Genomic DNA, 56265 nt, shown 5'->3' with positions numbered 1-56265 from the left:
GTGCTGGCTCGAAGGGCCGAATGGCCTACTCCTGCACCTATTGTCTATTGTCTATCTGTATCCTTTTCACCTTTCACGCCTCTCCTCCACATCACCCATTTGTATTAGGTCATAAGGTCATGTGATAGGAGTAGAATTAGGCCATTCGGCCCATCATGTCCACTCCGCCATTCAATCATGGCTGATCTATCCCTTCCTCTTAAGTCCAATTCTTCCATCATTGGCCTTTATCCGCCAATCAAAACGCCCTTCAACTGTATCCACCTATCACTTATCACCCTGCTCCCACCTCATTTCCATCTTTCCCCCTCCGAACGTGAAATGTCGCTTATCGATGACCTCCAGAGATATTGCCTGAGCCCCTGAGTTACTCCAGCATTTTGTGGGTTTTTTTGTAAACCAGTATCTCCAGTTCCTTGTGTCTTCTTTGTCTGCCCCGCTGAGTTCCTCTTGCTAATTTGTATTTTACTGATTGCTATTTTTTGCTGTTTCATTGTAATTTTGTTTCAGTTCCCCATCCTCTGTCCCTGATGGAATAACGAAATTCTTACTTGCAGCAGCACAACAGAAGATGTAAACATGTGTAGGAAGGAACTGCAGATGCTGATTTAAATCGAAGATAGACACAAAATGCTGGAGTAACTTAGTGGGACAAGCAGCATCTCAGGAGAACATGGATAGGTGACGTTTCACATAGTGCTGGAGTAACTCAGCGGGTCAGGCAGCATCTGTGGAGAACATGGATAGGTGACGTTTCACACAGTGCTGGAGTAACTCAGTGGGTCAGGCAGCATCTGTGGAGAACATGGATAGGTGACGTTTCACAGTGCTGGAGTAACTCAGTGGGTCAGGCATCATCTCTGGAGAACATGGATAGGTGACGTTTCACAGAGTGCTGGAGTAACTCAGTGGGTCAGGCAGCATCTGTGGAGAACATGGATAGGTGACGTTTCACAGAGTTCTGGAGTAACTCAGCGGGTCAAAACGCCCTTCAACTGTATCCACCTATCACTTATCATCCTGCTCCCACCTCATTTCCATCTTTCCCCCTCCGAACGTGAAATGTCGCTTATCCATGACCTCCAGAGATATTGCCTGAGCCCCTGAGTTACTCCAGCATTTTGAGTTTTTTTTTGTAAACCAGCATCTCCAGTTCCTTGTGTCTTCTTTGTCTGCCCCGCTGAGTTCCTCTTGCTAATTTGTATTTTACTGATTGCTATTTTTTGCTGTTTCATTGTAATTTTGTTTCAGTTCCCCATCCTCTTTCCAATATCCATACCATCGCGGCCAGCATCAGTGCTTTACACATCCAGTATAAATACCATACAGTGAAAAGGCAACATGCAAACTCATAATGGAAACTTTATTCTGCATTACACAATAATATCTAATACTTTTCAATACTTGCCAAAGGAAAATAGATTACATTTAAAATCTTATATATCTATTCTGCAAAAGTGCTTTTTGAGAACATGACAGAACATAGAAACATAGAAACATAGAAAATAGGTGCAGGAGTAGGCCATTCGGCCCTTCGAGCCTGCACCGCCATTCAATATGATCATGGCTGATCATCCAACTCAGTATCCTGTACCTGCCTTCTCTCCATACCCTCTGATCCCTTTAGCCACAAGGGACACATCTAACTCCCTCTTAAATATAGCCAATGAACTGGTCTCAACTACCATCTGTGGCAGAGAATTCCAGAGATTCACCACTCTGTGTGAAAAATGTTTTTCTCATCTCGGTCCTAAAAGATTTCCCCCTTATCCTTAAACTGTGACCCCTTGTTCTGGACTTCCCCAACAACGGGAATAATCTTCCTGCATCTAGCCTGTCCAACCCCTTAAGAATTTTGTACGTTTCTATAAGATCCCCCCTCAATCTTCTAAATTCTAGCGAGTACAAGCCGAGTTTATCCAGTCTATTGGTCTAAAGCTGCACCAGTTCCACAGATTTTTGTTTTATATGCCACAGAATCATTTATATTTCCTACTTTTAAGAATGCTCATCCTGAAATGAAATGAAATGATTCAATTTATTGTCATTGTCAGTGTACAGTACAGAGACAACGAAATGCATTGAGATATGTTTCCAGTCATGCATTAATTGGAAATGATCATGGCTTACCAAACCTGCTGTGCTTAGTTCATATGTAAAGGGAAATGCTCTAGTTGTAGGTGAGCAGTCTGGGCAAGTTCACACAAATGTCACAAAACTACACCGAGAGAAAAAATATCAATTCTTGCATTCTGAGCTTTCAATTCTTTATTTTATATGCTGGACTCTTTTCAAATCAACTCTTCATTCAAGCCAGTCAGGTTTATACTGGGTGAAACGGGATCCATCAGTTACAAGCAAAAGACCTCAGCTTGCCTTGAAATGCATGCCTTGTCACCATATCTGCCTGTGCCATCGTGATCCTAGTATCTCCCTTCCCCATCATCCTCTGCAGTCTGCTTTGAGGATGCTCTTGCTTGAATGATTAAAAAATGCAGCATGGAAACATCTGCTGACCATCGATCACACGTTCACACTAGTGTAGGAAGGAACTGCAGATGCTGGTTTACACCGAAGATAGAAACAAAATGTTGGAGGAACTCAGCGGGACAGGCAGCATCATTGGATAGAAGGAATGGGTGACGTTTCGGGTCAAGACTCTTCTTCACGTTCTATGTTATCCCACTTTCTCATCCACTAGGGGCAGTTTACACTTTACCCACAATTAACCCACAAACCCACGCGTCTTTGGGATGTGGGAGGAAACCGGAGCACCCGGAGGAAACCCACGTGGTCACGGGGAGAATGTGCAAACTCCACACAGACAGCACCCGGGATCAGGATAGAACTTGGCTCTCTGGCGCGGGAAGGCAGTGGCTCTACCAACTGTGGAATCAAAGACTCTTTCACGAAACACAAGTAGACCATTCAGCCACCATGCCTGTGCTGTCTCTTTATCTCACAGTAAACAGTGAATCCATTTCAGTGGCACATCAAACCCCTGGAATATCGTCGATCTTCTCGTTCTCAATCTGTGGCACCACACATATAGTATCCTGCAGGTTCTGCTAGTGTGCTGTGCATATGCTTTCATTCATGGCTCTCTGCCTGAGAAACAGCAGCCTAGCATGCATCAGCTTGAACCAGAGTCACAGAGTCATTCAACAGGGCAGGCCCTTCAGCCCAACTCATCCCTGCAGACCAAGATGCCCCACCTACACCTATCCCACTGGCCCACATTTGGCCCTAACCCTTTTTTAAATCTTTCCTATCCATGCATCTATCCAGGTGACTTTTAAAAGTTGTAGTACCAGCTCAATCCATACTCCCACCACCGTCTGTGGAAAGATTTGCCACTCATTAAATCTGTCCCCCTCACTTTAAACCTATGTTTTCTCTCCTTTGGGTAAAAGACTCAGTGCCTTCACCTTATCTATCCCCTCATTTTCTGTGCTGTATGACTCTGATCAGTCCGAAGAAGGGTCCCAACCCGAAACGTCACCCGTCCATTCCCTCCACAGATGCTGCCTGACCTGCTGAGTTCATCCAGCACTCTGTGACCCCGATGTCTACCCTTCCCTCCTACCACTGATAATATCCCAAAGGACAAAACAAACTTCGGATTATGGCTCAGTACCAACCATTAACAGGTAACGCTGATCTAGAACAGTATACAGTAAAGTAAATATCATATTCTTTGTTATACAAACACTTTAACAAAAGTTTTAGAATATATGCCATTTATCATTAATCACACAAATATTCACTGAAATATAACTGAACCTAACAGTCATAAATCTTATTAACAAAAATATCGTTAAAAAAAACCTTCAGCAAAGTCTGCTTCTTTACTAATGTTCCTGCACTGGTCCGTTTGTAAAATGGGGTCACAATGTTGAGCAAGGTATAAATAGGAGAGATTTGAGGATTAGGCCTGGGTCTCTGCCCTTTGAGAACACTCTGAATTCTATGGAGTAAACAGAACGGTGGTCTAACTATAATATTCACGAGGTAAGACTGTGATGCAGGGGTGTATAACGAACGACACCCCGTTTACAAATACCCATGTCCTGTTGCATGGTATCTGAACATAGAGTTGTTTTACACAGAGCCATTAGTAACTGCATTGCATTCCTCAGCGGCCATCTATTTCCTAACATATTAATCTTCCAGCAGCCAATCTACCATCATCTGCTGCTTTCTGCATGGGCACCAATACATGGGCACCAATGCATGCGCACCAATACATGGGCACCAATGCATGGACACCAATGCATTGACGCCGATGCATGGCGCCGATGCATGGACACCAATGCATGCGCGCCAATACATGGGCGCCAATGCACGGGCACCAATACATCACACAATGCACATTATATTCAGCAGCCACGTATCACCTACATCATAAAAGCCCCAGAACTCAACCATTACCCAGACCAGACTCCCCGCCATTGATTCCATTCTGCGCTCCGCGCTGCCTTGGAAAAGCAGCCAATGTAATCAAATACTTGTCCCACCATGGTCGTTCCTACTTCTCCCTACTCCCTACTCACTTCAAAAGAAGGTACAGAAGTTTCAAATTAGGCCCCACTAGACTCAGGAATAGCTTCTTCCCCTCTGTTATCAGTCTTCTAAACAGTCCTTCCATAACCTATGGTATTGTCCGATTCACCTCTACCCCATTGCAGACATTGAAAATCTTATAGAAACATATAAAATTATAGAAACATATAAAATTATAAAAGGACTGGACAAGCTAGATGCAGTAAAAATGCAGTTTTTTATATGTTGATCGTTGAGGCTGGGTTGGTCTATAAGATACCCCCTGTATCTTCCCCTTTGCTCCATCCTTCTAAACTCCAGTGACATAACACTTGGTACACAGCGCTACTCTGCCTCATTTTCAATCATTTGGAGAATTAGACCTGTAAATATGACAGTCCCTAATTGCCCCATGCCCATGGGATCATTGTATCTTGTGGACTACCTACGCTGGGCAGCTGCCTCTATTGATCAAGATCAAGGATGGACGCTCACCTTCCCCCTCAAATTAGGAAAGACCAAAACTCAGGGTACACAATGAAAACGATTGCCAGATGTGATCTCTAAAAAACATTTGGACAGAGAGCCCTAGATACATAGACTGCAGAAGGCTATTCAATCGTCCCTCAATAACCCGTTGCCTTCTCCCCATATCCTGACTACTAGCCCCTAGAATAACCTCTTGTGGCCTCCATGCCCTCTGTTGCAGGGAATTCCAACATTCTCAGTCTTATGGCCTGTGGCCCCTTCGAACTGCATCTGCTGTCCACCTTTTATAATTTTATATGTTTCACCCCAACTTTTCAGTGAATACCGGTCTTGTCAACAAGACAGACGCCATCCCAGGGTCTCGCTGTGCACTGCCTCAATCACAAGGATGTCCTTCCCAAATTAGGAGACCAAAACTGTAACCTGAACCCCCATTGAGAAAAATACTCCTATACTAATCCTCTTGTTATGAAGGCCCCATTAGCTTTCTTTGCCTGCACCAAACTTTGGACCGGTGTACAAGGACACCCCTCACATTTATAACCTATGAAATTAATACTGCATCTGCCACGCATTCTACATCATACTGCATCTGCCACGCAGTATAATGCAGTTTTAGAGGTATATTGACCAAATGCAGACAAATGGGACCAGCGCATTCTCCCAAAATGGTTGGCAGGGACAAGGCTGTACAGTTCAATCACTCTAGGACACTATCTACCTCAGTAGCAGAAGAACATCCACACTTAACAAAAAACTGCTCGATATGCATAGTTAAATATTCAGTAGGCCCAGATATATTCAGCAGGCATTTGAAGAAGAGGGTTCCGCTATCTTTAGTACGATCACATCCCTAGAGAGCGTAAGACTAGTTGGAAAATGATATGCCTATAATTCCAGACTGTTACCAGGGGAAGTGGTTGCCTTCTTCTCCTCTCTCAAATCATGTTAAAATCCTTCAAATACATTCTGTATCAGGTAACGCACCATGGCCAATATGATTCTCCTAGTGAGATGCGGTGCATAACACTCAGTCTATTTACATTCCGTCATCTATAATGTCCTGCTCACTCCTACCCAATGCAAGTACCTGCGACCCTCTGCTTAATGCATGCGTGCCTTACCATCAGCATGCCATAGATTAGGTAGCAGGTGACCCTGAGGAATGCATTGCAGCCCGTTCGCAACTGCGAGTGCAGTGCGTGTTCAGCAGCAGATTTCACTCAGCATTTCGGGGCAGGACAGAGGTGCAGCAGATAGAGCCGTTGCCTCACAGCAACAGAGATCCGGACCTCAGGTGCTGTCTGTGTGGAGTTTGCACGTTATCCCTGTGGGTTTCCTCCGGGTGCTCCCGTTTCCTCCCGCATTGCAAAGACTTGCGGGTTTTGTGGGTTAATCAGCCTTCGTAAATTGCCCCCAGTGTGTAGGGAGGGGATGAAAAAGTGGGATAACATAGAACTTGTGTGTGTGGGGACCGCTGGTCAGCATGAACTCTGTGGGCCGAAGGGCCTGTTTCCGTTCTGTATCTCTAAACAAAACAATGTCAAGGAGGATGCACACACTGAGTTCCATTTATGCATTGCACACACTCATTGCTCCATTTACACACACAGTTCTATTTACACACTGCACACACTCAAACACACTCATCGTTCCATTTTTACACTACACACACTCATTTGAAAAGAAGACACAGAGTGCTGGAGGGACTCAGTGGGTCAGGCAGCATCTGTGGAGGACATGAGCAAGCAATGTTTCGAGAGAGAGGTGGCAAACCTGGGCAAGTGGTACCCACCAGTCTGAAGAAGAGTCTCGACACGAAACGTCACCCATTCCTTCTCTCCAGAGATGCTGCCTGTCCCGCTGAGTTACTCCAACATTTTGTGTCTATCTTGGCAAGTGATAGGTAGAGTCACCTTTTAACAAATCTGCAGAGTCTGAAGAATAGTCCCAACACCAAAATATCACCTGTTCACGTTCTCTACAGATGTGGCATGACCCGCTGAGTTACTCCAGCACTCTGCGTTTATTTTCTAGGCCGGCATCTGCAGTTCCTTGTGTCCCCATTGCTTCATTTACTCACTGCCACCCACTCAAACAATGGTGCAATGGCACCCCTCCGATGCAATGGTGATTGGGGACTGTGTACAGGGGCAGCACCAGTAAGGACAAACCTGACCACAGATTCACATCACAACCTCGCCAATTAACCTACAAACCCGTGTGCCTTTATGGGAGGATGTGGGAGGAACTGAAGCACCTAGAGAAAACCCACAAGATCACAGGGAGAACGTGCAAACTCCACACAGACAGCGCCCAAGGTTGGGATCGAACTCTGGTCTCCGGCGCTGTGAGGCCACGGCTCTGCCAGTTATGCCCTATCTTCCTTTCCAATGGATACCATCTTGTGTTTGAGTTTATCCCACTCATTCAGCCACCTACCCAGGATTATATTCACATCTACCACCCCTGTGCCCTTTATTTCCAAAAGGATATCGGTCACCTCCCTCCACTCATGGTGGGCAGGGATGGAGACAGGGTGCGTCTGAATTTTGCTGTGATTTCCTCTGACATTTCCTTTCTATCATCATCATATTGCATTGGACTATCCTAGTAATACTAGGTCTTAGATGTAGCAGCTCGATGGCAGAGGTAAATGAGTTGCTTGTCCTCCATTGTTGTGGCGACTGTCACCACTATGAGAACGTGTTGTGTAGAGTAAGTCCATGAGGAGCTGTTCAATTGCACTGTCCCATCAGCTCGGGCAATGCCAGCGCCACGGCTTAATTGGTCTTGCCTCCTCTATGTCCGCTTTCTGCGTCGGAGGGCTTGGCAAAGCATTGCTTTGAACTGCCGCTCTTGCCCGCTGCTTTCTCTGTGCTGGACAGATCCAATGCCATGCTGCCATCCTCACTGCGGTCAGTTACAGGCTCCTGGTCCGTGCCCACCTCTATCAGCGGTGGCTCGTCGCTGCTCTCCGCAAATTCCTCTCTCACACACTCCACGCCTTTGCCTTTCATTGTTGGGCCAATAGATTTCTTGTGCATTCCTAGATTGCAAATAAAGGCTGATTAGTGATGGTTTGAACATAAACCAGAGAATTATATAACATTGGAACAGCCCACAATGTCTGTGCCAAGACCAATTCTTATCTAATTCCACATGATCCATATCCCTCCATTCCCTTGTGTTTATCTAAAAGTCTCTTAAATGCCGCTATGGGCACAACCACCCAAGACAGTGTGTTTCTGCCACTCATCCACCCTCCGTGTAAATAAATATCCCCCGCACATCTCCTTTAAACTTTGCCTCTCTCACCTCTCATCTTTGGTTTAGGTCCATTATTGCCACGTGTACTGGGGGACAGTGAAAAGCTTTGTTTTGCATGCTATCCAAACGGATCAGATATACATAGATGCCATCAAGTTAAACTCAAGAACAATAGGTGGAGCAAAGGGGAAGATACAGAATGTAGAATATAGTTCTCAGCATTGTAGCGCATCAGTTCCAGAGACAAAGTCCAATGTCCACAATGGGGTAGACGTGAATGGGACAGTGCCCTAGCTTATGGAAGGACCGTTCAAAAGCTGTTCCTGAGCCTGGTGGTGTGCAGTTTCAAGTTCCGTGACCAGCTGCCAGACGGGAGCAGGGAGAAGAAGGAATGACCGGGGTGGGACAAGTCTTTAATTATGTTGACTGCTTTCCCGAGGCAGAGTGAAGTGTAGATGGAGTCAATGGTGTGGAATCTAGTCTGTGTGATGGACCGGGCTATATCCAAATCTCCCTGCAATTTATTGCGGGGTTGGGCAGAGCTGTTTCCAAAGCAAGCTGTGACAATCTGACAGGATGCTTTCTAAGGTGCATCTGTAGAGGTTTGTGAGTCATAGAGTTATAGAGATTCATAGAGTGATACAGTGTGGAAACAGGCCCTTCGGCCCAACTTGCCCACACTGGCCAACAATGTCCCAGCTACACTAGTCTGCGCTTGGTCCATATCGTTCTAAACCTATCCTATCCATGTACCTGTCTAACCCTTAAATGATGGGATGGGCCCAACCTCAACTATCTCCTCTCACAGTTTGTTCCATGCACCCACCACCCTTTGTGTGAAAACATTACCCCTCAGCTTCCAATTAAATCTTTTCCCCTTCACCTTGAACCTATGTCCTCTGGTCCTCGTTTCCCCTACTCTGGGCCAGAGATTCTATGCATCTACCCGATCTATTCCTCTCATGATTTTGCACACCTTTATAAGAACCCCCCTCATCTTCCTGCGCTCCATGGAATAGAGTCCCAGCCTACTCAACCTCTCCCTATAGCTCACACCCTCTAGTCCTGGCAACATCCTCGTAAATCTTTTCTGAACTCTTTCAAGCTTGACAATATCTTTCCTGTAACATGGTGCCCAGAACTGAACACAATATTCTAAATGCGGTCTCACCAACGCAACTGCAACATGACCTCCCAACATCTATACTCAATACTCTGACTGATGAAGGCCAAAATGCCAAAAGCTTTTTTGACCACCTTGTCTCCCTGTGACTCGACCTTCAAGGAACCATGCACCTGAACTCCTAGATCCCTCTGCTCTACAACACTCCCCAGAGGCCTACCATTCACTGTGTAGGTCCTGCCCTTGCTCGACATCCCAAAATGCAACACCTCACACTTCTCTGTATTAAATTCCATCAACCATTCCTCCGCCCACCTGGCCAATCGATCCAGATCCTGCTGCAATCGTTCACAACCATCTTCACTATCTGCAAAACCGCACCACTTTTGTATCATCAGCAAACTTGTTAATCTTGCCCTGTATGTTCTCATCCAAATCATTGATGCAGATGACGAACAGTAATAGGCCCAGCACCGAACCCTGAGGCCCACCACTAGTCACAGACCTCCAGTCCGAGAAGCAACCTTCCACCATCACCCTCTGCTTCCTTCCATGAAGCCAATTTGCTATCCATTCAGCTATCTCTCCTTGGATCCCATGCGATCTAACCTTTCAGAGCAGCCTACCAAGCGGAACCTTGTTGAACGCCTTCCTGACGTCCATGTACACAACATCCACTGCTCTGCCCTCATCGACATTTTTCCTCACGTCTTCAAAAAAATCATTCAGATTTGTGAGACACGACCTCCCACGTACAAACCCATGCTGACTATCCCTAATCAGCCCTTGAGGCACACCCACCCTCCCTCTGCTCCTCCCCTCCAACTTCCCTCCCCCTCTGTCTCTTGCCCTTCAGTCTCTGCCTCTCTCTCTGTATCTTCCCATTCTCTCTCTGCCCTTACTCTCTGCCCCCTCCCTCTCTAGACGAGCCTGCGATTTGGGGGCTATGCGTCAGTGGATAGGGCAGTTATGGGGTAAAAGAAGCAAATTAATAATATTAATATAATATCAAGGGGGGTAGTTAGTGTGTGTGTGTGGGGGTGGTTAGTGTGTGTGATGCCTCATGCCACCCTGCCCCCCCCCCCCCCCCCCCCCCCCGGCAACCGCACGTTGGGGGAACAGACCCAACGTGTCTGCACTGGATCTCGTTATAATATAAAACTCTGATCTCGGATGTTTACTTGTGGGGATGTTTGCTTGCTTGAACTTTTTCTTTGATTCACATCTCCTCGAAAACCCGACGCGATGACGGTGACATGTTTGCATATTCCGGTAGAGATTTACCACCTGATTTCAAAAATCGCCTCATCCGTAAATTTGATTCATTATTTCCTGAGTTTTTTACTAAAATTGTTCACCAATCTGACATCCTTTTAAAATCTAACATGCTGAAGTGAGCTGGATGACGTCACAGTGCCTTTGCTCCTCGCTGCAAGCTGCGCAGAATTTTCAACATGCAGGGGCACGAGTTACGTTTTCCACGAGTTACGTGGCCCAGCCGCCCTCCCCACCCCGGGCTCTGGATTTAAGCCATTGAACACGTGATCAAGTCATGCTGTGCGCTCCGCTGGGCTCCTTCAAGTTCTACAACATGGTGGCGGTGGTCGTTATCGCAGTGCACAAGCACGGTGGAAAAATGGCTGTGGTGGCCGTCACGGGGGACGACCTCCTCTCCGTTTCCCCCACCCTGTCGTCTGTCACACTGGCGAGTGGGTTTACCCTCGCGGAAGCCATGATCGGCCGGCCCTCCGCTGCTCTTGACCGTCCTCAAATCACTCTGGGCCTCGCTCTAGTCCTCGCCGGCCGAAGCCTAGCTTGGGCCCAGTGCCTGATGGGGAGGCTTGTGCTCTATGACCTGGGTAGGTGCTGCCTTTACCCCCTCCCCCTCCCCCTCCCCCTCTACCCGCGCCCCAGGGGAGAGAAAGAGAGAGGGGGGGAGGGAGGGGGAAGGGGGGAGAGGGGTTGAGAGGGGAGGGGTGGAGGGGGGTTATGGAGAGGGGGAGGAGAGGGGGAGGATAGGGGGTGGGAGTGGGGCCTTCCTCTATGCCCCCCCCCCTCTCTGGAGAACATGGACAGGCAATGCTTCAGATGGGACCCTTTTTCAGTCCCAGTCCCAACTAAAATATCAAATTTGGGAAAGAGTCCCAACCCCGAAATGTCACCTATCCACGTTCCCCTGAATTGATGCCGAACCTGTTGAGTTACTCCAGCACTTTGTGTCTCATTTCCTGTTCTTGAAAGAGGCTTGTAATTTGCTTTCACTGACTGGCTGAACCCCGCAAGATTAACTTTACAACCTCCCCCCCCCCCATCCCCCAAACCCCCAATGCTGAATAATCTGCAGTTGCTTACCAAGCAGCCAGGGGGCACAAGATCCCACTAAACCGTTCTTGCCGGAGTTGAGGATGGACTCGGGCAGAGGGATGGAGTGCCTGACCATGGCTCCATACAGTCCATATTCAGCCATCACGCTGCTCCGGCCCCAACACTTCTCCCTCTTCCTCCACTTCGCTCTTCGGTTTTGAAACCACACCTGGGGGCAACATGGGATGGACTCAAAACTCATGCCAGACACCAAGCCCAGTTCTCCAGCGAATGCCCACCCCTTGCCTAGTGGGCTTCCTGCCAAGCAATCCTCAGTCATCCCACATGTCCCTGCCATTCTATCCCATCACATCATTTGGACAGCTACTTGGATAGGAGAGGTTTAGAATGATATGGGCCACATTATCCCAGGAATGATTGGGTTAACATATGATGAGCATTTGACAGCACTGGGCCTATACCTGCAAATGTTCCCCACGTGGGGAATGTCTTGGACCAGAGACCAGAGCCTCAGAATAAGACTACGTTTAGAATTGAAATTCGGAGAAATTTATTGAGCTGGAGGATGTTGGATCTGTGGAATTCATTGCCACAGACGGCTGTGGAGGCCAAGTCAATGGGTATTTTTAAAACGGTGAGTGGTAGGTTATTGATTAGAAAGGCAATAGACAATAGGTGCAGGAGTAGGCCATTCGGCCCTTAGAGCCAGCACCGCCATTCAATGCGATCATGGCTGATCATCCCCAATCAGTACCCCGTTCCTGCCTTCTCCCCATATCCCCTGACTCCGCTATTTTTAAGAGCCCTATCTAGCTCTCTCTTGAAAGCATCCAGAGAACCCGCCTCCACTGTCATCTGACACAGAGAATTCCACAGACTCACCACTCTCTGTGAGAAAAAGTGATTCCTTGTCGCCGTTCTAAGTGACTTACTCCATATTCTCAGACTGTGGCCCCTGGTTCTGGACTCCCCCAACATTGGGAACATGTTTCCTGCCTCTTGCGTGTCCAAACCCTTAATAATCTTATATGTTTCAATGAGATCTCCTCTCATCAAGGGTGTCAAAGGTTACATGGAGAAGGCAGGAGAATGGGGTTGAGAGAAAATGATAGATCAGCCATGTTTGAATGGTGGAGTAGGTTTGATGGGCTGAATGGGAAGAGGCATTTGTCTTAGATGAGGCATATTGGTCAGCATAGACGGGTTGGGCTGAAGGTCCTGTTTCAGTGCTGTGACTGATGGCAACACTTACATGAGCCTCTTTCTGTCGCATAGTCAGTAGCTAATGTGGTGGCTGAGTGGATGCAGTGGTCCAATATGTTCACACCCAGTGAAGTGTGGTTACTAATGTGGTGCAGGAAATGCAGTAACTATTTGTGCATGGCACATCCACCAAAAACATTTGCAGACACCATCTGCCCGACAGCTAATATAGTCAGAGAATCACACAGCAGGGAAACAGGCCCTTCAACCCCCCTTGTTCATGCTGGCCAAGTTGACATACTGGGCTAGTCCAACATGCCTGCATGTGGCCCATTCCCTTCTCATCCCTTTCATATCCATAGATCTGGCCAAATGTCATTTAAATGTGTTTTTTCCATTCACTTTTATAGCTTCCTCCGGCAGCTCGTTCAAGATACTGACTACCCACTATGTGGTTCACTGGGCTGTGGACCAAATGCAGGCAAATGGGACCAGCTCTGTATGCCAACTTGGTTATCATGGACAAGGTGGGCCGAAGGGCCTGTTTCCGTGCTGTACAGCTCGATCTCAAGCGTATCCATCTCAAGCATCAGTAAGAAGTGTAGATATGTACAAGTGGAGGTCAGGGCAGAGCAGGGGCTACCTGTATCCGGTCCTCTGCCAGCTCCGTCTTCATCGCCAGCATTTCCCTGGCATACACGTCCGGATAGTGAGCCTCGTTAAAGGATCTCTCCAGCTCCTCCAGCTGATGCGCTGTGAACACAGTCCTGTGCAAACCAACAATCAAACACATCAGCCTCACGGAGCAAGGCCAGAACCAAAACAATCACTTTTACATCAGGTCCTGCAGAGGCTGAAGATGTTCTAAAGCACCACACACCCATGGGAGTGTTCATACAAAGGTGGTGAGTGTATGGAACAAGCTGCCAGAGGAGGTTGTTGGGGGCAGGGACTATCCCAACGTTTAAGAACCAGTTAGACAGGTTTACATGGATAGGACAAGTTTGGAGGGATTTGGACCAAACACAAGCAGGTGGGACTAATGTAGCTGGGACATGTTGGCCGGTGCGGGCAAGTTGGGCCGAAGGGCCTGTTTCCACACTGTATCACTCTATGTCTCAGAACTGTGGTGAATGCAAATACATATGGCTGATAAAAAAAAGAACAATTACCGATGGTGAACCGAGGGACAACTCAGCCTGCTGTTAATATGCAGGGTAGACTTGTGAATGGAATAATATCTGGGAGCTAATCTGTGTATAGGGGTGTGTAACAGAGGTTCTGTGACAACGGACATTTGTATACTACAGTCGGCCCGTATAGCTCACTCACGCCCCCTTGTGACCGCCCCCGGGAGATCAGACCCAGCCTCTCCAGTCCCTCCTCGCAAGCAAGCTACATCCTGGGGACCATCCTGGTGGATCTCCTCGGCACCCTCTCCAGTGCTTCCTTCTCCCCAGTGTGCTGATCACAAGGGCTTGCAGCAGTCTGGCCAATGCTCTATAACGTTGGAGCATACTTTCTCACCAGCATTCGATGCCTTGACTGGTGAAGCATAACATGTTATATCTAAGCTCTGAAGAAAAATGCCACCTATCCATCTCCTCCACAGATGCTACCTGACCCTGACCCTGATCCATGGAATTTTATTTTTTAAGTTTAGTTTAGAGTTACAGCGCGGAAACAGTGGTGGAGTTTGCACCGAGTCGGCACTAACACACTAGGGACAATTTACATTGATACCAAGCCAATTCACCTCCAAGACGGTACATCCCTGATCATCAGAGGAAACAGAAGGTATCGGAGAAATCCCACGCAGGGCACGGGGAGAAGGTACAAACTCCATACAGACAGCACCCGTGGTCAGGATCGAACCCGGGTCTCTGGCGCTGCAGAGACAGTAGCTCTGGGTCACCGTGCCACCCCTGACACTTTGTGTTTGGTTCAAGCATTTGCATTTGCAATCTCTATCTAACTATGTCGATGCCTCTATGGGCATGTACCCCGAAGATGCATCTCTGTTCCCCAGTACTCCCCCAGAGCCACTGTTCATGGTGGGTGTCCCAGCATCATCAGCACCACCATAACGCATCAACTCACATTTTATCAGCATGAAACCCCGCCACTTCTCAGTGCCTTCCCCACTGTGAAGATCCAACCCCTGATTTCCAAAAATGCAAACTTTCGCACTTATCTCGCACATTCGTGTTCAGAAGTGATAGGAACGGAATTAGGTCATTCAGCCCATCTTGTCTACTCCCGCCATTCAATCGTGGCTGATCTATTTCTCCCTCTAAACCCCATTCTCCTGCCTTCTCCCCATAACCCCTGACACCCGCACAAATCAAGAACCTATCTGTGCTTTAAAAATATCCATTCAACTTCATTTTTCATTCCTCAGCCCACGTGCCCAGTTGATGAAGATCCTGCTGTAATGTTTGATAATCATTTCCCCTGTTAGTGTTACCGCCCACGTTAGTGTCACCTCCTTCCACCTGCACTGTGATCACATCCCTGATCTCAAACCATTCAATGTCCATTGGACTACATCACACAAGGTGCAAACTCAGACACCTGACACAGTGCATTGTGTCCACAGATTCCCATCCTCCACCCTGCCCCAACACGCCTGTGCCCCCCCTCAACTCAGCCCCAACACACCTGTGCCACGTCCTCAGCCCCAACACACCTGTGCCACCCCTCCACTCAGCCCCAACACACCTGTGCCCCCCCTCAACTCAGCCCCACACACACCTGTGCCCCCCCTCAACTCAGCCCCAACACACCTGTGCCCCCCCCTCAACTCAGCCCCAACACACCTGTGCCCCCCCCAACTCAGCCCCAACACACCTGTGTCACCTTCACTAAGTCCTAACACACCAGTGCCACGTCCACTCAGCCCCGACATACCTGTGCCGCCTCTTCTTCCTCTTCACCTGCGACGCCGCTGTATACTTTGGGTCGCTGTGATCACAAGCCATGTTCTCGTCATCTGAGGTGAGGCAAGGAAAGTTGACAGTCACTGACCATCCACCAAATCCCACAACCACATACTCGCTACATGGCCGTCCAAAGGGGGGGGGGGGTGCGTTGGGTTCGACCGCACCCCCCTCTTTTTCCCCCAGAGTAAGAAAAAAATCCCGAGGGAAAAAAAACCCCAGAGCCCAAGCCACCCCCGCTGGGCCCACACCACCCCCGCTGACCCCCACTGGCCCCTGCTGACCCCCACTGGGCCCACACCACCCCCGCTGGGCCCCCACCACTGGGCCCACACCACCACCCCCGCTGACCCCCACTGGGCCCACACCACCCCCGCTGGGCCCATACCACCCCCACTGGGCCCACACCACCCCCGCTGGGCCCACACCACCGCCGCTGGACCCCCACTGGGCCCACACCACCCCCGCTGGGCCCGGGTCCCACCACCCCCACACCACCCCCGCTGACCCCCGCTGGGCCCACACCACCCCCGCTGGGCCCACACCACCCCCACTGGGCCCACCCCACCCCCGCTGGGCCCAAGCCACCCCCACTGGGCCCACACCACCCCCGCTGGGCCCGCTGGGCCCACACCACCACCACCCCCGCTGGGCCCACACCACCCCCGCTGGGCCCACACCACCCCCACTGGGCCCACACCACCCCCGCTGACCCCCCTACTGGGCCAACGCCACCCCCGCCTGGGCCCACGCCACCTTCATCTTCATCCCCACTGCCAGGAAGAGGGGGGAAGGAAGGGGGGGAGGGGGAGAGAGAGAGGGGAAGGGAGGGGGAGAGAGAGAGGGGAAGGGAGGGGAGAGAGGAGAGGGAAGAGGGAAAGGGGGATTATCTTTAGTGAGATTGCAAAATTAAGGTAGGTTTTAGAGCTATTTTATTTTCTCCTCCATGTGAATAATTTTAAACAATATCAAATAATATCAAATAATTGGAACTGCTTTCTTTTCCTTGATAATAATACTTAAAATATGAATTCCATAGTTTGTGACATAAATATACATTTTAATGGGATCATTATATACAGGTGTAACATTTCCATTTTACCTCTCTCTGCCTTTACATTTCACTCTTTCAAATCTGCTCTACTTATCTACATTCCATTTGCACCCCATGGGGGGCGGTGTGGGAGGGCAGGGGGGTGGGGGCAAACATGCATCAAGCCGATAGCCTAATCATTAAAGAGTTAAAAGATAGCTTAATCGATAAAGAGCTGCGAAGAGGAATCAGAGCTGCCAAGGAAAGGTACTCTGAGAAGTAGCGGAGCAAGTTCTCAGCTAGTGACTCTTCTTCAGTTTGGAAGGGCATGCAAAAAATCACCAGCTATAAGAGGAAAACCCCCCGCTCTTTGGACAATCGTCAGCTGACGAACTACCTGAATGAGTTTTACTGCAGGTTTGAAAATCAGAAACGTAACCCTGGTACCCCTTCCCCAACAAACACAGTCAGACCCCAGTCTGCAAAGAATGGACCCTGCACCCTCTCCTTCCCATTCACCACCTCACACCTACTTAAGGCAAGACTCCAGTAATGAAAAGAGTGGACCCTTTCCCACCCCCACCAACACTTCACACCCAATTATTCATTTTGAACCAGTCCCTGCAAAGATGCATTGCCCCTGCCTGCTTCAGTCTCCACTGTTGTCCCTGTACCCAAAAAGGTAAGAATTACTGGTCTTAATGACTACAGGCTTGTCACACTGACCTCTGTAGTCATGTAGACCATTGAAAAGCTTGTGCTGGCCAAGCTGAAAAATATCACAATCCCTTTGATGGACCCTCTGCATTTTGCATATTGGGCCAATAGATCTGTGGATGATGCAGTCAATCTGGGCCTACACTTCATCCTCCAGCACCTAGACCGCCAGGGGACCTATGCGAGGATTTTGTTTGTTGATTTTAGCTCTGCATTCAACGCCATTATACCAGAGTTGACTGTGCCTGAACCCCTCTGTCGGTGGATCACCAGCTTCCTGACAGACAGGAAGCATCATGTGAGACGGGAAAGCATATCTCGGACCCGCAAACGCTAAGTATAGGAGCACTGCAAATTGCGTATTCTCCCCTCTCCTCTACTCTCGCCACACCAATGACTGCACCTCCACAGACACCTCTGTCAAGCTTCTCAAGTTTGCGGACAATACAACCCTGATTGGACTGATCCAGGATGGTGATCTCTGTACTTTTTCAAATTGACATCTTTCCTATAACATGGTGCCCAGAACTGAACACAATATTCTAAATGCAATCTCACCAACGTCTTATACAACTGCAACATGACCTCCCAACTTCTATACTCAATACTCTGACTGATGAAGGCCAAAGTGCCAAAATACATTTTGACCACCTGCTATACCTGCGACATGACCTTCAAGGAACCATGCAACCATCAACCATTCCTCTGCCCACCTGGTTAATTGATCCAGATCCTGTTGCAATCTATCACAACCATATTCACTATATACAAAACCACTCACCTCTGTATCATCAGCAAACTTGCTAATCTTGCCCTGTTCTGTGACGTTACACAGAGTGCTGGAGTAACTCAGCAGGTCAGGCTGAGTATGGAGGTTGGGAGGTCTGTGAAACGTCGCCTATTCATATTCTCCGCAGATGCTGCCTGACCCACTGAGTTACTCCAGCACTTTGTGTCTATTTTCCCTTCACCCATCTGCCCAAGCCCACTCTCCCCCCTCCTTTCCTATGTTCCTTTCCACCCATAAACCTCTCTCTGCCTTTACATTTCACTCCTCTTTCAAATCTGCTCTACTTATCTACATTCATTTTTCTTCTTAACTTTTTAGTCATAGAATGATGCAGTGTGGAAACAGGGCCTTCAGCCCAACTTACCCACACTGACCGACATGTCCCATCTAAACTAGTCCCACTCACACACGTTTGGCCCATATATCCATCTAAATCTGTCCTATCCATGTACATGTCCAAATGTCTCTTAAACGTTAGGATAGTCCCAGCCTTAACTACCTCCTCTGGCAGCTCATTCCATACACCCAGCACCCTTTGTGTGAAAAAGCTACCTCAGATTCCTGTTAATTTCTGAAATATTGGTCATAAATTTGGTGCAAAAATGCTCCAAAATAAGGCTCAGAATGCATCAAAGAGCATCTAAAACCCCAGAGCTTTCAGGGCCCCGGCATCGAGGAACCTCATGCTTCGTGCTCATGATGAGTGCACTGCGCACACTATTTCACATTAATTATTTTGTAATCCTGTCATGCCACCCCCCTTTTTGGAAAGCTTCGTACAGGCCTGCGCTATTGCAGCTTGCGTTGCCCCCACTTCACCACAGTTAAACACAGGCCATTAAGTTACTGGTGTCGGAAGGAACTGCCGATGCTGGTTTACTTATACCGAAGATAGATACAAAAATGGTGGAGTAACTCAACGGGACAGGCAGCAACTCTGGAGAGAAGGAATGGGTAACGTTTCGAGTCGAGACCCTTCTTCAGACTGGATTGGAAATTCAACACTCACTAATTCCAGTCATAGAGCTGTACAGAACAGAAACAGGCCCATCAGCCCACCTTGTCTTTGCTCACCATGTCATACTGGGGTAGTCCCATTTGCCTGAATGAAACCCTGCATATCCACATATATTTTAAATATCGTAATTGTGCCAGTTTTGAGTAACCGCTGATTTTCTAAAATGTTGAACCTGGGATATTTTATTTATATTATATACAGCGCGGAAACAGGTCCTTCGGCCCCACTGTCCATGCCGACCAAGGTGCCTCATCGATGATAGCCCCACCTGACCACGTTTGGTCCATATCCCTCTGAAACGTTACAATCCACATTCTTTCTTTTCCACCTATTAGGACGGAGATGAGGAAACACTTTTTCACCCAGAGAGTTGTGAATCTATGGGATTCTCTGCCACAGAAGGCAGTGGAGGCCAATTCACCGGATGTATTCAAAGGAGAGTTAGATTTAGCTCTTAGGGCTGAAGGAATCAAGGGGTATGGGGAAAAAGCAGGAACGGGGTACTGATTTTGGATGATCAGCCGTAATCATATTGAACGGCGGTGCTGACTCGAAGGGCCGAATGGCCTACTCCTGCACCTATTGTCTATGTTTCTTTACCTATCCAAGTGCGTTTTAAATGTTGCTATTGTACCTGCCTCAACTACCTTCTCTGGCAGCTCTTTCCATACTTGTGAAAAAGCTGCCCCTCAGGTTCCAATTAAATCTTTCCCCTCTCACCTTAAATCCGTGGTTCACGATTCCTCATTGATGGGGCATCTTTGGCGGCGTGGGCCGAAGGGCCTCTACCGTGCTGTATGACTCCATGGCTCCAATGCGCACTATAGTATTAGTCACAACACTTTAAACCACGGTACGCATTTAACCAATAATTCACAGTCCCTGTTGTGGAGACTTAGAACGGACACAGCCCTCGCCGAGAGCGCAAACCATGTGAAACAGGGTCCCGACACGAAACGGCTTCTGTCCACTCCGTCCCCAGACCCGCTGGGTTCCCGCCTACCGACCTCTCCCAGCGGCGCTCCTGCCCGCTCTCGCCCCCGGTCGGTCGCTTGAAGCCCCACCACAGCCAGCTCGGGGCTTGCTCTCTGTGTGGTGAATAGCCCCCGAACCAGCGGGCGAGCTCTCCCGCTGTTGGAGAGGATGGGAGCGACCTGGGATAGCGCAGCGCACCAGGCCCCCTGTCCATCGCCGCCCCCGGGGCCATATCCTGCCGCAACCTCGCAACCCAGAGAGCCGGGTCCGACCCCGACCTCGGCCGCTGTGTGTGTGTGTGTGTGTGTTTCGTACTTTCCCCCCTGTGACCGCGTGGGGTTTCCCCGGGTGCTCCTGTTTCCTCTCACACTTCAAAGATGTGCAGGTCTGTCGGTGAATTGGCCTCAGTAAATTGTCCCCAGTGTGTGTAGGGGTGAGAAAGTGGGATGGCATGGAGCTAGTGTGGACGGGTGCTCGATCGCTGGTCGGCGGGGACTCGGTGGGCTGAAGGGCCTGTTTCCACGCTGTATCTCTAAACTAAACTATGAGAAGTTGCGATCCGGAACCGCGGCTGTCGGCGAGTCCCAACGCGTTCGACTCCACACGCTGCAAAAATAGCCACACGGCGGAATGCAAGCCCGTGCAAGCGCAGTTTGAGAATGAAACCGGTTAACATAGAAAGATAGACGATAGATGCAGGAGTAGGTCATTCGGCTCTTCCAGCCCGCACCGCCATTCAGTGTGATCATAGCTGATCATCCCCAATCAGTACCCCGTTCCTGCCTTCTCCCCCATATCCCTTGAAAATTGCAACTGACAGTTTGTTCAGGAATGCGACATATCTCGGTGGGGAGTCGAGAAAGCGCGGATGCTGCATTCTTCAGCAAAGCAGAGCGCCCATGGTGGCGCTGCGACAGAGTTGCTTGCTAACTAACTAACTAACCAACTAACCAACTAACTAACCAACTGACTGGCTGACTGACTGACCGTCTGACTGACCGACCGACTGACTAACTAACTATAACTAACTATAGCTAACTAACTAACTAACTAACTAACTGACTGACTGACTGACCGACCGATGTCTGACTGACTGATTGACCGACTGACTAACTAACTATAACTAACTATAGCTAACTAACTAACCAACTAACTCGCTCACTGACTGACTGACTGACTGACTGACTGACTGACTGACTGACTGACTGACTGACTGACTGACTGACTGACTGACTGACTGACTGACTGACTGACTGACTGACTGACTGACTGACTGACTGACTGACTGACTGACTGACTGACTGACTGACTGACTGACTGACTGACTGACTGACTGACTGACTGACTGACTGACTGACTGACTGACTGACTGACTGACTGACTGACTGACTGACTGACTGACTGACTGACTGACTGACTGGCTGACTAACTAACTAAGCAACAAACTAACTGACTGACTGACTGACTGACTGACTGACTGACTGACTGACTGACTGACTGACTGACTGACTGACTGACTGACTGACTGACTGACTGACTGACTGACTGACTGACTGACTGACTGACTGACTGACTGACTGACTGACTGACTGACTGACTGACTGACTGACTGACTGACTGACTGACTGACTGACTGACTGACTGACTGACTGACTGACTGACTGACTGACTGACTGACTGACTGACTGACTGACTGACTGACTGACTGACTGACTGACTGACTGACTGACTGACTGACTGACTGTGGACCTTGAAATGAAAAGGGGAACAACGTTGAGGCACAACACCGCCTGTCTTGTACAGAACCACTACACGACAACAACCACTATCTCATCCATGGACAGCGGTGACCAAAGGGTCAACAAACACTATCGGGGTCTCTCTGTCATAAATTCCCAGCTAAGGAATATTTAGCTTTGTAGGAAGGAACTGCAGATGTTGGTTTAAACGGAAGAAAGACATAAAATGCTGGAGTAACTCAGCGGGGCAGGCAGTATCTCTGGAGAGAAGGAATAGGTGACATTTCGCGTCAAGACCCTTCTTCAGAATGTGACAGGGGAGAGGCGAAACGAGAGATAAGGAAGGATGAGATGTGAAAATGAGACATCAAATGGGACAGAGCTCAAGGAAAATATAGAATAGATTATTGTTAGCTAGGGGAGGACACAACGGGGCATACAATCAGGGACAGTAAAGACTGTGGGAGGACCAGGATTGGGTTGGGAGGGGATGGGGAGAGAGGGAAAGCACGGGCTATTTGAAGTTAGAGAAGTCAATGTTCATACCGCTGGGGTGTAAGCTGCCCAAGTGAAATATGAGGTGCTGTTCCTCCAATTTGCGCTGGGCCTCACTCTGACAATGGAGGAGGCCCAGGACGGAACGGACAGATTGTGAATGGGAGGAGGAGTTGAAGTGCTGAGCAACCGGGAGATTGAGCGAAAGCGGACTGGGCGAAGGTGTTGAGTGAAACGATCGCCGCGTCTGCGCTTGGTCTCGCAGGAGTCCACACCTGGAACAGCGGATCAGAAGATCATAACTTATTGGAGTAGAATTTGGCCATTCGGCCCATCAAGTCCATTCAGCCATGGCTGATCTTTCTCTCCCTCCTAACCCCATTCTCCAGCCATCTCCCCATAACCTCTGACCCCCGTACTAATGGGATACAGTAGATGAGGTTGGAGGAGGTTGAAGTGAAAGAGTCGAGGGAGGAGTTACAGGGACAGGGGTTTGGACACAGAGACACGGGGAAGTGCAGATTTGGGGATCGGGACAGAACGGCGGGTCGGGCAGCGCCGATTGCCCCATTACCCCATTACCCCACACGCTTTGGGTTTCAATTGCACCGCACTGATTTTATTCTCAAACTTTATAAAGTATAGAGTCATACAATGTGGAAACAGACCATTCGGCCCACCGAGCCCGTGTCGACCAGCGTTCACTAACACTATCCTACACACACCAGGGGAAATGTTTACACATTCACCAAGCCAATTGCCCTACAAACCTGTAGGTCTTTGGAGTGTGGAAGGAAACCGAAGATGTCGGAAAAAACCCACATGGTCACGGGGAGAACGTACAAACTCCGTACAGACAGCACCCGTAGTCGGGATCGAACCCGGGTCTCAGCTGTAAGCTGTAAGCCAGCAACTCTACCGCTGTGCCACCTTGACTGCGCTTGGCCCATATCCTATAGATCCTGGTTTACGCCAAAGAAAGACACAAAATGCTGGAGTAACTCAGCGGGACAGGCAGCATCGCTGGAGAGAAGGAATGGGCGACGTTTCGGGTCGAGACCCTAGTCTCCCCCCTAGTCCATCGGTGTGAAGAAACGTCTGGACCCAAAGCGTCACCCATTCCTTTCCCTCAGAGATGCTGCCTGACCCGCTGAGTTACTCCTGCTTTTTGTGTTTCTCTTTCCTATCCATGTACTTGTCCAACTGTTGCCGAAACGTTGCGATAGTCCCTGCCTCAACGACCTTCCCCGACCAGCAGTCTCCACCGCTCCTGTGTGGAATTTGGGGCTGCGGAGTTGTCTCCGACAGAGCGGCGCCCGGTGTCACCGTGTCCCACAAGCGCTTCAGCGGCTCCTCATTCCCCGCTCCAGCTGCCCTTGTCTTGGGCCAGGCACCGCGCAGTCACCCCGCTACAACGCGTCCTACTCTCGCCCAGCGTGGCAGATAACACTGGGCTGGTGAGTTCATGGGTTTGCCCACAAACACCATAAACACGAAGCTTCCACTCAGAGACGCGAGCCTCTGCTGGAATCCGTAGCAAGACACGGCCGACGGGCATGGGCCGGTGGCGTCTATGGCCAGGGGGGACATGAGCTGCTGGAGAAAGGCGGGGGGGGGGGGGGGGGGGGGGGGTAGAAAAAAGAAGCGGGGGAATTGACACCTCTCTTTTCCAGCTGTCCCCCCCTAACTCCATCAGAAGGGCCCCGATCCGGTGGCGCAGCGGGAGAGCTGCTGCCTCACAGCGCCAGGGACCCGGGTTAAATCCTGACTATGGGTGCTGTCTGTACGGAGTTTATACCTTCTCCCCGTGACCTGCGTGGGTTTTCTACGGTAGCTCCGGTTTCCTCCCACACTGCAAAGTTGTACCGGTTTGTAGGTTAATTGGCTTCGGTATAAATAGTAAATTGCGCAAATAGTCCCCAATGTATGTAGGGCAGTGCTCGTGTATTAGAATCGTTGATCGGCGCGGACTCGGCGGGCCGAAGGGCCTGTTCCCACGCCGTGTCTCTAAGCTAAACTACGCCCGTCCATTCCCTCCACGGACGCTGCCTGACCTGATGAGTTCCTCCAGCACTTCGTGTTTTACTCTAGACTCCAGCATCTGCAGTTCCTTGCCTCCAGGTCCAAAGGACATTGTCTACACCTCGGTGTCTCTGGGAGACCAGTGTCTGGACATCTCCAAATACCAAACACATGTCAGTAATCGATATGAAGAAATGTGCCGCCTGTCCATCCCTCTACACATAATGCCTGCCCGAGTGAGCCGTTGGGTTCCTCCAGCACTTTCTGTCTTACGAGTAGATGTATGGAGACACGGGCAGGACGGGGAGGGGGGGGGGGGGTGGGCAGATGGCAGGGAAGGTCGGGAAATGATGGTAGGGAAGGGGTACTGGAGAGGAGGGATGAGGGTGGGGAGTGGAGGAGCGATGGTGAGGTTGTTGTGTTAGGGTCAGGGACAGTACCGGTGGTTTAGGTTTAGGTTTAGGGTTGGGGTTGGGGTTGGGGTTAGGGTAGGGTTAGGGTTAGGGTCAGGGTCAGGGTCGGGGTGAGGGTGAGGGTGAGGGTGTTAGGGTGGGGGTCAGGGTCAGGGTCAGGGTTAGGGTTAGGGTTAGGGTTAGGGTTAGGGTTAGGGTTAGGGTTAGGGTTAGGGGTAGGGTTAGGGGTAGGGTTAGGGGTAGGGTTAGGGTGAGGGGTAGGGGGAGGGTAGGGGTAGGGGGAGGGTTAGGGGTAGGGTTGGGGGTGGGGAGGGGGAGGGGTAGGGGGGGGGGGGGGGGTGAGGGTACGGGTCAGGGTGAGGGTGGGGTGAGGGTGGGGGTGGGGTAACGGTGCGGGTCAGGGTTAGGGTGGGGGTCAGGTGGGGTGAGGGTGGGGTCAGGGTGAGGGTGCGGGTCAGGGTTAGGGTGGGGTGCGGGTCAGGGTTAGGGTGGGGGTCAGGGTTAGGGTGGAGTCAGTACCGGAGTGCAGGTGCGGCCGCTGCGCTTCGTGCAGAGCGATGGTGCGGAGCAGCGGGGGCAGGTGGTTGTGAGCGGCGGCGGCGGTGACGGGTCTGGCGTGGAGATGGGACAGCATGTCCAGGATTACTGGCTGCGGCGGGCGGAAGGCGCTGAGGGAGCGGCTACACAGGAGTCCCAGGCCGGCGGGGACGAGGGGCGGCGGCAGCGGCGGTGGCGGTGAGGACTCAGTCCCGCAGTCCAGTCCCAGCAGGTCGGTGATGGCGAAGCTCCTGGCGCGGCCGCTCTTCCCCGGCTCCTTGGCGGCGGGGGGGAAGTCCCCCAGCAGCGGGCTAGCCCCTGCCTCACAGCTCTCCTCCCTGCCCGTCATGTCCCTCTGTGCCTGTCCACCAGCTCCCGGCGCCGGCCGCTGCGCCGCTGTTTATCTAGCTCCCACCCAAGCGGCCAGACGCGCCCCGGCTCCAATCAGCGGCCGCACAGACCATCATGGGCAGTCCCACTGCGCCGACCGCCCGCCCGCCCAGTCACATCCCCCATCCACATCCCACAACCCACAACCCACATCCCATCCCACATCCCATCCCGCATCCCACATCCCATCCCATCCCACATCCCACATCCCACATCCCATCCCACATCCCATCCCACATCCCACATCCCACATCCCATCCCACAACCCACATCCCATCCCACATCCCACAACCCACATCCCACATCGCACATCCCATCCCACATCCCATCCCACATCCCGCATCCCACATCCCACATCCCACATCCTACATGCCATCCCATCCCACATCCCATCCCACATCCCACACCCCACACCCCATATCCCATCCCACATCCCATCCCACATCCCATCCCACATCCCATCCCACATCCCACATCCCATCCCACATCCCACATCCCATCCCACATCCCACATCCCACATCCCACACCCCACATCCCACATCCCATCCACATCCCACACCTCACATCCCACATCCCATCCCACATCCCACACCCCACATCCCATCCCCCCCATCCCACATCCACATCCCATCCCACATCCCACATCCCATCCCACATCCCATCCCACATCCCACATCCCACAGCTCATCCCACATCCCACACCCCATCCCACACATCCCATCCCACATCCCACATCCCACATCCCACCCCACATCCAATCCACATCCCACATCCCACATTCCATCCCACATCCCACATCCCATCTCACATCCCACATCCCACACCCCACATCCCACAACCCATCCCATCCCACATCCCACAACCCATCCCACATCCCATGCCACATCCCACATCCCATCCCGCATCCCACATCCCATCCCACATCCCATCCCACATCCCATCCCACATCCCATCCACATCCAACATCCCACATCCCACATCCCACATCCCCTATCCCACATCCCACATCCCACATCCCATTCCACATCCCATCCACATCCAACATCCCACATCCCCTATCCCACATCCCACCTCCCACATCCCATCCCATTTCCCACATCCCACATCGCACCCCACATCCAATCCACATCCCACATCCCACATCCCATCCCACATCCCATCCCACATCCCATCCCACATCCCATCCCACATCCCACATCCCACATCCCACATCCCATCCCGCATCCCACATCCCATCCCACATTCCACATCCCACATCCCACATCCCACACCCCATCCCACATCCCATCCCACATCCCATCCCACATCCCACATCCCACATCCCACCCCACATCCCACATCCCACATCCCACATCCCACATCCCACATCCCATCCCACATCCCACATCCCACATCCCACATCCCACATCCCACATCCCACATCCCATCCCACATCCCATCCCACCTCCCATCCCATCCCACATCCCACATCCCACATCCCATCCCACATCCCACATCCCATCCCACATCCCATCCCACATCCCATCCCACATCCCATCCCACATCCCACATCCCACATCCCATCCCATCCCACATCCCACATCCGATCCCACATCCCACATCCCATCCCATCCTATACCACCCACCCGCCCACATCCCATCGGGGCGTGGGATAGCCTCCATTCACAGCTCCGAGCTGGAGAAAGACAGCTGCTCAGGCAGCACCTGTGGACAGCACCCCCTTCCTCACACCCACCACTGATGTGCTTCTTATCGCCAATGCCACGGCACTGCTCTCTCAGACACACTGAGATGCAAAGGCAGTTCTATACAACGCGGAGAGCACAAGAACTGCAGATGCTGGAATCTTTAGCAAAGCACAAAGTGCTGGGGAATTCGGCGGGTCAGCAGCATCTGTGCAGCGAATGGAAAGACGGCGTTTAGGGTCGGGATTTTTCTTGGGACCATCCATTCCCTCCACAGATGCTGTCCAGCCCTCTGCATTCCTCCAGCTCTTTGTACTTTGCCCAAAATCCATACTTTGCAGTTCCCTGTGTGTGCGCGTCTATAGAAGTCCCTTTTCATCTCATTGGCCCAGCGTCTCTTACCATTGCCAATAGGTTTAATAGAAACATAAAAAATAGGTGCAGTAGCCCATTCGGCCCTTCGAGCCAGCACCGCTAATCGTCCCCTATCAATAACCCGTGCCTGCCTTCTCCTCATATCCCTTGACTCCACTAGCCCCTAGAGCTCTATCTAACTCTCTCTTAAATCCATCCAGTGACTTGGCCTCCACTGCCCTCTGTGGCAGGGAATTCCACAAATTCACAACTTTCTGGGTGAAAAAGTTTTTTCTCACCTCAGTCTTAAATGACCTTCCCTTTATTCTAAGACTGTGGCCCCTGGTTCTGGACTCGCCCAACATTGGGAACACTTGTCTAGTTTGTCCAGTCCTTTTATAATGTTATGTGTTTCTATAAGATGCCTTCTCATCCTTCTAAACTCCAGTGAATACAAGCCTAGTCTTTTCAATCTTTCCTCATATGACAGTCCCGCAAAATATGAATAAATATTACATTTCCGCTGATCTTCGTCTTTGATTTGTCGTTTTCACACCGTACCCTTCCTTATCTCTGTAACTCTCTCTCCCCTGACTTTCAGTCTGAAGAAGGGTCGCCCATTCTTTCTTTCCAGAGATGCTGCCCGACTCGTTGAGTTCCTCCAGTACTTTGTGTTCTGCTCTCGATCCCAACATCTGCAGCTTTGGAGCATCTCCGGTTCCAAGTCCTCAGTAACCTGTTCGTACACACAGCCGTCAACGATTGTTCACGCTTCCTCTCTGACTGTCATTGGCAGTATTTGGCGAGGAAATCGACATAAGCTGAGACCACGCTTGGAGCACTGTGTACAGTTCTGGTCGCCCAGCTACACGGAGGATGTCATCAGTTGGAGAGGGTGCAGAGATTCACCAGGATGTTACCTGGATTTGTGGGCTTGAGCTACAGGGAGAGGTTGGATAGGCTGGGACTTTTTCTCTAGAGCGTTGGAGGCTGAGGGGTGACCTTATTGAGGTGTACAAGATCATGAGGGGCACAGATAAAATGGACGCTCACAGTCTATTCCCCCAGGGTAGAGGATTCTAAAACTAGAGGGTACATGCTTAAGGCGAGAGGAGAAACATTTAAGAGGGATCTCAAGGACAACTATTTTACTGAGATTGTTAAGGGCTTGGACACACAAGAGGCAGGAAACATGTTCCCGATGTTGGGGGAGTCCAGAACCAGGGGCTACAGTTTAAGAATAAGGAGTAAGCCACTTAGAACGGAGACGAGGAAACATTTTTTCTCACATAGAGTGGTGAGTCCGTGGAATTCTCTGCCTCAGTGGAGGCTGGTTCTCTGGATGCTTTCAAGATAGAGCTAAAGATAGTGCAATCAGGGGATATGGGGAGAAGGCAGGAACGGGACTGATTGGGGATGATCAGCCATGGTCAGATTGAATGGTGGTGCTGGCTCGAAGGGCCTAATGGCCTCCTCCTGCACCTATTGTCTATTGTCTACTCGTATTTGGAATGAGCTTCCAGAGGAAGCTACAGAAGTTCATGTGGACAGATATATGGGTAGGAAGAGTTTAGAGGGATATGGACCAAATACAGGCCAATGTGACTAGCTCTGTGTGTCAACATAGACAAGGTGGGCCGAAGGACCTGTTTCCGTGCTGTACAGCTTGATCACTCTATAAACTAAATTCAAAATATTCAGACGTGACAAGATCTAAATTGAAACAGGATTTTAAATGTCTTCAGACTATGGAAATGTAACATTCTTTCCACCAGGAACCGGGGTCACTTGATGCAGGCGAGCTTGGGGGTTTAAATACACTTTATTCACGTCCACTTGACTATACATCGGGACCAAACGAAATTCTACCCTGACTGAGGATTGAGTGAGCGCTTCAGACTCTGGATGCGACGCAGAAACGAGGGTGTCTCACCGCTTCTGCGGGTGAGGCCGGCGGAACGGCGTCTGTTTAAACCTCATCCCCGATACCCGAGAGCGATCTTGCAAAAGATAACCCAGTCCGGGCAAAGATAAAACATCGAAGATAGACACAAAAATGCTGGAGTCACTCAGCGGGACAGGCAGCATCTCTGGAGAACAGGATTAGGTGACGTTTCGGGTCGAGCCCCGTCAGACTGAGAGTCAGGGGAGAGGTATAGACGGTGAGATATAGAAGAGGGATATGTAGAGAGCTTTAGAACAAATGAATGGAAACTATGCATAAAAGTAACGTTGATAAAGGAAACAGGCCATTGTTGGCTGTGGGCTCGGTGGTCTGCTTCATTTATCATCGTTGCTTTTTTCCATATCTTTCATTCATTTGTTCTATATCTCTCTAATATACCCGTCTAGATCTCTCGTTTCCCTTTCCCCCTGACTCTCAGTCTGAAGACGGGTCTTGACCCGAAACGTCACCTATTCCTTCTCTCCAGAGGTGCTGCCTGCCCCGCTGAGTTAAGGGCTTGGCACGTAAATTACGCGAGCTGGTGATCGCATTGAGGCGCGACGGTCCCGCGACGGTCCCGCGAAGGTCGGGGGCGATTCCATGCGCCCGGCACAGCCGTCTGGAGCGTGTGACGGCATTTGAAGGTGGACACAAAGCTGGAGTAACCCAGCGGGACCGGCAGCATCTCTGGACAGAAGCAATGGGTGACGTTTCGTGTTGAGACATTTCTTCAGTCTGAAAGAAGGGTCTCAACCCGAAACGTCACCCATTGCTTCTCTCCATATCTGGTCAATGCATCCCCTCCCACCACGAAATCCTACCTATTATTTCCTGAGCTATCCAGCCATTACAGTGTGCAGATACATGATAAGGAAATAACGTATAGTGCAAGGTTAAGCCAGTAAAGTTCGGTCAAAGGTAGTTCGAGGGTCACCAATGAGGTAGATGGTAGTTCAGATTGAAGATAAACACAGAATGCGGGACAGGCAGCATCTCTGGAGAACATGGATAGGTAACGTTTCAAGTCGGGACCCATTTTCAGACGCCCTGATCTATTTTCCAGCTTTCTCCTGACCCGAAGAGTCACCTACTCATGTTCTCCAGAGATGCTGCCTGACCTGCCGAGTTACTCCAGCACTCTGTGTCTAACTTTCCTAGAGCGGGTCTCTCTCCCCCACCCGCCTGCCCGATCCACCGCCCACTTGTTTGATGATGGTCCTATCCTCAAAACCAAATACAAACTCGGGGTAAAGAGCTCCCGTGAAACTCTTCCCCAACTGCGATGACCCCCTGAAATAGAGTCGCAGTCACACAGCAGGGAAATAGGCCCTTCGGCTCAACTAGCCCATGCTGTCCAAGATGTCCCCTCTACCCTAGTCCTATCTGGCCGTGTATGGCTCATATTCCAATGTATCCAAAGTCTAGAACTAAAGTCTAAGCCTTTCCTATACATGCAAGTGTTCCAATGGTGTTATGGTACCTGCCTGCATGACCTCCTCTGGCAGCTCATTCCATACACCCACAACCCTCTGTGTGTGTATTCTGTATGTTATGCATTCATTTATATGGAGTTGCGTTAACGGGCCTGTAAAGTTGCAGCGAGAATGTCACTCCCCGCCTTGAGTCCCGAGTCAGTCGGTTTATCCGGATCAGCGAGTCACCTCCATCTGCACCAACACGGAGCCTCCCAATCCCAGCACAGGGAACTAACTGCAGGTGCTGCAATCTAGAGCAAAGCACAAAGTGCTGGAGGAACACAGCGGGGTCAGGCAGCATCTGTAGTCGGGACACTTCTTGACCGATGAAGTAAGGGGTGGGGTAAAGATACAGGTGAAGCTCCCCCTCACCCCTCTTCACCAGCCGTCTCCTCCAACTCCATCGGTGTGAAGAAGGGTCCCCATCCGAAACATCCTCCACACACGCTGCCTGACCCAGTAAGTTCCTCCAGAACTGTGTGCTCGCTCTAGTTTTCCATTCACCCAAATGTAACTGGGCGAGGCTCTATTAGATGGATACAAAAAGCTGGAGTAACTCGGCGGGTCGGGCAGCATCTCTGGAAGGAAGGAAGGGGTGATGTTTCAGGTCGAGTCGCGTCTATGTTCAGTGTAAGCCAGATTGTGGATGATCAGCCACGATCACATTGAATGGCAGTGCTGGTTTGAAGAGCCGTATGGCCTACTCCTGCACTGATTGTCTGTTGTCTATCATCTGCAGTTTCTTCCAACCCTGGCTCTGGTAGAGTTCCACACAAGATGAAGTGGAATTCTCTGTCTTAAAGGCGTGTGAGTTCATCACCGGCAGGTGGGTCATCCCTCTACCTGAGATAACAGGCTCACCACGCTCCGATCACCACCCCATGCTCAGCACCACGCCAGGTATCCCCATTGAGCTCGAGCCAGATGTTATCCCGAAAAATGTGAACTGTACCAAGTCCGAAGAAGGGTCTCGACCTGAAACGTCACCTATTCCTTCTCTCCAGAGATGCTGCCCGTCCTGCTGAGTTACTCCAGCTTTTTGTGTCTTTCTTCAATATGAACTACTATCTACCTCATTGGTGACCCTCGGACTATCTTTGATCCGACTTTGCTGGCTTTACCTTGCACTGAAAGTTATTCCCTCATCATGTATCTACACACTGTAAATGGCTTGGTTGTAATCATGTATTGCCTTTCTGTTGAAACTCGGTACACGTGACAATAAACTAAAACTAACTAACTAACTAACTAACTAACTAACTAACTAACTAACTAACTAACTAACTAACTAACTAACTAACCAACCAACCAACTAACGAACTATAACTAACAAAATAACTAACTAACTAACTAACTAACTAACTAACTAACTAACTTACTAACTAACTAACGACGTTGAAATGAGAAGGTGAACAATGTTGAGACACAACGCCGCCTGTCTTGTACAGAACCACTACACGACAACAACCACTATCTCATCCATGGACAGCGGTGACCAAAGGGTCAACAAACACTATCGGGGTCTCTCTGTCATAAATTCCCAGCCAAGGAATATTTAGCTTTGTAGGAAGGAACTGCGGATGTTGGTTAAACCGAAGATAGACATATAAAGCTAGAGTAAAGGGCCTGTCCCAGCGAGGTGGAGATGCGCTGTGATGGATGTCTGTGTAAATTGTGTTGCGTCTTGGGTCTTTTTTTCTTGTGTGTATGACTGCAGAAACAACATTTCATTTGAGTCTCTATGAGGTTCAAGTGACAAATAAATTGTATTGTGTATTGTGTAGATTAGATTCCTTTATTGTCATTCAGACCTTTCGGTCTGAACGAAATTATGTTGCCTGCAGTCATACACAGAACCAATAAAAACAAAACATACAATAAACACAAATTAAACATCCACCACAGTGAGTTCACCAAGCACATCCTCACTGTGATGGAGGCAAAGTCTTAGTCTCCGTCTCTTCCCTCCTTGTTCTCCCTCTGCGCTGAGGCGATCGATCCAGGCCGGAGATGCCGCCCTCCAGTCCAGCGGACCTCCGTGGTGATGTCGCCGCTACCGAAAGCCGGAACGCCGTCTCCGAGACAGCCCGCCACAGCAACTGCTCCGGGCAGCTGCCCCCGCTCCAGGCCGCCGCCCCAGCTCCGGGTCCCACAGTCTCTGCTCCGGGCCGCCGCCCCAGCTCCGGGTCCCGCAGTCTTCACTCCGGGCAGCCACCCCAGCTCCAGGCCGCTGCCCCAGCTCCGGGTCCCGCAGTCTCAGCTCCGAGCCCCGCTGCATCAGCTCCAGGCCGCCGCCGAAAGCCAGAACGCCGCACCAGCAAATCGGGCCACCGCTGCCTCAGCCCCGAAGACGGCCAGCCTCTCGTTGGTGAGTCCTGGCTGGCTCTGCCTCTGGAGCCTCGGGGTCAGTCGCAGGCTGGAGGCCGCCAGCTCCGCCATTACGTGGCAAAAACAGGAGAGCGGACTATTATCTAAATGATGGCCGATTGGGAAAGGGGGAGATGCAGCGAGACCTGGGTGTCATGGTACACCAGTCATTGAAGGTAGGCATGCAGGTGCAGCAGGCAGTAAAGAAAGCGAATGGTATGTTAGCTTTCATTGCAAAAGGATTTGAGTATAGGAGCAGGGAGGTTCTACTGCAGTTGTACAGGGTCTTGGTGAGACCACACCTGGAGTATTGCGTACAGTTTTGGTCTCCAAATCTGAGGAAGGACATTATTGCCATAGAGGGAGTGCAGAGAAGGTTCACCAGACTGATTCCTGGGATGTCAGGACTGTCTTATGAAGAAAGACTGGATAGACTTGGTTTATACTCTCTAGAATTTAGGAGATTGAGATGGGATCTTATAGAAACTTACAAAATTCTTAAGGGGTTGGACAGGCTAGATGCAGGAAGATTGTTCCCGATGTTGGGGAAGTCCAGGACAAGGGGGCACAGCTTAAGGATAAGGGGGAAATCCTTTAAAACCGAGATGAGAAGAACTTTTTTCACACAGAGAGTGGTGAATCTCTGGAACTCTCTGCCGCAGAGGGTAGTTGAGGCCAGTTCATTGGCTTAATTTAAGAGGGAGTTAGATGTGGCCCTTGTGGCTAAGGGGATCAGGGGGTATGGAGAGAAGGCAGGTACGGGATACTGAGTAGGATGATCAGCCATGATCATATTGAATGGCGGTGCAGGCTCGAAGGGCCGAATGGCCTACTCCTGCACCTAATTTCTATGTTTCTATGTTTCTATTAGGCCTCAGCGCAGACGGAGCCAGAGAAGGGGGATACGACACGAACAAGTTGCACTCCCCCGAAGGAAGAGACAGAGAACATGTTTCACCCCACCCCCCCCTAACACAACCCAACAAACTAAAACTTAACCAAAACAAGACAAAAAAAACAACAGAAAAAAGTAAAGACAGACAGACTGCAGGCGAGCCACAGCTGTTTACAGCGCCGCCACTTCCGGATATCATGAGAAGGCGCTGGAACTGGATTGGCCATATACTGAGAAGAGAACCAGACAGCATCCCAAGAATAGCCCTGCACTGGACACCGGAAGGGAAAAGGAAAAGAGGGAGACCCAAAACCACCTGGCGTCGAACTGTAGAGGAGGAAATGAAAAAAATGGGCCTGACCTGGGGCAGTCCAGAAGCTAGTCCAGAACACACAGGAGTGGAGGACCTTCCTTGCTGCCCTACATGCCAGGAGGCATAATAGGCAGTATGTAAGTAAGCTGAGTGGATAGCGCGCAACAAAAGCATTTCCCTGTACCTCTGCAGATGTGACTATAAACTTAGCTGAAATAAACTAACCTGAAACTCCACACAGACAGCACTGGTGGTCAGGATGGAACCCGGGTCTCTGGCGCTGTGAGGCATCTGCTCTACCAGCTACTCCACTGAATATTGACATACAATTATTTTTGGCAAAGTCAAGAGACTGGGCGCTAAGGGGCACTGAGACGTAAAGGAAGTTAATTCGGTACAGGGAACCGCAGGTGCTGAAATGTTAAGTAGAACACAAAGTGCTGGAGTAACTCAAGGTTCCACATCGTAGTCTGTGGAAGGTTAGATCGCATGGGATCCATGGAGAGATAGCTGACTGGTTATGTGCAAGAAAGAACAGCAGATGCTGGTTTAAATGGAATGTAGACACAAAATGCTGGAGTAACTCAGCTGGTCAGGCAGCATCTCTGGAGAACATGGATAGTTAGTTGTCCAGAGATGCTGCCTGTCCGGCTGATGTTAACCCCTTCGGGTCGAGATCTTTCTTCAGAGCCTAGCTGAATGGATACATTGGCTTCATGGAAGGAAGCAGAGGGTGATGGTGGAAGGTTGCTTCTCAGACTGGAGGCCTGTGACTAGTGGTGTGCCTCAGGGTTTGTTGCTGGGCCCGTTACTGTTTGTCATCTACATCAATGATTTGGATGAGAACATGCAGGGTAAGATTAGCAAGTTTGCAGATGATACAAAAGTGGGTGGTTTTGCAGATAGTGAAGATGGTTGTGAAAAATTGCAGCAGGAACTTGATCGATTGGCCAGGTGGGCTGAGGGGTGGTTGATGGAATTTAATACAGAGAGGTGCGACGTGTTCCATTTTGGGAAGTCTAACACAGGCAGAACCTACAGTGAATGGTAGGCCTCTGGGGAGTGTTGTAGAGCAGAGGGATCTAGGATTGCAAGTACTGCAAAAAGTTGTCAACACTGTCCAGTCCATCGTGCGTTCTGACCTCCAAAAGGCAGCCAGCAACATCAGAGACCCACACCACCCTGGCCTCAAGCTTCTTCTTCTTTTTGCGTATGGCGTGCACAGCCTAAAGTTGTAGGACAACTTGTTCTATTTGACCTTATTTGATTGTGCACACCAGGTCGGTTGAAACAGGGCGGACCACGTGAAGGTTGCAATCTCCCACCCTGGCCACACGCTCATCTCACCACTGCCACAGGGAAGGAGGTACAGGAGCCTGAAAACTGTAACGTCCGGGTTCAGGAACAGCTTCTTCCCTACAGCCAATTGGCTATTAAACACCACAATCTCAAATAAGCTCTGAACGACATATTGTTATTGTTAGTTGTTGTTTCTGTGTCCATGTGGGTATGTGTATATATACACACACTGAACTTTTTTCTCGTTTATTATATAGTTTACAGTGTACTATGTTTACATTTTCTGTTGTGCTGCTGCAAGGAAGAATGTCATTGTTCTTCGTGGGACATATGACAATAAAACACTCTTGACTCGTGACATAGTTCCTTGCAAGTGACATTGCATGTAGATAGTAGGTCAGGCAGCATCTCTGGGGAAAAGAAATAGGTGACCCTTCGGGTCAGGACCCTTCATCAGACTCACAATGTTACCTCCAGAGATGCTACCTGACCCGCTGAGTTACTCCAGCATTCCAGGTCTCGGTGAAAACCAGCATCTGCAGTTCCTTCTTTCAAAAAGGCTTTTGTCACATTGGTCTTCATCAGTCAGCGTATTGAGTATAGAGGTTGGGAGGTCATGTTGCAGTTGTATAAGACGTTGGTGGGGCCGCATTTAGAGTATTGTGTTCAGTTCTGGGCACCATGTTATAGGAAAGATGTTGTCAAGCTGGAAAAGGCACAGAGAAGAAATTGACGAGGATGTTGCCAGGACTAGAGGGTGTGAGCTATAGGGAGAGGTTGAGTAGGCTGGGACTCTATTCCTTGGAGCGCAGGAAGATGAGGGGTGATCTTATAGAGGTGTATAAAATCATGAGAGAAATTGATCAGGTAAATGCACAGAGTCTCTTGCCCAGAGTAGGGGAATCAAGAACCAGAGGACACGAGTTGAAGATGAGAGGGGAAAGATTTAATAGGAACCCGAGGGGTAAAGTTTTCACACAAAGGGTAGTGGGTGTATAGAATGAGCTGCTGGAGGAGGTAGTTGAGGCAGCTACTATCATGACGTTTAAGAAACATTTGGACGGGTACATATCTGGGACAGGTTTGGAGGGATATGTACCAAGGTGAGACTAGAGTAGATGGGGCATCTTGGTGGGCGAGTAGGGCCGAAGGGCCTGTTTCCGTGCTGTATGACCATGTCTCCACGGGTCAGGCAGCGACTGTCGAGGGAACATTTCTAGGTCGGGACCCTTCCTCAGAGCAGGGCGGGTGGAGACGAGGTCTCGCCGCCGGCACGGGAGACAGACAGACACAGACACAGACACAGACACAGACACAGACACAGACACAGGCACAGGCGCGCACACACACACACACGCACGCACACACGCACACACACACACACACACACACCCGGAACGGGCCGCTTCAGATTTGCAACATTTCTGCTAAACAGGCGGATTAAGGAGAAGGTCCTGAGATAAGGATTAGCACAAGAGTAAGGCGCATCGGCCATCCATTATTAAAGGAAAGACCTAAATCTCTCGTTACAAGCTGTTCCCCGGGATTAACCAAATAATAACTTTCATTTGGGATAATTGTCATTTGGATGTCCGGAGCATTTGCTGCTTGTTGTCCATCATTACTCTCTGTCCGTTTACCAAATCACTCGCGTGCATTTCACCGTCAGATTGTCAAGAAATTACTCCTTATTAAAACATCTTTTTTATCAGTTAACCCCTTCATAAACGCGCCGTGTTCTTCCTCCGTGAAAGGAGAGTTTACTTGACCTATGATCGCCCATTCTTCATTTAAAGAGAATGTGCCGCCATATAACCATATAACAATTACAGCACAGAAACAGGCCATCTCGGCCCTTCTAGTTCGTGCTGAACACTTACTCTCAACTAGTCCCATCTACCTGCACTCAGTCCATAACCCTCCATTCCTTTCCCGTCCATATACCTTTCCAATTAATTTTTAAATGATAAAATCGAACCTGCCTGCACCACTTCCACTGGAAGCTCATTCCACACAGCTACCACTCTCTGAGTAAAGAAGTTCCCCCTCATGTTACCCCTAAACTTCTGTCCCTTAATTCTCAAATCATGTCCTCTTGTTTGAATCTTCCCTACTCTCAATGGAAAAAGCTTATCCACGTCAACTGTCTATTCCTCTCATCATTTTAAAGACCTCTATCAAGTCCCCCCTTTAACCTTCTGCGCTCCAAAGAATAAAGACCTAACTTGTTCAACCTTTCTCTGTAAGTTAAGTGCTGAAACCCAGGCAACATTCTAGTAAATCTCCTCTGTACTCTCTCTATTTTGTTGACATCCTTCCTATAATTTGGCGACCAAATTTGTACACCATACTCCAGAATTGGTCTCACCAATGCCTTGTACAATTTTAACATTACATCCCAACTTCTATACTCAATGTTCTGATTTATAAATCAGTTTGAAGAAGGGTCCCGAGTCCCGACGCGAAACGTCGTCTGTCCATTCCCTCCACACGTGCTGCCCGACCCGCTGAGTACCTCCAGCACTGTGTGTAGCTGAGTATAGCCACACACGAGTACCTCCAGCTTTTTCCACTGAGAGTAGGGAAGATTCAAACAAGAGGAATATGATTTGAGAATTAAGGGACAGAAGTTTAGGGGTAACATGAGGGGGAACGTCTTCACTCAGAGAGTGATAGCTGTGTGGAATGAGCTTCCAGTGGAAGTGGTGTAGGCAGGTTCGATTTGATCATTTAAAAATAAATTGGATAGGTATATGGATGGGAAAGGAATGGAGGGTTATGGTCTGAGTGTAGCTAGACGGGACTAGGTGAGAGTAAGTGTTCGGCACGGACTAGAAGGGCCGAGATGGCCTGTTTCCGTGCTGCAATGGTTATATGGTTATATGGAGCCCCTTTTATCTCGGGCTTGGAAACTGAAGTACTGGAGGCTGGAGGGCATAGGTTCAAGGCGAGAGGGACAAACTTTGAAGCAGAAGTGCGGGGGGGGGGGGGGGGGGGGCCCGGGAACGTGCTGGGGGGGGGGGTGGTGGTGGTGGAGGTGATTGCGTTTTGTGGCATTTTAAGAGGATTTTGGATAGGCACATGGATAAACAGGGATTGGAGGGATATGGATTATTCGCGGGCAGAACTAAAGTAGAATTAGGCCGTTCAGCCCATCAAGTCAACTCCACCATTTAATCAAGTGATCTATCTCTCCCTCCTAACCCCATTCTCCTCCATTCTCCCCCGACACCCGTACTAATCAATAATCTATCCATCTCAAAAATATCAATTGACTTGGCCTCCACAGCCGTCGGTGGCAAATAATTCCACAGATTCACCACCCTCTGACTAAAGAAATTCCTCCTCATCTCCTTCCTAGAGGAACGTCCTTTTACTCTGAGGCTGTGCACTCTGGTCCTAGACTCTCCCACTAGTGGAAACATCCTCTCCACACCCACTCTATCCAAGACTGTTTGATGAGATCAGTTTAACTTGGCATCATGCTGGGCGCTAGTATTGTGGGCCGAATGGCCCGTTGCTGTGCAATAACGTGTTCCATGATTCCCCCAACTTTCAATTAGCACCCTCTAATGAAGGTCATTCTTGTAGGAAGCGGGGAGATGAAAAGAGAAATCTCCAGACTTTCACCCGGGCTCTGAACAGATATTACAACCGCCCTGCAGTAATGCAAATCCTTCAAATTTCTTGCTGGAACACACCACCGGCGGATAAACCCCTAATTTTTTGACGTTGCCACGAAAATCAGCTTAATTCCTGCAGTTTATATGTGAGGTAGATCCGGGGCTGATTGGTACTTTAATTGTGTAAGTCTGTTGCAACAGAAAAAAAAAGATTAAACGCACAAGCGGCTGATCCAACAAAACGCATCTCGTTGAGAGAGTGTTCCCCTTCGGGACTGCTAATGAGAAAATGGCAACGCAACTTAATTGAAACGCAAGCTGCTGTTTTCATTTGAGGCTTTTTGAGTGAAGCTGATTGCAATGCATTGGCTCATCTGATCAAGATTCCCAGGATTAAACTAATCAGTGAATCTTTCTCTATTCATTACCCCGGGAAGATTACCTGCCAAACCGCGACTATATTAATCCCTCAAAGAAGCACAACGTCAAAAAATCGCTGCTCGCCCTAATTTCCTTCCCCAATCCGTCCCTTCCTTGTTTGCCGCCTGTAAATCTGGTGCCTGATAGAATTCAATATAGACTGTGCAAACGTCCGGAAACACTGCCTCTCCACTCCCCTCACAGAGGCTGCCTGTCCCGCTGAATTCCTCCAGCACTCTGCATTTTGCTCGGGATTCCAGCATCTGCAGTTCCCTGTTTCTCCATGTTACCGCTCAGCTGTGAGAGTCCCTCCGCCACTGCTCCCACTCCCAGATTCCTGCTGTTCTTCTCACATTAGTGTGAAGAATCAAGGACCAGTCGCACCCCTCTCCTTCCTCCCTCCCTCTCCCATCAGGCAAGAGGTACACAAGTGTGAAAACGCACACCTCCAGAGTCAGGGAGAGTGTCTCCCCAGCTGTTATCAGGCAACTGAACCATCCTATCACCACCTAGAGAGCAGTCCTGGCTTCCCACCTTGCTCGGACTATCTTTACTGGAACATGCACTAAACGTTATTCCCTTTATCATGTATCTGTACATTGTGGACGGTTTGAGTGTAATCATGTATCGTCTTTTTGCTGACACAACAAAAAAGCTTTTCACTGTACATGTGGCAATAACAAACAAAATTAAACTAGATGGATTCCAGCCAGAAATGTAGCCTGCCCATTCCTTCCACAGATGCTGCCTGACCCGCTGAGTGTGTGTGGCCAGTTACTGGGAATATGGAATGCAAGGAGCCATCCAGACTGGGCGGAAAGTGGAAGCTGCCACTGAGTGGAGATAACTGTGAGCTGTGCCTAACCCACAGCTCCTACACCTCATCTCCACCCAAGAATCGTTAATTTGCATGTTCCACTTGGGCTAACAATGGAAGATTGGGATGAAGAGTTTCAGATTCCCACTGGAAAGATACAGTGTGAAATCAATTCCCACTGGAAAACATGTCCAGAATCGGACCACCTCCACTTTTATCTACTGAAATTGTTATTAGGTTCTTAGCTTCAGCTCTGTATTGAAGCTTCCCCTCTGTTATCAGGCTTCTGAACAGCCCTTCCATAAGCTAGTGTACTGTCCAATTCACCTCCACCCCATTGCAGACATTGGACTGTATCCATAGAACTGGTGTGCTATGATGCTGAGAACTATATTCTCTGAAGAAGGGTTTCGGCCCGAAACGTTGCCTATTTCCTTCGCTCCTTAGATGCTGCTGCACCCACTGAGTTTCTCCAGCACCTTTGTCTACCAACTATATTCTCTATATTGCCAACTATATTGGTCCGATGAAGGGTCCCAACCCGAAACATCACCCATTCCTTTGATCCAGAGATGCTGACTGACCCACTAAGTTACACCAGCTTTGTGTCTATCTTCAGTTTAAACCAGGATCTGCAGTTCCTTGTTTAAGAGATGCTGCCTGTCCTCCATCCAGGTTTTGTGTCTATCTGCTGTTCCTTCCTACACAATTTTACAATCTGTATCATCCCCTTTGCTCTACCTAGTGTACATGAGCTTGAACTGATAATATTTATGTATACTAGATTGGTATAGCAAGCAAAATAAAGTTTTTTTACTGTACCTCGGTATACGTGACAATAATGAATCTAAATCTAAACCAATAATAAATCGAAATCTTGACATAAATCATAACAGTCTGAGCAATGCATGACGTTTACCACCGACATGTACCGGAGGACAGAGGATCTAAGGGGGAGAGGAACTGAAAGAAATTTTCATTAGGCGAGAAATAGTATTGGGTAGGCTAATGGGACTGAAGGATGATAAATCCCCTGGGCCTGATGGTCTGCATCCCAGGGTCCTCAGGGAGGTGGCTCTAGAAATAGTGCACGCATTGGTGATCATTTTCCAATGTTCAATAGATTCAGGATCAGTTCCTGTGGATTGGAGGATAGCTAATGTTATCCCACTTTTCAAGAAAGGAGTGAGAGAGAAAACGGGGAATTACAGACCAGTTAGCCTGACTTCGGTGGTGGGAAAGATGCTGGAGTCAATTATTAAATGTGTAATAATGGGGCATTTGGATAGCAGTAAAAGGATTAGTCCAAGTCAACATGGATTTATGAAAGGGAAATCATGCTTGATTAATCTTCTGGAATTTTTTGAGGATGTGTCAAGTAAAATGGATGAAGGGGATCCAGTGGATGTAGTGTATCTAGACTTTCAGAAAGCCTTTGATAAGGTCCCGCACGGGAGACTAAAATTAGAGCACTTGGTATTGGGGGTAGGGTGTTGACATGGATAGAAAATTGGTTGGCAGACAGGAAGCAAGGAGTAGGTGTGAACGGGTCCTTTTCAGAATGGCAGGCAGTGGCGAATGGAGTGTCGCAAGGCTCGGTGTTGGGGCCGTAACTGTTTACCATATATATTAATGATTTGGAAAAGGGAATTAGGAGCAACACTAGCAAGTTTGCGGATGACACAAAGCTGGGTGGCAGTGTGAACTGTGAAGAGGATGTTAGGATGTTGCAGGGTGACCTGAACAGGTTGAGTGAGTGGGCAGATGCGTGGCAGATGCAGTATAATATAAATAAATGTGAGGTTATCCACTTTGGCGGCAAAAACAAGGGGGCATATTATTATCTCAATGGGGTTAGGTTAGGTAAGGGGGAGGTGCAGCGAGACCTGGGTGTCCTTGTACACCAGTCACTGAAAGTTGGCGTGCAGGTACAGCAGGCAGTGAAGAAAGCTAATGGAATGTTGGCCTTCATAACAAGAGGATTTCAGTATAGGAGTAGAGAGGTTCTTCTGCAGTTGTATAGGGCTCTGGTGAGACCACATCTGGAGTATTGCGTACAGTTTTGGTCTCCTAATTTGAGGAAGGACATCCTTGTGATTGTGGCAGTGCAGCGTAGGTTCATGCGATTGATCCCTGGGATGGTGGGACTGTCATATGGGGAAAGATTGAAAAGACTAGGCTTGTATTCACTGGAGTTTAGAAGAATGAGGGGGGATCTTATAGAAACATATAAAATTATAAAAGGACTGGACAAGCTAGATGCAGGAAAAATGTTCCCAATGTTGGGCGAGTCCAGAACCAGGGGCCACAGTCTTAGAATAAAGGGGAGGACATTTAAGACTGAGGTGAGAAAAAGGTTTTTGTGAATTTGTGGAATTCCCTGCCACAGAGGGCAGTGGAGGCCAAGTCACTGGATGGATTTAAGAGAGAGTTAGATAGAGCTCTAGGGGCTAGTGAAGTCAAGGGATATGGGGAAAGGCAGGCACGGGTTATTGATAGGGGACGATCAGCCATGATCGCAATGAATGGCGGAGCTGGCTCGAAGGGCTCCTGCACCTATTTTCTATGTTTCTATGTTTGGAGTTTAATTCTGCTATGATACAATAAGTATCCCCTGACATCCATCTAAAGAAGGGTCTCAACCTGAAACATCACCCATTCCTTCTCTCCAGAGATGCTGCCTGTCCCGCTGAGTTACTCCAGCTTTTTGTGTCTCCCTTGGATTAAAAGCAGCATCTGCAGTTCTTTCCTACACACTATACAATGTGTTGCACATGCTGAGGGTGGCCTGTGGATGTTTCCCAGTCGAGGTTGCTCACACGTCAGTGCAGACACACACGGAGCAGGCCAGTGTGGAAGTGAATCTCTGGGCCTTGCTAACAAACCAGCCATTGTGCTCACTGTCCCCTCACCCATTGCTCTGTGACTCATGTTTAATAGTCGGTAATGAGACGAACAAACGAGGGCTAATTCAGAAACGTCAGGCCACTGTATTCCTGGGAACTCCCGCAGACTCGAATGTCAAACTATTTCACATCAATGCTGCATAATTGCCAGCCCAGGAGGTGAACTCGGAAAAGAATTACCACCAGACTCAGGAACAGCTTCTTCCCCTCTGTATCAGACTTGCATACGCTCGGGAACTGCCCAATTCATCTCCACCCCATTGTAGACATTGGACTTTGTCTCTGGAACTGGTGCGCTACAATGCTGAGAACTATATTTTGCACTCTGGTATTTTACTGATATTATTTAGATTAAACAAAGTACATGATCAGGCTTGTTTAGCCCACAATGTCTGTGCAGAACATGATGCCAAGCCCATGTCTTATCTGCCTGCACATAAGCCATATTCCTACATTCCCTGTATACCCATGTACCTATTCAAAAGTCTCTTAAACGCCACTATTGTATCTGATTCCACCACCACTGCCAGCAGCTTGTTCCCGGCACTCATCACCCTCCGTGTAAACAAACCATCTCCACACATCTCCTTGAAACCTTGCCCCTCTCAGCTTAAAGCTACGCCGACTAGTCTTTGATGTTTCCATCCTGGGAACAAGGTTCCGACTGTTTACCCTATCTATACCTCTCGTCATTTTATATACTTTTACGAGGCCTCCCCACATCCAAAGCAAACAATCCAAGTCTGTCCAACCTCTCCCTGTAGCAAATACCGTCTAATTCAGGCAGCATTCTGATAAACCTCCTCTGCACCCTCTCCAAAGCCTCTGTATCTATATCACGCAGGGTATGTCAACAGCCTTCCTGCGCCCCCACCAATCCTGATGTCATCTGCAAAACTTGCTAACTAACCTGCCTGCTTTTATGTGCAAGTCATTTATGTATATCACAAAACAGCAGAGGTCACAAACGTCACCCATTTCTTCACTCCAGAGATGTTGCCTGTTCCACAAACTACTCCAGTATTTTGTGTCTATCTTCGGTAAAGACCAGCATCTGCAGTTCCTTCCCACACAGCAGTGGGCCCAGCACAGATCCTTGTAAATGTCTGAAGAAGGCTCTTGACCCGAAATGTCACCCATTCCTTTTCTCCAGAGATGCTACCTGTCCCGCTGAGTTACTCCAGCATTTATAACCATATAACCATATAACAATTACAGCACGGCCCTTCTAGTCCATGCCAAACTCTTATTCTCACCTAGTCCCATCTACCTGCACCCAGACCATAACCCTCCATTCCTTTCCCATCCATATACCTATCCAATTTATTTTTAAATGATAAAATCCAACCTGCCTCCACCACTTCCACTGGAAGCTCATTCCACACAGCTACCACTCTCTGAGTAAAGAAGTTCCCCCTCATGTTACCCCTAAACTTCTGTCCCTTAATTCTCAAGTCATGTCCTCTTGTTTGAATCTTCCCTACTCTCAATGGAAAAAGCTTATCCACGTCAACTCTGTCTATCCCTCTCATAATTTTAAAGACCTCTATCAAGTCCCCCCTTAACCTTCTGCGCTCCAAAGAATAAAGACCTAACTTGTTCAACCTTTCTCTGTAACTTAGGGGCTGAAACCCAGGCAACATTCTAGTAAATCTCCTCTGTACTCTCTCTATTTTGTTGACATCCTTCCTATAATTAGGCGTCCAAAATTGTACACCATACTCCAGAATTGGCCTCACCAATGCCTTGTACAATTTTAACATTACATCCCAACTTCTATACTCAATGCTCTGATTTATAAAGGCTAGCACACCAAAAGCTTTCTTTAACACCCTATCTACATGAGATTTTGTCTCTATCTTCAGTATAATCCACCATCTGCAGTTTCTTCCTAAACAGGAGCGGTCCCAGCATAGATTACTGTAAATTAATTATTCCCGGTCGAGATCCTGACCCTCTATCTCCAACACACTTGTGTGCTGTTGGATTCTGTGTAAGGTAGTGCCATATCTCTGCTCAAAGAGTTGTACTGATTGGGATCTTCCACTGGAATCACTGCAGGAATCCAGTGCTGTTCCACATACTGTTAGGGTTACAGAAGGATTTCGTCAACTGCATGTTTTACACCTGAGTTAAAGCGTTTTACCACAACACACTTTTACCCCGATTTGCAGAAATGATTTCCATAATGTAGCTCCTGACATGACCAGGATGTTATATACATTCTTTAAAAACATTGAACATTAAAAATCAAAAACATAAGAAAGCAGATGCTTGGAATCCAAAACAAGGTGCTGGAAATCCTCAGCGGGTTTAGTTTCTATTAGTTTAGAGATACAGCGTGGAAACAGGTCCACCGAGTGTGCACCAACCAGCGATCCCCGCACACTTTCACATTTACACCAAGCCAATTAACCTACAAACCTGTACATCTTTGGAGTGTGGGAGTGAACCGAAGATCTCAGAGAAAACCCACGCAGGTCACGGGGAGAAGGTATAAACTCCGTACAGACAGCACCCGTAGTCGGGATTGAACTCGGGTCTCTGGCGCTGTGAGCACTGTAAGGCAGCAAGTCTACCACTACACCATGGTGCCACTCTAGAGGTGAGGCAGTATCTGTATTAAGAGCCACATTCAATGGTTGTGTGTGTGTGTGTGTGTGTGTGTGTGTGTGTGTGTGTGTGTGTGTGTGTGTGTGAGTGCGTGCGTGCGTGCGTGCGCGTGCATGTGTGCGTGTGTGCAGCGTGTGTGTGTGTGTGTGTGTGTGCGTGTGTGTGTGTGTGTGTGTGTGTGTGTGTGTGTGGTGTGTGTGTGTGTGTGTGTGCGTGTGCGTGTGTGTGTGTGTGTGTGGTGTGGCCTTTCTTGCCAACTGTTCTCTCTTTGCAGAGATGCTTCAATGGTTCTTTATTGTCACAGCACGGTGACATTCATTCGCACTTCCCACAAGTGCCATGTTTTGCCGCCATCTACAAAGAAAAAGTCCAAAGTCCAGTCCACGTGGTGGAAGGCCAGGCTGCTGCAGACCCGACTGCCTCTGTGTCCTGGCAGTGCCTCCTGCAGCCATCCTTACACTTGCTGGAGGCAATACCCCACTCCCTCTCCTACACCTGCTGTTCTACCCACAGTGCGTGCCCACAAACTGCAGCGAGATAGAGTCACACACACCACAGAAGCAGGCCCTTCAGCCCAACTCCCCCATGCTGACCAACATGCCCCATCTACATGAGTCCCATTTTCGTGCATCCCTCTAAACCTTTCCTATCCATGAACCTGTCCAAGTGTCTTTGAAATGTTGCCACAGTACCAGCCTCAACTACCTCCTCTAGCAGCTTATTCATACACCCACCCTCTATGTAAAAAAGTTGCCCTTCAGGCTCCATTTAAATCTTTCCCCTCTCACCTATGTCCTCTGGTTCGATATTCTACTTCTCTGGCTAAAAGGCTTTGTGCATCTACCCAATCTATTCCTCTCATGATTTTGTACACCTCTCTCAGATCTTGCGTACGGCGTGCACAGCCTAAAGTTGTAGGACAACTTGTTCTATTTGATCTTGTTTGATTGTGCACGGCAGGTTGATTGCATTGGTCGAAACAGGGCGGACCACGTGAAGGTTGCAATCTCCCTCCCCAGATCACCGCTCATCCTCCTGCGCTCCAAGGACCAGAGTCCCAGCCTGCTCAACCTCTCCCTGTAGCTCAGGCCCTCGAGTCCTGACAACGTCTTCATAAATCTACTCGGTGCCCGTTCCAGCTTAACAACACGCTTCTGATAAGCAGGGTGTCAGAGGGACATGCCCTGCTCTTGTGGGTGATGATGCCGCCCACCAGAGCAGGCAGACGGAGCCTGGTTAAAGCCTGGGTCTGAGAGAGTGTGGATGGAGACAAGCGGCAGGTCTGCCTCAGAGACCATGTAAGCCACAGCAGACCGGACGATTTACTGTGGCTGCGTAAGTCAGATCCTGTTTTAATTATGGACGATTCCCGGATATTTAATCGCCGTTTGGGGATTTCCATTCGTAATTCCTTCATTTTCCTGAAAACTATAAACTGGTGGCATGCCTACTGAGGCGTTTTGGCCAATAAAAGTGGGTTAATCAGCTGGACTTAACTCTTCTGTTTAATGCACTTACCAATGTTAATTTTTCCATGGACAAAATGAGGGCACATTACCAGTAATTGCTTTAAACTGCTTAATGAGCAATAAATTAGGCTGCCTTCACCCATAATTACTGAGAGGATACAGCTTGTGTTTATGTTGGGTGTGATGACATCACTGGATAGAATATCCAGGGTGGTGTGGGTTTTTGATGATGCTGGTTGCCTTTTTTGGCAGCGCCTCCAGTAGATCCCGTCGATGGTGGGGAGGTTAGTAGCTGTGATGGACCGGGCAGTGTCTGCTGATTCCTACATTCCTGGGCGTTCAAATGACCAAACCAGGCCGTGGTGCAATCAGTCAGTTTGGTCTCTACCGTTCAGTATAAGTTCAACAGAATAGTCATTGACATACCGACTGAATCTCCTCCATCTTCTATAGGGAGTAGAAACATTGCTGGGCTTTTATTGTGACTACATCAATGCGCTGGGTGGGTCCAGGAGTGATCTTCAGAGATATGATATGCACTGTAGTGGGCGGCTCTCTCCACCACTGTCCCATCAATGAAGTGTGGGTTGTGGATCATCAGCCTTCTCTCCCTGAAGTTCAAGGATCCACAAAGCTGTCTTCATGGATGGTGTTTAAGAAGGAACTGCAGATGCTGGAAAATCGAAGGTACACAAAAAACCTGGAGAAACTCAGCGGGTGCAGCAGCATCTATGGAGCGAAGGAAAAAGGCAACGTTTCGGGCCGAAACCCTTGGTTGGTCGGCAGTGGAGAGAGTCAGGCTAGGGCCCCGAATGATCAAAGACCCACTTCACCCAATCATCTCCTTGGTCATGCCGACGTTGAGACGAGATTGTTGTCCTGACGCCGTTTTAAAAAGGACACCAGATTGTGAATGAGGTCGATTACATCTTCAGACGGACCAAACCTTCTAATCCCTGGAAACGGGCAGATTAATTACCAGAAGGTTCATGTGAAAGAGAAATGGAGAAGATTAAACTTTCGAAAAACACGTGCTCGGTCCGCCAAGGCCTGCTGTATATCCCGGTTGTCAACCAGTCTATCTCCCCTTCCCATTCCCATATTGGCCTCTCTGGCCTGGGACTCCTCCATTGCCAGAGTAAGGCCACATGCTAACTGGAGGAAACAGCACCGCACGTTCCGCATGGGTAGCTTACAACCCGTTGTTACGAACATTGAATTCTTTACTTTTAAGTAACTAACAAACAACACACCTTTTTATTTCCCCCTCTCTTCCCTGTGCCCCACTTGGATGCACGCGCATTTCTCCCACTAACCCAGCCCCCTTTCCCCAGTCTCCTCCACTCTACTACAATGTCTGAAGAAGGGGGGGGTCACCTATCCATGTTCACCTATCCATGTTCTCCACAGATGCTGCCTGACCCACTGAGTTACTCCAGCACTGTGTGAAACGTCACCTATCCATGTTCTCCACTGATGCTGCCTGACTGATGCCCGCTGAGTTACTCCAGCACTCTGTGAAACGTCACCTATCCACGTTCTCCACAGATGCTGCCTGACCCACTGAGTTACTCCAGCACTCTGTGAAACGTCACCTATCCATGTTCTCCAGAGATGCTGCCTGTCCCGCTGAGTTACTCCAGCACTGAGTGAAACGTCACCTATCCACTCCACAGATGCTGCCTGACCCACTGAGTTACTCCAGCACTCTGTGAAATGTCACCTATTCATGTTCTCCACAGATGCTGCCTGACCCACTGAGTTACTCCAGCACTCTGTGAAATGTCACCTATCCATGTTCTCCAGAGATGCTGCCTGACCCGCTGAGTTACTCCTGCAGTTTGTGCCTCTGTTTGTAAACCAGTATCCTTGTGTCTGTTCCTTGTGTCTGCTACTTTAGTTGTTATATTTTGGCTTGAACCAGTGAGGAGAGGAATTGCCGACCTAGTTGAAAGAGTCATAGAGTGGTCTTGTGATACAGCGTGGAAACAGGCCCTTCAGCCCAACTTGCTCACACCAGCCAACATTTCCCAGCTACACTAGTCCCACCTGCCTGTGTTTGGTCCATATCCCTTCAAACCTGTCCTTTCCATGTACCAGTCTAACTGTTTCTTAAATGTTGGGATAGTCCCAGCCTCAACTACCTCCTCTGACAGCTTGTCCCATACACCCACCATGCTCTGTGTGAAAAAATTGCCCCTCAGGTTCCTATTAAATCTTTTCCCCTCCACCTTGAACCAATCGCCTCTTGTCCTCGATTCCCCTACTCTGGCAAGAGACTGTGCATCTACCCGATTTATTCCACTCATGATTTTATACATCTCAATAAGATCACCCCTCATCCTCCTGCACTCCAGGAATATAGTCCCAGCCTCCTCAACCTATCCCTATAGCTCACACCCTCTAGTCCTGGCTGGACTAAAATGTATCTCCATTGTTCATAATCTAAATGACACGACCCTTCCTGCAAGTGTAGGTGTCTCTTGTTCATTGGCTTCAGTTTCCGTGGGGGGGATTAACCATTAGCAGGCTCTAGATGACAGTTTGTTCTTAAACACTTTAATTAAAACAAACACTGCTGACCACAGATACAAAGAACAAAGACCCTCAAAAGTTAATATAACATTCTTTCAATTGGTTGGGAGAAAAATGGTTTTCTCATCTCGGTCCTAAAAGATTTCCCCCTTATCCTTAAACTATGACCTTGGTCTGGACTTCCCCAACATCGGGAACAGTCTTCCTGCATCTAGCCTGTCCAACCCCTTAAGAATTTTGTAAGTTTCTATAAGATCCCCCCTCAATCTTCTAAATTCTAGTGAGTACAAGCCAAGTCTATCCAGTCTTTCTTCATATGAAAGTCCTGACATCCCAGGAATCAGTCTGGTGAGCCTTCTCTGCACTCCCTCTATGGCAAGAATGTCTTTCCTCAGATCAGGAGACCAAAACTGTACACAATACTCCAGGTGTGGTCTCACCAAGACCCTGTACAACTGGAGTAGAACCTCCCTGCTCCTATACTCAAATCAAATCAATTTCAGGTGGAGATGTTTCTTCAGTCTGAAGACCCCTTCTTCAGTCTTTTCCCAGGGAATGTAATTATTACACTAGAGGGAATGGGCTTAAGGTGAGAGGGGAGAGAATTTAGTGGGACCTCAGGGCCAATTCTTTTTCAAAGACTTTTGGACAGATATGCAGATAGGAACGGAAGAGCCTAAGGGCCAAATGCAGGCAAATGGAACTAGCCCAATGTGCCAACTTGGTCACATGGATAATGTGGATGAAGGGCTTGTTTTCATGTTGTATGGCTCAATATCTCCTTCAGAGGATGGGGGGAGGAGGGAGGAGAGGGGGGAGGGAGGAGGGGGAGGGGGATGGGGGGGGAGGGGCAGAGGAGGGGGAGGAGGGAGGAGGAGGAGGAGGAGGAGGAGGAGGGAGGAGGAGGAGGAGGAGGAGGAGGAGGAGGAGGAGGAGGTATTCACATACAAGGAATGTGCCTTCGTGCTTTGCTCGCAAGTAACAACATGGCATGCAGTGACAGTTAGAAATGACACATAAAACATTAAAAATTAATAATAAAACATTATCGAATAAACATGTTAATTAAATAAAACACCAGAGCAAAAGGAGGCTACAGATTATTGAGTTATTGGTTATTGAGTAGAGCAACTACTCGTGGATAAAAACTGTCTTTATGTCTGGTTGTGGCAGCTTTGACAGTCCGGAGTCGCCTTCCAGAGGGAAGTGATTCAAAGAGTTTGTGGCCAGGGTGACGGGTCATAGATGATCTTGCCCGCTCGCTTCCTGGTCCTTGCAGTGTACAGTTCATCAATGGAGGGAAGGTTGCAGCCAATAACCTTTTCTGCTGATCGGACGATTCGCTGCAGCCTCCAGGTGTCGTGCTTGGTGGCTGAGCCAAACCAGACCATGATGGAGAAGGTGAGGACAGACTCTACGATGGCCGTGTAGAATTGGACCATCATTGGCTGTGGCAGATTGTGCTTCCTCAGCTGCCGCAGGAAGTACATCCTCTGTTGTGCCTTTTTGACTGTGGAGTCGATGGTGGTCAACCATTTCAAGTCCTTGGAGATGATGGTTCCCAGGAACTTAAAAGACTCCACAGATGTGACTGTTGTGTTGTTGATGGTGAGTGGGGTGAAGGGAGGGGGAGCTCTCCTAAAGTCTACAATCAATTCCACTGTCTTAAGAGCATTGAGGTCTCGGTTGTTGCGATGGCACCAGGCCGCCAGCTGTGACACTTCCTGTCTGTAGGCAGATTCCTCCCCATCCTGGATCAGTCCAATCAGGGTTGTGTCATCCGCAAACTTGAGAAGCTTGACAGAGGTGTCCGTGGAGGTGCAGTCGTTGGTGTAGAGAGACTAGAGGAGAGGAGAGAGTACGCAGCCTTGCGGTGCTCCTATGCTGAGGGTTTGCGGGTCCAAGATGTGCTTTCCCAGCCTCACATGCTGCTTCCTGTCTGTCAGGAAGTCAAGTCAAGTCAAGTCAAATTTGTCACATACACATGATGTGCAGTGAAATGAAGTGGCAATGCTCGCGGGAACAACAAAACAACCAAACAAATTATAAACACAATCATAACACACATATTATTTTACATAATAAATAATAGAAGGAAAACGTTCTGTACAGTTAGTCCCTGGTGAGAAAGGCGTTTACAGTCCTATTTGCCTCTGGGAAGAAACTCCTTCTCAACCTCTCCGTTCTCACTGCATGGCAACGGAGGCATTTGCCTGACCGTAGTGGCTGGAACAGTCCGTTGCAGGGGTGGAAGAGGTCTCTCATGAATTTTGTTTGTTTTGCTCTGAGAGGTATATAGTTCCTGCAGGGGGGTGAGTGTGTGCTCATAGTGCGTTTCGGCTGAACGCACTACTTCTGCGGCCTTCTTGTCCATTGGCAGAGTGCATGATGAGGTTTCCCCCAAGAGCCTCACCCGCCCATGCTGCGTAAAAGCCACTGGAGGATCCTCGGAGACACTCTTTCCTCATTGCCTGAGTTGGTGATGCCTTGCCTTACTCACCAGTGCTGAGGGGTGTGATGACCATGTCATATCCTCAGAGATGTGGACGCCCAGATATTTAAAACAGTTCACCCTGGTGATCCACCGACAGAGGGGTTCAGGCACAGTCAACTCGGAAAGTTTGGAGTGTAGTAGCTCTGGCACAATGGTGTTGAATGCAGAGCTAAACTCATCTTGGTCGGCATGGACAGGTTGGGCGAAAGACCCTGTTGCCCAGCTGTGTGACTCTAAAGCACCATATGAAGGTGGTACTTCAGGAAGTGAGAGATGACAGCATCCAACTGAACAAACGTATTGGCACTTTGATCCATCGCACCATGTACATGGTCAGCTCCAACCAGAACCTGACACCTCTGCTCTTTGGCCATTCTAAGCGGACAGTATGTGGGCCAGCCCTGGATTTCCTACAAGCCCTGGGCATTATTTAGCAGCTCTGTTACTATGCTGAGTTTAAAAGTCCTGTCCCACTGAATGAGTTCATTCAAGTGCTCTCCCGAGTTTAAAAAAAAAATCAAACCGTGGAAAGCACGTAGAATGAACGTAGCAGGAACGTCAGAGCTCGGGACGTCTCCTAGCGACTCGTAACACTAAACGCAGGTACTCAGGAAACGCGGTAAGCTCGGGAAGACTCGTGCAGTTTTTTCAAAATGTTGAAAAATGTCCACGAGAGCCCCGAGTACCTACGAGCGACCATTACCGTAAATCTCCGAGTTCCAATCGGGGAAAACTCGGGAGAGCTCTTGAATGAACTCGTACAGTGGGACAGGGCTTTTAGTTGGCCTGCAATTGGTTTTGTGTCTCGACACTCGGTAAATGCAGGGTTGTGTTTTGGATGATGGGTAGAAGTGCCTGTCAGTGGCTGGGACAGTGGCAGATGTGGCGTGTTAACAGTGGATAATGTGGATATTGAAAGCACTCTCCCTCGACCCTGTGACACTGCCCTCACTCCTCCACACAATCTGTCCTCAATCTGCCCTCTGCTCCAAGCATTTGCTTCCACCAACACAGAGCAGGCAGCTCGACAATCTGGAACCCTCCCCAACAAGTGTCCCACTAGTGTATTGTGACGTGGCAGCATCTGCATGTCCACTGCAGAGAGAACGTCTACGCCAGTCATAGAAAGATAGAAATAGGTGCAGGAATCGGCCGTTCAGCCCTATGAGCCAGCACTGCCATTCAATGGCTGATCATCCAAAATTGTACCCCATTCCTGCTTTCTCCCCATATCCCTTGATTCCGTTAGCCCTTAGAGCTGTATCCAACTCTCTCTTGAATACATCCAGTGAATCGGCCTCCACTGCCTTCTGTGGCAGAGAATTCCACAGATTCACAACTCTCTGGGTGAAAAATGTTTTTCCTCATCTCAGTCCTAAATGGCCTCAGTCCTCTTCATGACCTTGTGTAACGATTTTAAAGATGTGTTGAGATTTGCCACTGTTTAAAATCAAATCTGTTGCCACATATTTAATTCATGCATTGTCATGTGTGGCAAAATGCAAGTAAATGATGACAAGTGTAGAAGGGGGGGGGGGGGGGGGGGGGGGGTGAGGGAGGGCTAGGGGGAGAAAACGAAGGTTTAATTAGGGGTTACTTTAAATTAGAGAACTCAACATTCAATTGACAATAGACAATAGGTGCAGGAGTAGGCCATTCGAGCCAGCACCGCCATTCAATGTGATCATGGCTGATCATCCCCATTCCTGCCTTCTCCCCATATCCCCTGACTCCGCTATTTTTAAGAGCCCTATCTAGCTCTCTCTTGAAAGCATCCAGAGAACCTGCCTCCACCGCCCTCTGAGGCAGAGATTTCCACAGACTCACCACTCTGTGAGAAAAAGTGTTTCCTCGTCTCCGTTCTAAACGGCTTATTCCTTATTCTTAAACTGTGGCCCCTGATTCTGGACTACTCCAACATCGGGAACATGTTTCCTGCCTCTAGCTTGTCCAAGCCCTTAACAACTTATATGTTTCAATGAGATATCCTCTCATCCTTTTAAACTCCAGAGTGTACAAGCCCAGCTGCTCCATTCTCTCAGCATATGACAGTCCCGCCATCCCGGGAATTAACCTTGTAAATCTACGCTGCACCCCCTCAATAGCAAGAATGTCCTTCCTCAAATTAGGGGACCAAAACTGCACACAATACTCCAGGTGTGGTCTCACTAGGGCTCTGTACAACTGCAGAAGGACCTCTTTGCCCCTATATTCGATTCCTCTTGTGAAAAAGGCCAACATGCCATTCGCTTTCTTCACTGCCTGCTGTACCTGCATGCTTACTTTCATAGACTGATGAACAAGGACCCACAGATCCCGTTGTACTTTTCCTTTTCCCAACTTGACGCCATTTAGATAGTAGTTCATACCGTTGGGTTGTAAACTACCTAAGCAGAATAATAGGTACTGAAGAAGGGTCTTTGACCTGAAACGTCACCTATCCATGTTCTCCAGAGATGCAGCCTGAGGAACGGCAGACTTTGTGTTCCTTTGTGTATTAACCAGCATCTGCCGTTTCGTGTTTCTACAGTGCAAAACCAGTTTAGCTTAGTTTAGTTTAATTTAGAGACATAGCAGGGAAACAGATCCTTCCTTGAAGGCAACGTTTCGGGCCCCCGATGTATAGGAGTCCACACCTGGAACAAGTGGATAACAGTAGTAGGTTGGAGTAAGGTAGGTGAAGTGACCCTCTCGAGCCTCTGCCCTCACTTGGAAAGAAAGACTTGTTGGGTCCTCTTTGGGTCCCTGGTGTGGAGGTGTGGGGGGGGGGAGGAAAGGGATAAAGGTTGTTGCAATCTCCTGCGGGGGGGGTTTTGCAGGAGAAAGTACCTTGGGGGGAGGGGGTGGTTTGTTGGGTGGGAAAGGGACGAGTTGACCAGGGGAGTTGCGGACTCTATGGAATGCAGAAAGTGAGGAGATGGGAAATGTGTCGCCTGTAGTGGTCATCCAAATAGTTGGAGGTGGTGGGCGAAATGTTGTCGGAAGGAGGATTTATTGTGCTGCTGATAAGACAGCTGATGGTGTGGGAAAAGGT

General features: G+C 49.1%; 1 protein-coding gene across 1 annotated transcript; it reads right to left on the bottom strand.

Moving 5' to 3' along the window:
• Positions 1-5592: 5592 nt before the first annotated feature.
• LOC129699823 (visual system homeobox 1-like) lies at positions 5593-25979 on the bottom strand. The gene is made up of 5 exons (XM_055639942.1): positions 25613-25979; positions 15863-15944; positions 13596-13719; positions 11777-11957; positions 5593-8080 (listed from the first exon to the last, which is right to left on the bottom strand). The coding sequence occupies exons 1-5, from the start codon at positions 25977-25979 to the stop codon at positions 7815-7817; spliced, it is 1020 nt and encodes a 339-aa protein (XP_055495917.1). The 3' UTR covers positions 5593-7814.
• Positions 25980-56265: the final 30286 nt, after the last annotated feature.

The sequence above is a fragment of the Leucoraja erinacea genome, chromosome 8 (assembly GCF_028641065.1).
Source record: "Leucoraja erinacea ecotype New England chromosome 8, Leri_hhj_1, whole genome shotgun sequence".
Taxonomy (NCBI): Eukaryota; Metazoa; Chordata; class Chondrichthyes; order Rajiformes; family Rajidae; genus Leucoraja; species Leucoraja erinaceus.
This window is presented reverse-complemented; position numbering and strand designations above follow the sequence as displayed.

Bases quoted from the DNA above. Each gene is read 5' to 3' on its own strand.
- LOC129699823 (XM_055639942.1), bottom strand. From the start codon at position 25,979: ATGACGGGCAGGGAGGAGAGCTGTGAGGCAGGGGCTAGCCCGCTGCTG. The intron at 13,720-15,862 runs GTATGTCGGGGC...TGGTTTGCACAG, and splicing joins AGGAAGAAGAGGCGGCACAG to GACTGTGTTCACAGCGCATC. The intron at 8,081-11,776 runs GTAAGCAACTGC...TTTGCAATCTAG, and splicing joins TTGTGCCCCCTGGCTGCTTG to GAATGCACAAGAAATCTATT.